This window comes from Macrotis lagotis, chromosome 2, assembly GCF_037893015.1.
Source record: "Macrotis lagotis isolate mMagLag1 chromosome 2, bilby.v1.9.chrom.fasta, whole genome shotgun sequence".
Lineage (NCBI taxonomy): Eukaryota > Metazoa > Chordata > Mammalia > Peramelemorphia > Peramelidae > Macrotis > Macrotis lagotis.
This window is the reverse complement of record NC_133659.1, coordinates 196,165,263-196,237,351: the sequence shown is the minus strand read 5'-3', so window position 1 is coordinate 196,237,351 and position 72,089 is coordinate 196,165,263. Positions and strand designations below refer to the sequence as shown.

The 72,089-nt window shown below is 37.6% G+C and overlaps 2 protein-coding genes and 3 pseudogenes across 4 annotated transcripts; 4 read left to right on the top strand and 1 right to left on the bottom strand.

Moving 5' to 3' along the window:
- The window catches only part of LOC141512068 (PITH domain-containing protein 1 pseudogene), a 6,108-nt pseudogene extending 1,220 nt beyond the window's left edge, over nt 1–4,888 (top strand).
- Nucleotides 4,889–13,170: 8,282 nt separating this feature from the next.
- LOC141512067 (cholinephosphotransferase 1 pseudogene) lies at nt 13,171–14,641 on the top strand (annotated as a pseudogene).
- Nucleotides 14,642–19,897: 5,256 nt separating this feature from the next.
- Nucleotides 19,898–20,355, top strand: LOC141513963 (ubiquitin-conjugating enzyme E2 N-like; annotated as a pseudogene).
- A 3,147-nt stretch (nt 20,356–23,502) lies between these two features.
- CCDC43 (coiled-coil domain containing 43) lies at nt 23,503–45,401 on the top strand. Of its 3 annotated transcripts, XR_012475913.1 has the most exons (7): nt 23,503–23,751; nt 28,870–28,957; nt 29,792–29,927; nt 31,716–31,774; nt 33,786–34,034; nt 36,595–36,723; nt 39,801–45,401. XR_012475913.1 is itself a non-coding variant. In XM_074224323.1 (5 exons), exons 1-5 carry the CDS (start codon nt 23,563–23,565, stop codon nt 33,971–33,973), a joined length of 660 nt encoding a protein of 219 aa, XP_074080424.1. In that variant the 5' UTR covers nt 23,503–23,562; the 3' UTR covers nt 33,974–36,584. The 3 variants fall into 3 exon arrangements, 1 of the variants encoding a protein (XP_074080424.1); XR_012475912.1 differs by having other exon boundaries at nt 36,595–45,401; XM_074224323.1 differs by lacking the exons at nt 36,595–36,723; nt 39,801–45,401 and having other exon boundaries at nt 33,786–36,584.
- Nucleotides 37,475–54,662, bottom strand: MEIOC (meiosis specific with coiled-coil domain). The gene is made up of 8 exons (XM_074224322.1): nt 54,377–54,662; nt 52,860–52,994; nt 49,968–50,125; nt 46,041–46,145; nt 43,242–45,117; nt 42,322–42,456; nt 39,851–40,031; nt 37,475–39,319 (listed from the first exon to the last, which is right to left on the bottom strand). The coding sequence occupies exons 1-8, from the start codon at nt 54,380–54,382 to the stop codon at nt 39,090–39,092; spliced, it is 2,826 nt and encodes a 941-aa protein (XP_074080423.1). The 5' UTR covers nt 54,383–54,662; the 3' UTR covers nt 37,475–39,089.
- Between the last annotated feature and the right edge of the window lie 17,427 nt (nt 54,663–72,089).

Sequence of the window (72,089 nt, the reverse complement as noted above, 5' to 3'; positions counted from 1 at the left end):
AAATGGGGATGAACTTACTTAGAATGGAATTTCAAAAAGATCTTTTTGAATTTGATGGCATGACTCCCCAACAAAAACACCAGTTATATCAAAACAAATTAATTTTTTTTAGTTTTTTTTTGCAAGGCAATGGGATTAAGTGACTTGCCCAAGACCACACAGCTAGGTAATTACTAAGTGAGGCCAGATTTGAACTCAGGTACTCCTGACTCCAGGGCCAGTGCTCTATCCACTGTACCACCTAGCTGCCCCAAAATTAATTTTTTTAAACATGAAAAATGCTATTTTTATTATAGTTTTTTTAGGTTTTTGCAAGGCAAATGGGGTTAAGTAGCTTGCTCAAGGCCACACGGCTAGGTAATTATTAAATGTCTGAGACCGGATTTGAACCCAGGTACTCCTGACTCCAAGGCCGGTACTTTATCCACTATGCCATCTAGCCACCCCTATTTTTATTATAAACAAAGATTCTTCCATTCTACACAGGACAGGTAAAAATATCTCAGGACAAGGTACATAGGCTCAGAATGCTCCACAATGGACATGGGATCTGGCTTTGGGTTCTTGATTCTTGCTGCTCAGCTGACTTGGGATGCTCTCTTCCATCTCCCTCTTTTTTTGAGCATGGGCTGACTTCAGGTCTATTTTCAGTATGAATTTACTTGTACAGCTTTTACTTTCTGATCTTCTGGCTCCCCCTCTTCCTCTTCTTCCATTTGGGGGCGGGTTGCAAGGCAATTTGCAAGGCAATTACTGACCGTGATAGCTCTGGTGTGGGCCTGGACATTGACTTATGAGAGTCAGGTCAAGTAGAAACATACACATGGAAGGCCATTATACAAAGATCTACTGGTTTTATTTTCAGAAACTCAAACTTTTTATAACAAAAACTTATCTCAGGAATGACCAGCTAAAGAAGACCCAGTTTCACAATTTTCTGGGTAAATTTACAAAATTTGTTCTTAGAAATCTGCATGCTTCTTTATCAAAAAAACCTTTTACAACCACCTCCAGAGCCACAGATTGTCCCAGGTCAGGGTTCACTGGAGAGCCAACAAATCCATATAATGAGCAACATACATCTCTCTGATGGAAAAGATCACCAAGGATATGTGTAAATCACTCCCAGGAGCTGGCCCTCAACAGATTCCCCCTTCTTAGGCATGCTGAAGCTTTAGATGGTGTGTTAGGACATCTATAGTTTGTCCCAGAGAAAAAAGAAATCTGAGACAAATGAGAATAATACACAATATCAATAATAACACAAAGATACCAGGAAGCATGCTCACTAATAGGTTCATAAAACGAAAAGGATGAAATTTATTTTTTTTTGTTTTTTTGTTTTAGATTTTTCAAGGCAATGGGGTTAAGTAGCTTACCCAAGGCCACATGGCTAGGTAATTATTAAGTGTCTGAGATTGGATTTGAACCCAGGTACTCCTGACTCCAAGGCCAGTGCTCTATTCACTGTGCCACCTAGCCGCCCCAAGGATGAAATCTATTAACAAACTTAAACAAATTATCAATGCCTGAGTCCATTTCTATTCTAGGTGCCAATGCAATATCATTAACAATTTTATGAAATTGATTCATATCCATAGTTATAGAATCATTATACCATATTCCATTCAAATAACTTTATATTATCCCATGGAATAAGTGAAGTATTATATTTTAAAGGAGTAACACAAATAGCAAAAAATCTATAATCACATTGCAATTGTCCCTTGTGTTCATTACAGAGGTTTGTGACACATTAATCAAATGATAAAGATCTTCATTAATTCTCTCCTGAGCATTTTCTGATAATTCTTGAATACATTTAGCTTCCATTTTTCGCTTATTTCCTACTTGTACAGAAATAACTGTGGAGGTGGCTGCCACAATGGCCTCCACAATATTCCAGACACAATGCAACCAATACATCTCTTTTACCTAATTTTCTTTAATACCTTTTCAAAGAACTCATCAGCAGAAGACATATACCAGCCTTCTACCTTGGTGGGTATTATAGCAAATTTTAGTTGTGTTATCATGAAAACAACATCATTGTCCATCACTTCCTTATTTACACATGCTCAAATAGTGCAATTATAACAGTTAACATTATACTTCACTTTTTCTCTGATAATATTGACATTTTTGAAAGATCCTATCATGAAAACAATATCTGGTCCTATGCATGCAGTCACAGAAAATTTCTTTTCTGCATAAGATATTTTGCCCAACATTTTATTCCATTGTATATACCTTATCACATCTATTGCTGCCATAGCCTTCCATATCTCTGAATTAGCTTACCCTATTTCTGGGTATATAATTGGTTTAATATAGCCTGGAATACCGATTGACTATCAGGAGATTTCCACACTTGTAGCAAAATAGAATGATCATAAATTTTTCTGTTTGGGGTGTGACAGGCAACCCAGGGTGGAAAATGTTCATTTTTGAAATCCCTAGTATGTAAATATAAACAAGGAGCTTCTGTAGGAAATATCTTTCTTCCTTCAATACTTTATTCAATCCTTCATTCAATACAAATGGAATTCCTGATATTTCTAGGGTCCTAAATGCTCCCATATTATAAATATTTGGATGAATTGAATGATTAGTTTTAGCTAATTTAACACATGGTTCAACAGTACATGTTTTACAAAAATGTATAGGTGTCACAGTATTTAAACCAGAAAAATTATGCCTAACTTCTTCTTAGCATCTCTTCTTTGATATCTCTAGTAGGAACTTTGTTATATCCCAAATAATTTGCAGTTTCCCCTACTAATACAATTTCAGCTATACTCTCTCCCCATTGTAGAGGAGTGACCCATGGAGGACTTTGAACATAAGTGCAATATTCAATTCCTTTTATAATCCCCAAATTGTTCATGAGTAATGTAAGCATCACAAATTGTCCCATAAGTCCATGATGTACTCTCCTCTCATCTTTTCCTTTTTGATTTCTTAAGTGTAAGTTATTCATTTTCTGTATTACTTGATTCATCTGGTCTGTATGGTCTGATGTTTCTTTCTGGTACCCAGTTTCTCCATCTGTGGACAAAACAGAAGCATATCCTTGACCCCAGATTAATAATTTATCCAGTCATTTTCATTGTTGATGCCTTAGGATCCTTTCATATGACCATGCCCTTCTCTTCATGCTGCATATCCTTAAAAAAATCTTTTTGCAGGTGTTAATTGTTTGTCATTCAATGTTAAAAAAAATTCATGGTATATAAGGTGAGATTTACTCTCCTCCTTGTTTCCCTTTTGTCCCTATATATTCCCCCTTCTTTTGCACTTCCAGAAATCTCTTAAGATCTTTATGTTTTCTTTCTACTAAACTTGACCAGTGGGGTTATAGGGAATGCCTGTAATATGTTTTATATTGTAATATAGGCAGAATTGTTTAAATGCCATAGAAGTATATCCAGGGCCATTATCTGTTTTTGTGGATTTTGGTATCCCTGCAATAGCAAAACAATGGAATAAAGGATCAATCATGCTTTGTGTAGCCTGTGAACTTTGTGCTGTTGCCAATGTATATGAACTAAATGTATCTACAGTAACATGAATGAATTTCATTTTCCCAAAAGATGCATAATGAGTCACATCCATCTGCCACAATTCACTAGGAACCTGGCCTCTAGGATTCTTAGAATAATTTGGAGGAGTCGGTAAATACGGAATGCATAGTTGACAGGATATTACTATATTCCTCGCTTTCTCTCTGGTGATTTTAAATTCTTTCCTTAATAAAGAGGCATTCCGGTGAATTTTTTTGTGACACTGCCTAACTTGCTCTTCTACTAAGCTTATAAGAAGTGGAAGGGTTAATTGATCAGTCCTATGATTGCCTTCATATTTAGGCCCAGGCAATCCAGTGTGGGAATGTATGTATTCAATAAAAAAAGGATTATATCTATCTCTTATAACTTCTTGTAACTCTTTAAGGAGTTGATATAATTCTTCATCAGTGCTGTTTTAATAAAAGCTGTCTCTATGTGTCTGACCACATGATAACTACTTACTATATGTAAAAATGTTAAGGATTTGTGTGTTCTATGAATATCATTAATTGGACATATAATTCATTCTTTTGTTTTGATTAAAAAGGAGTTTGTAAACTTTTTTTTTTTATTATTGCATTTATGCTTGGACCTAAGTAAGGTCCATCACATTGTTTAAAAGTTTCAGAGGAGCGAAGCGGGGTCCCGGCGGGGCGGGCCGGCGTCATGTCCACGGACACAGCCACGGCGGCGGCTGCCTCTGCGCCTCGAAGCATGAGGAGCCGCCAGAGCCGCGCGGCCAGACCTACGGGCTTTACCTGGGCATCCACCTGGAGCACCTGCGGTGCCTCAACGAGAGCCGCGAGGGCAGCGGCCGCGGCGTCCTCAAGCCCTGGGAGGAGCGGGCCGACCGCACGAAGTTTGTAGAAAGTGATGCTGATGAAGAGTTGCTGTTTAATATTCCGTTTACAGGTAACTTGAAACTGAAAGGAATCATTATTATGGGAGAGGATGATGATTCACATCCTTCAGAAATGAGACTGTTCAAAAACATTCCACAAATGTCTTTCGACGATACAGACTGAGAACCTGATCAGATTTCTAGTCTAAATCGAGACCTCACTGGAGAATTAGAATATGCTACAAAAATTTCTCGTTTTTCAAATATCTATCATCTCTCTATTCATATTTCAAAAAACTTTGACGCAGACACCACAAAGGTGTTTTATATCGGACTGAGAGGAAAGTGGACTGAGATGCGTCGACATGAGGTGACTATCTGCAATTATGAAGCATCCGCTAATCCAGCAGATCTCAAGGTCCAGCAGGTCACCCCACAGACACACTTCATTTCTTTTTTTTTAAGGTTTTTTTTTTGCTAGGCAATGGGGTTAAGTGGCTTGCCCAAGGCCACACAGCTAGGTAATTATTAAGTGTCTGAGACCGGATTTGAACCCAGGTACTCTTGACTCCAGGGCCGGTGCTTTATCCACCGCGTCACCTACCCGCCCCTCACACTTCATTTCTTAAAGGCAAGCTGGAGCCCCCACAGAAGCTTTCGTGTCAGCAGTGATGTCAGACAACCATTTCAGAAAGAAAAAGATGGGACTTGAGTGAGATATGGCTTTTGCAGCTTCCCCCAAAGCTTTGTTGCTGGGGGCCTGAAAACTGAGGACACCAAAACATTGGTGAGGGCCACTGGGTTAAGAACTGTTTTGGCACTCTGGGCACTTTAGATATTGAGTCTTGAGCCCTTTGGAAATCTGGAAGTCATGGATAGCCCTCGATTTCCCTGTATGGATGTGCCTGTGGACTCTTAAGTGTTTTTATTCATTTGTGGCAGGACATATGTATGACCTTTTAAAAATCAGTAATTATCACTACTGGGTTGCCTCTAGCATTCCAAGATCTTGAAATTTTGTTCATGGCATTTGCCAGTAAGATCTCCATCTTGAAACACCTTTCCCTGCTTGCTTCCTCTTGTTTTGTGAAGTATTTTGTGATTGTTGTGGCTAAGCCACTCAGGTCTACCAGGTAGCTGCTATCCCTTCTTGAAGTATCCTGGGATTGTGGCTATGGAGCTAGTCTCTTGATCACATTTATAGCTTTGTATCCTTTCTTCCTGCCTTTGGTAACCAACCTCTGAAGGGCAGTGTGTTCATATTGGTATGGCCATCTTGGTGGTGACATTGGGACTTAGAAAAGCCTTGTTTATGGCATGATGCTTACTGCTTTTTAGAAACCAGAAATCTTTTGGACTCTTCTGTGCACAGCTTTCTATTCCCTGTGACTAAGAAGTTTCCTAATAAATCCATACCAAACATGAAAAAAAAGTTTTATAAATATTAGCTATTTTACTCTGGGTTTCAGGAAACCCAGAGTATTATAACTTCAGATATTTTCCCTCATTACTTCTACAAAGCAATCAATCATTAACTCCAGGCTTTGTGTAGCCTGTGAAATAGCTAATATTTATAAAACTAGATCATATAACTTTTCAACATCTTGCTCATCAGTAAGTTACCTAACTATGGGTTACATAATTTTCTTGGTTTTCTTGAAGTACCTGTTTAGTAGAATTTTGATATAGATTAGGTTGCTCTGAAATATCTGATGAGCAGCATATTTCTGTAAATTGTTTCTTGGCTTAGGTTTTAAGGACTTCTCTTTTTCCTTGGGTATGAAAGTTATAAAAGATTTCTCTTCTTCATCTTTCAAGGAAGAGGACTTTTGTGGGCTGAGAAGAAGCTGCTGCCACAGATGATTCTGTCATCCCCAAGGTCGGCTGCTTGTTTCCTATGGTTCAGTCTGTCCTGCAATGATCCAAATGATCTGTTAGGTACTACAAAAATCTCATCTTGGTTTTCTTGAAGTACCTGTTTAGTAGAATTTTGATATAGATTATGGGTTACATAATTTTCAATCTCCCAATCATTTTTCAAAGTCTCTCACATTTATTCAGTATTATTGGAAATAATTGCAGTTAAACTATACTTTCCAATCTCTTATGCAACCTTCTTCTGTTTACCATTTTTGCTTCTTTAAAATTAAACATTAAATTCTTAACTTACATGAAAAATGTTTCCATGCTGACATCTCATTCGCTTAAAGTTAACTTTATAACTGAATATCTGTTACACACATTTCTTTCACATCTCTGTTTTATAAACTTATTTGCCTCTTGTTCAAATACACTCCTATTTTCAAAAAGAAAATAAGATTCTCTATGAATTTAGTTTTATATATAATAATTTCAAAAAATCCAATGTAAAACTTTTACCAATGCCAGGGTTACAGGACATATACATACATACATACATACATACATACATATATACATATATATACATATATATATAATTTCTTCTTCTTAAATAACAGATATTAAATAAGTTACTTTGATCTTACATATAAATATTCACTTTTAAGAAACACTAGGTGAGGGGCAGCTAGGTGGCGCAGTGGATAGAGCACCGGCCCTGGAGTTAGGAGTAACTGAGTTCAAATTCGGCCTCAGACACTTAATAATTACCTAGCTGTGTGGCCTTTGGAATGTCGTTTAACCCCATTGCCTTGCAAAATAAACTAAAAAAAAAAAAAAAGAAACACTAGGTGGAAGAGCACAGCTTTTCACAATCTCTGAGCCAAAAGACCTTGAGAGATGTAACCTTGTTGGCAAGGTAGTCTCCAGTTTTCTTATAACAAATCTTTACAAAGGTGATGGATGATACTTCAATTCATTCATTTTTTTGTTATTGTAACACAATTTTAAAGTTTCAAAAAGTTGTCTGAATCTGTTCTTATACAAAGTTTATTAATTATACATAACACATTTCAATTAAATGTATATTCCTTTACTCCCCAAAACTCTGTAATACATAAAAATTTCTTGAGACCAGATGTTTCTAAAATCCCTTTTTATGATTACAAGATTTTCTTTATAGTTCTCTTAATGATCTTATAAATCCCAAACTCATATTAAAAATTACCTTAAATTATTTTCCTTTTTAAAATATAAAAGTTTGCAAATCCTTCTTATCTGTATCAGTGCTATTCTAACTTCTTGATGCTCTAACTTAAAAGAGCTTTCTATCCTCACTGACTAAATGATGTTTTGGGAATTGAGATTCTTCACATTTTGACATATCAAGGTAGTATGCACTAATTATTTACCTTTACTGTTTATAATTCCTTGCTCACCCCCCCAATTTTTTTATTTCATATATATTAACATGCTAATTAAGACTAGTCCAAATAATAATTTTAGGGACAATTTCAATTTCTTCTAGGTCCCTCATAAGTATAATCTGCCAAATCAGTAAATAAAATTCTATTAGTCTATCAGAACAGAAAAGAGACAATAGAAAATAAGAGAAAATAATAGAACCCCTTCTCCTCCAAAAAACAACATGATTCCCAGGAAAATCTCCTTTTTTTGGCACCAATCATGAGTTTTGGAAAAAAAGAAGATCTAATTTTGAAAAGAGAGAGTGGAAAGAAGATTGGCCAAGTAGAACACAGAGAACAGCAGGCCTGAGAGACAGCTGAGAGCTTCTCTGCCTGTATTTTAAAGCAAACACATATAGACACATAAACAGAGTCAGAGCCTTTAGAACCAGAGAGGCCCCCGAAATCCGGGGAAACCCCACTCTGTTCAAACACTAGAGGGTCCCTTTAAACATTATACAAAGACAAAAAACAATAGGAAACCAGATAAACACACACACACTCCAGTTGGAAAACAAAACAAACACCACCAAAGGTGACCAATCTTCCAAGAAACCAGAAGAAAAATGCAGAGAACATTCCATTTTTCACAATACATTTTTCCATTCAAAGGTTTTGATATCTTACACTTCTTGATTTCAACTATAAATAACGATAACTTTTGAGAAGGCAAACAGTCACTCAAAACTCCCTCAGTCTAATTGGAATATCTCCTGTCCCCCTTCAGTTTAGAGTAAATCAAATAACTTCTTTTTAAAGGAATAGCCCTAAATCTTTTCTGGGAGGGGAAGTCTTCTATTTTTAAATCTTCAATTGTTCCATTATTTTCTGTAATAATCAAATTATGTACTTTAAAATGAACCTGATTATCTTGTTTTTCTGAAATAAAATAGCATTTTTTATAATTGTTTATTTAACACATACCTTTGTCACCTGCAAATACTCTGTCACTTTTCTGTTTCTAAAACTTCAAATAAATTCCCCTTTTTTAAAATTTCATTTTACTTTATCAAGTCTTCATAAACCAATCCTCTCTTTCCCTTTCTAGTGCTTTTTTTTTAAAAAAATTCCTCTCTCAGTTAACTTCAGGATCCAGATAAGTGAGCCGTGAGCAAACAAGCTGTCTGATCTCTCACGCCCCTTTGAACTGCCTGTTGCAGCCTAGCAAGAAATTGTTCAAAATCTTTATTAGCTCCTTGTTTTATTTTTGTAAATGAAGTATTGCCTCCTTCCTTTTCAGGCAATTTTAGCCATGCCTGTTTTGCAGTATGTTTGTATGCCTGTAAACTATGCCCAATTTGATTGTCTACTACTGTCCATGGCCCAGTGCTAGAGAGCATTTCAAATGTTATTCTTAACCCTGCTGCTTCATTTATCTTAGCTTGACTAGTACAATTGTAAAAAAAATTTGTTTTCCATATTAAGTAATCTCCTAGTGTAAGAGCAGTTTTTGCTATCATGGTTCTATCTTCTGGGGCTAATATTTGTCTAGCTAATATTTCTATCAACTTTTAATATACTCTGAGCCAAAGGAACATCTCCAGGTGGAGTCAGACAAATTTTTAAAATATTCTACAAGGAAAAAAATACTATAGGAGATGCCTCCTGACCTCCAATTTAAAATGTTCACTTATCTGTTTCCCTACAATTTCCCATTTTTCAATACTTAGTACTCCTTCTTTTGGAAAGCAAGGACAACACTTTTGTACACATTCAATAAATTCTTCCAATTGTTTTGTTGTTATTAACAAGCCTCTTTCTTTAACTATCTGCTTTAGCACTTTCAAATAATGTCCTCTCTCCTTAGATTGTCCCTGTCCCAAATTAATGCTCTTTGTTTTAGACTTGATGAAAAAATTTTAAAAATTATTTACCTTAAATTGCCTGCTGTCCCTTTAATAACACTCTTTTTTTTTGACCTGCCAGGTGTCTAGACAGTATCTTTTTTTTCAAGACTGATTCCCCTCCAGGTCCATCTGTCCCTTACGACCCATGATAGCTCTGGTGTGGGTCTGGACATTGACTTATGACAGTCAGGTCAAGTAGAAATGTACACATGCAAGGTTAGGATACAAAAAACTACTGGTTTTATTTTCAGAAACTCAGACTTTTTATAACAAAAAATTATCTCAGGAATGACTGGTTAAAGGAGACCCAGTTTCACAATTTCCTGGGTAAATTTACATTTGTTTTTAGAAATCTGCATACTTCTCTATTAGAAAAGCCTTTTACAACCACCTCCAGAACCACAGATTGTCCCAGATCAGGGTTCACTGGAGAGCCAACAAATCCATATAATGAGCAAGAATACATACATATCTCTGATAAAAAAGGTCACCAAGGATATGTGTAAATCACTGGATTTGTAAATCACTAGCTCATAGGAGCTGGCCCTCAACAGGCAATGACTTGCCCAAGGTCATACAGCTAGGTAAATATTAAGTGCCTGAGGTCCAATTTGAACTCAGCTCTTCCTGACTTCAGGACTGGTACTTTATTTTTGACACCTAGCTGCCCCTCTCTCCCATTTTCATCAGCTTTCCCTTTCCCTTTTACCTGAGGTGGTCCTGTTTCTAGCATGTGGCTTCTTCTCACTCCCTCCTCCTGTCTTTTTGGGACATTTTGGACTAGACGGAGAAACATGATCATTTCTTTCTCATTAATCTTTTTGGAGCCCTGACCAGAGAGCTAGACTTTCTTTAGGCTTTCATATTGCCATCTGAATCAGTAGTTTTCAAAATATAAAGACCTAGCAGAAGAAATAAAAAAATCAAGAAAATGACTTCAATAATCATACCATCCCCATCATTCAATTTGCTATTAGGATTGAACTAAGGATACAAGCGTATCCTTTCAGAACAACAGAAGATGAGCTTACATACATTTTGTTTATATACAAAAAAACCCAATTATTTTATTCAGATCCCATCTAGCCCCTTTCTTGCCACACCTTTCATTTGCCCTTCCCCTAACCGTCCTGGGAGCTGCTCTAACCCTACAGGATGGCCTATACTCTATAGGATAGCAGGACAGGGAAGATGGAAGGAAGACTGATGTGGCTGTTCATGCCACTTGGATGAGTTGGGAGTTACCATCTACCATCCTTCTGAAGTGATTGAAGACCACTAACCTTAAGTTTTGGCCTGATCCTGCCTCTGAAAGTCCTCCAAGCCCTTACCACCTGCTCTGACCTGTTGTTATGCCTTAAGAATAATCAGACCTGGCAATCAGACGCATGTATCCACTCTTAGGACCTACTAACCCTTCTATTCCTTGCAATTGAATTCTTTTATATGTTTGTCTTCCTTGTTTGGAGTGTGAGCTCCCTAAGAGTAGGGGTTGTCTCATTTTTATCTTGGGGAAACAAAGAAAGATGCCCTCACCTCCCATATTCTACTTTAAAGCCTAACATACAAGGATATATGTAGGGGGGAAAGATAAAATCCCTGAAATAGAATTGGTTACTAGACTTGTGTTAACTAGACTATTAATAGGAAAATGTCAGAGCTAATTAAGGTTATTATTGCTTTCTCCTAAGCCCTGAAGTGATACATAAAGTTTCTTTCCATTCCTTACAGCTATGAGGGTAGTGAAAAGAAAGACAATTCTTGGATAGCTTCAGTTAATGGAATTTAGGTAGTTTCTTGTTGTTGTTGGCCTTTCATTCTCGATGAGGACCAAGGACATCAGGAGGGTGATGTCTTGACTTGTAAGTGAATTGGATTTAAATGAGGCAGGGCTGTGCAAAGTCATCAGCTTCACTCTCTCTTCCACAGTTCTAGGAGTCCAGTGGTAATACATAGGTCAGGAAGACTGGTGATGGTAGCAGGGAAGGGAGAAACCTTGAATTCTCTATAGGAGGAACTGAATGCTTTTGGGAAATGATTCTCTGAGTTATATGCCTAGAATTAAGCAAGTATTCTATTTGATGAAGCAATTGAGCTATTCCTAAACCCTTTGAGACCTTGCCTCAATTTTTGCCTTTTTTGTGTCTAGATAAACTGGCATATGATAGGAGCTTGTTAAATTATAGTTGACTGACTGTATGCCTGTCATTTAGGAAAAGAAGCTAAAGAAATATTAGGATTATAGGGTGAAAGTTTCTCCTACAGTGGGAGTTTTAAGGATCTCCTGAAAAGTAAGAGAGGACAGCTAGGTAGTATAGTGGAGAGAGCACCAGCCCTGGAGCCAGGAGGATCTGAGTTCAAATTCTACTTCAGACACTTAATAATTTCCCAGCTATGTGACCTTGGAAAAGTCATTTAATCCTATTGCTTTGTTAAAAAAAAAAAAGTGAGAGAGAAGACCCATAGAAGAGGAAGCTGGTGAACCTTCCCACCATATGGAGTAAGTACCAGGACTGGTGACATCACCCTCCTCTCTTCCCAGGAGATTAAAATGACAAGGTATATGAGTGAGTTTTTGTTTAAAATCTTCATGCTGTAACTCTAAGGGGAGCTCCTCCCCCTACATATAAGCAGCAACTTGCCTCTCCTTTCCTTACCTTACTTAAAATGAGTAGGACAGGAACCTGAGTCTAGGTGTAGTCTTTAATTCTATCAAACACCACATTTGATTGATTTAATCTTATTTCTCTAAATATTTGTATATACATGTGTGTGAGAACTTGGGAAAAGCCACAGAAGAGAGAATGACCTTTCTTCATGCAGTTCTGGGATCCCAACACTCAGGTTACTACCTGTAACTACAAGTTAGTACTTGTTCGAGATTTCACTTTGTACCTGGGAACAAGGGCAGAATTACCAAGAACCTAGACCCTTTTAGATCTTCCCTGAGACTGTTAATTTAATGCAGCCTTAAGGTTACATGTGAAATATACTGAGTTTTCAGAATGACCTGTGAGTTAGGGAGCTGTCTAAGGGCCTGAGGGGACTTTCAATTTGGTCATTTCTCTCTCTCTCTAAGCAGGAAAATGGTAAAATTTAGAATAACATAAAATTAGCAAAAAAAAAATCATTTCTGACACATTTGTACTAGTGACAGAGCATATAGTATGGCATTTGTTTTTTTCAACAATTTCTAAAATTGAGCATAATGCTGTAAGAAGTTAATAATGCTTTTGCACTCACTCATTCATCTATGAACTTTAAATACAAAAGAATAATAGCATAATAGTGATTTGAACACTAAAATAAAATAAGGAGATTATAATAGAAGAGGTCTGAACAAAAATCCAAACATTGTTAACAAAATGTAGTGTTCATCACCCCAAAGCAAAGATGAATATTTCCTCCTCAGAAGGGAAGAAACAGATTGAGAGATCTCAGAGAACATTACAAATAGGCAGAAATATTTTTAGAAAAAAAGAGCTCATCCTACAAAGCAATTTGAGAACAGTTACTTTTAAGTAGATTTATCCAATGTAACAAAATGGATTTAGGAAACTTCTTACTGTCACAGAATCAAAAGGCCTACAATGGGCAACATTCACATGGACTCCATTAACAATATGTTGACAAAGGTACAGCTAGGTGGATAGAGCATTGGCCCTAGAGTCAGGAGGGCCTGAGTTCAAATCCAGCCTCAGACACTTAACAATTACCTAGCTGTGTGACCTTGGGAGAGTCACTTAATCCCATTGCCCCTTAAATTAAAAAAATAATATGTTGACAAACTATGAAATAAATAAAGTAAATCATGAGAATTTGTTTACAGAAATGGAAGAGGATTTTTTTTTTTTAGGATTAGGTAATTGCTACTATCAATTATAGACCTTAAGGACCTGGACCATAATAATTGATGCAAATCATGCCATAAAATTGTGGCAACTGCAGGTTGCAGAATTTACCATTATTCCCAACATCTTATGTGCTCCTAGAATTGCCTTGAAAATGCTTTGAGGCGGGGCGAGTTGGCTGGGTGGAGGTGGGAGGCGGCCTGGGCCTGCGGCTTGTCTGCTACTGCCCCACGGCCACCCAGCGGGCACCATTACGGATGTACATAACCTGCGGCCTGGCCATCTTTATCTACCAATCACGGGATGCTATTGATGGGAAACAAACTGCTGTTCTCCTCTAGGGGAACTTATTGACCATGGTTGTGTTTCGATTTCCACAGTATTTGTGTCCCTGGGAGCCTCCATCGCCGTTGGCTTGGGATCCCACCCCAACTGGCTGTTTTTCTGCTGCCTCATTGGGATGTTCTTGTTTTATTGTGCTCACTGGGAAACCTACGTCTCGGGTGGGAAAGCGGATGTAACTGAAGTTCAACTGGCTATAGTTGTTATCTTTTTTATAACCTCAATTGGAGGATCATCAATGTGGGATTATTCTCTCCCCGTGATTGAAATAAAACTAAAGGTTTTTCCTTTGCTTGGGATTGCGGTAGGAGCCTTTTTTTTTTTGTTCTAATTCCTTCCATACCATCCTCAGTAGCGGAGTTGGCAAGAATGGATCCACAATAGGAGGCACCAGTGTTCTGTCACCTGGCATCCACATAGGATTAATTATTCTTTTAGCCATAATGATCTGCAAAAAATCTTCAACCCAGCTCTTTGAAAAACATCCCTGTCTTTATGTTATAATGTTTGGGTGTGTATATGCCAAAGTCACAAAAAAATTAGTGGTTGCTCACATGCCCAAAAGCAGACTAATTCTACAGGACCCCGCGTATATTGGGCCAGGTCTTCTGTTTTTGCATCAATACTTCAACAATTTTATAGATGAATATACTGTTCTGTGGGCAGCGATGTTCATCTCTTCACTTGATTTGCTGAGATATTCTACCGCTGTCATCTTGCAAATTGCAAATCACTTTCAATTACACATCTTCAGGATTCCATATCCTCCTGAACCCGAACAGGTCCAAGTTCTTTCTTCAAAGACCCATCAGAATAACATGGATTGAAGAGATTTTCGAACACTTGCCATTTCTTGCTGCTGCTTGTTACAAGAAAGAATTATTAAAGAAATGTTTAATATTTTGACAAGTGAAAAAAATGCTTTGAGTAAGTTTGCAGAAGATAAGCTCCCATCCTACCACTTGTATTCAATTACAAAAAGCAGTAAAAGATGAGAAGAATGAGATCATGATAATAATTATAATAACTTATAGAAGTACCTTTTGAACAAACAGAAATCCCTTTATGGAGCAACAGTAAATACTGACAACAGGTTTTCTTACTGGAATTGTGAAATGCAACTGGATTTGTGAAAGGAATTCTGATTATAACATGCCAGGCAAGTGAACTCAAATCAGTCCATTTCATGGACTGTTATAAAATTTTCCCTGACCCACCCATCTTTGACATAACAGCTTTACTAAGCCAGTTATCTTGTCCCCACCTCTCAAGCAGTGGTGGGATTCAGCCAGTAATGGTCTTGAAGAACCAATACCTAATGTTATGTTGGATTTGGCAAACCAATTGTTAATTTATTTGAATCCCACCATTGCCCCCAAGTCTTTTCTTCCTTGGTTCCTTTAATAGTAGTTATATGTTATAGATATAGGACATAGATTCTAGGCCTATCAGTATTCTGGTTTATCCCCCTCTGAATGATCCCTAGAGAATCCCTTTTCTTTTGAATAGCTCCCAAGCTGAATCCAACCTTTCAGATGTGGTCTTTGCCAGGCAGGACACAGGGCACACTGGAACTCCACTTCCCTCTGCATAGAAGTTATGACTCTCTTAATGTAGTTCAATTTCACATTAGTTTTCTTTTTTTCTTTTGACTGCCTCTTTAATCTGTGAACTCAAGTTTAAAAATCCCCAGATCTTTTTCAGACAAGCTCTATTCTAATCCTGCCTCCCCAATCCTGTTTTTGTGAAGTTGATTTTTTTTGGAAATTAAGGATATCCCTATCCCTACTGAATTAATTTTATTCAATTTAGCCCCCTGCTTTAGATAGTCAAGATCTCTTTGAATTCTAACTCTGTCATCCAGTATGTAAAGTATTACTCTCACTTTTTTGTCATTCTTGATTTAATGAGCATACTATTTCTGCCTTTATCCAAGTCACTGGTAAAAATAACTGATCTAATGTTTTCCTTTATAAAACATTATTAACTTGTTTTTGTAAAAACATATATTTTACCAATGTCATAACATATATTTCCTATAATAACCAGGCTTTAATGCCCTTCTCATCATTCTACATAGGTACACATTGCCCCTACTTCCAAGTGACCCTGGAAAATTTTTGAATAGATTTCATGTCTAGGTCTTTGTTTCTAGATATTAGGAAACATCCTACCCTGAGCTTGGCATAGCAACAATCCTTTTCATTAACCTTCTGGATGATCTTGGCCAAGGAAAAACCCCAGAAATGGGATTTATGATTTTAACTATTTAGCCTTATTTCCTGGGAGACCCTGACCTGAGAACTGGAATTGCAACTGACATTCTGCAACAGAAAATGATTGGTCATATCTCCTGACACTGAAAATTTCCTGTGCTTGTAACCACTAAGTGAACTGAACCAGGTGCTGAACTCCTGTTCCTGCCATCTTAAGTCTGGTTATCTACCCCCCTGAATGATCATAAAGGCTCAATGACCCTTAAGACTTGAGGTAATCTCAAGACCCCACAATTATAATTAATAACTTGGAGACTGTTCCCACAGGAGCCAAGAATACCTCTATTGTCTCAAAAATGCCTACACCTCAGGACCTGCCATGGGATCTGTTTGCTAAAGACCTAAGAATGACTGTGTTGGGTTCTGCTTTTTTTCATAATTCATAAGCCCTCTTTCCAAGAGTTCTTCCACTTGCAAGGAAGGAAAACCCATTTAAGGTTGTTTTAGTGGTAACACCCTTCACTAAATCTGTACTGGCTGAATATCTCTTGGTAATAGTGGAAGGAAAAGTCCAGGTCTTTTGCTGTCTTATATCTTGGCTTGGCCTCTAGACCATTCCTTCAGCTTTGAGACCACAACCAATAGTTTCAGTCAACCAATTCATTCCTAATTCAGACTTTTAGTGGATAATGAGTCAAATGGGCAAGTCCACATCTTCCATGACAGAGGCAAAGTCACCAATAAAGGCTTTTTTCCTCTATAAATTCATCAAGTTAATTAGGAAACTCCTTTGATCAAGACCCCATGTTATGCAACACACTTTATGTTGACAGAAAGGTGGGGTATACTTTTTAAATTTGACAATATGGTATTAACATCTAGAGAAGATACTTGTTAGCCTAAGAATAGGAAGGAACAAACAAAAGAGGCAGCCTTAAACAAATTTTATTCTTGCTGGTCTAGAACAAGTGTTTTAGATTATCATGTTCTCATTGCTTAATGGAGGCTGAGATTCTGGTTGGAGAAAGCTGCTCCTCTCCCAACCCACTTCTGGAGAAACAGGTTAAAAAGTCCTGACATGATTTGTAGCTGGAAAGGAAGTGAGTATTGAAAGGCTGCCTTAGTCTCTTTACTGATGTCTAAATCTAAAATGTCTAAATCTAAATATTTACTTTGATTCTCTCCTGTAACTAATAAAACTTATTTCTTGGGCATAATTCATTCTTCTCCCTACACTATCCCCATGTGTAGGAACCAAAACCTCTTTTATTTATTTCTTTTTAAATGAATGTCATGTAAAAACAATTTTTCTTTTTTAAAAATTTTTTTATTTATTTAACACAATGGGATTAAGAGTAACTTGCCCAAGGTCACACAGCTGGGCAATTAAGTGTCTGAGGTCATATTTGAACTCAGGACCTCCTGAATCCAGGGCTGGTACTCTCTATCCACTGTGCTACCTAACTGCCCCTTTATAAAAACAATTTTTTTAACATTTTTTTTAATTTGAACTCCATCAACATTTTGTAAAAAATGAATACTAAAACTTGTCTTTACATTGGATTGGAATAGAAATACTGAGTTCAAAATTATCTCCATCCTTTCCTTCCTTTTTTCCCTGAGATATAAGCAAGATATAGATTATACATGTAGTATCAGACAAAAATGAGAGAAATCATTATTATATAATCAATTACTGGAGAGATACAGGGTTCCCCCCCCCCCATTTCTTCATTCTCTACTGGGTCAGGTTGATGAAGGGAGTCATGGGCATAGGAGATGTGTTTAAAAACATATTGTCTGTGTCTGTTCTGGGGGGGGGGGGCTATTGTTCAAAGTGACTCCATTGTTTAAAGTGAATTTTTCAGAGATGGGAGTAGCCTCAGCTTGTTCCCCCTCCTCCAGCTTCCAGTTTCCAGTCTACTTGACTTTGGCAATTGATGGGTGAAGTTGTTGTGCAACAATCATCTTCCACAGAAAATGATGTATTGAACTTAAAGATCACTCACCTTGAGACAGGAAAGACCAGCATGTAGCTTGTCTCTTAGAGAATACCTGGAGCCAGGTGCTGGACCACTCCCCAAGTGCCACCACAGTTCAATTTACTACAGAAGTGATTTAAGTAGGACTGGAAGAGAAGCTGACTTTTCACTTTCTTTTCCCTCAGGCACCTGGCCTGGTCCTTTGCTATTTAATCTGTCCTCAAGCTGTTTACTGACTCTTCAGGAGGAGAAAAGATTTTAATCAGTAAACTTTTCAGAAGTGTGAAAATAAATACTAAACTTTCACTTCCAGAGCTAAAATGTTAATTCCTTCACTTGTGAGAACCCTCCAATCTTAATTGGTGACACCAATCCTCCAGTAACAAAGTCAGTATCTGAAGGACATTGTTGATTACGAGATTGAATTAATTTTCTCCTTAATCTTGTTCAGATCCCAGTATTCCACTCAGGTGTGGGAAGGAGGGGCAGGAGGAAGAAGGTGAAGATCCTTTGTCTAGATTGCCTGAGGCTGAGGATGGTTTGGGATCCTGAGTGATCTTAGGCAAGGCTCCCCAATCCCCAAGAATGAGTCCGCCTCTCACTACAATAGTCATTCTGCTTATTAACCAATCAGGGTTGATTTCTACCCTCAGAAATACCCACTCTTCTAAGGGCCTATAAAGAGTTAAATGCCTGGGGCAGCTAGGTGGCATAGCTAATAAAGCACCAGCCTAGGAGTCAGGAGGACCTGAGTTTAAATTCAGCTTCAGACACTTACTAATTACCTAGCTGTGTGACCTTGGGCAAGTCACTTAACCCTATTGCCTTGCCAAAAAAAAAAAAAAAACACCTTAAAAAGGAGTAAAGTGGGTTCAATGAACGGCATTCGAGGATGTCACTGACCCCTTTTATTATCTGATAGTATTATTAACAAAATGATTTCCCAGAAACTTCATCTCTCATTTTATATACCACAAAATCTATTTTCATGTATATACTTCATTCTCTTTTTTTTAGGTTTTTGCAAGGCAAATGGGGTTAAGTGGCTTAAGTTAAGTGGTTAAGGCCACACAGCTAGGTAATTATTAAGTGTCTGAGGGCAGATCTGAACTCAGATACTCCTGACTCCAGGGTCGAAGCTCTATCTACTGTGCCACCAAGCCACCCCTACTTCATTCTTTTTTTTAAAAAAAATTATTTATTTAAGACAATGGGGTTGAGTGACTTGCCCAAGGTCACACAGTTAAGCATTTATTAAGAGTCTGAAGTCAAATTTGAACTCAGGTCCTCCTGACTCCAAGGCCAGTGTTCTGTCTGTTGCACCATGTAGTTGCCCCTATAATTTAGTCTTGTATAGCAGTAGTTAAAAGAGAGATGTTTGAGTCTGGTGAATTGTGGACTTGGAAAGAAGAAACCCAAGTTTTACTCCCAGCTCCACCACTTCCTAATTATGGGAGGGCAAAAAAGTCACTGCCTCTCTGACCCTCATTCCTACATCTGAAAATAAGGAAAATAGCAAAAGTAAAGACCCCTGTATACACGTGATTTCTGTGAAAGTGCTTTGTAGATTGTAAAGCCCTATGGGGAAGATAATAAAACAATTCCATTGTTATGAGAGCTTTATAAGACTATAGAACATTTGTTTTTTCCAATTATATGCAAATACAGTTCATTCTTTTGCAAGTTTTTGAGTTTCACATTTTTCTGCCACCCTCTCTTCTGCCCCACTTTCCCCCAGCAAACAATCTGATGTTTGCTTATACAATTGTGTTTAACATAATTCCATATTAGTTTGTTATGAAACAAGAATTAGAACTGGGGGGGGGGGGGGACAACCACAAGAAAGAAACAAACTTCCACTCCTTCGTGAGGCGAGCTGCTGGAGCCAGAGATGAGACCCCCAGGCTGAATTCCGGATCAGACAAGATGGCCAGGCTGCCCCGCAGGATTATTAAGGAAACCCAGGGTTTGCTGATAGAACTAGTTCTGGGATAAAAGCAGAACCAGATGAAAGCAAGGCCCGTTATTTTCATGTGGTCATTGCAGGCCCACAGGATTTCCCCTTTGAGGGAGGGACTTTTAAACTTGAACTATTTCTTCCAGAAGAATATCCAATGGCAGCTCCTAAAGTATGTTTCATGACCAAAATTTATCACCCTAATATAGACAAGTTGGGAAGAATATGTTTAGATATTTTGAAAGATAAATGGTCTCCAGCACTGCAGATCCGAACAGTGCTGCTTTCAATCCAAGCTTTGTTAAGTGCTCCCAATCCTGACGATCCATTAGCAACCGATGCAGCCGGGCAGTGGAAGTCCGGTGAAGCCCAAGCCATAGAAACTGCCAGAGCATGGCCTAGGCTATATGCCATGAATAATATTTAAATTCAATCTCAACATCAAGTATGCATCACTTCTCCCGTTCTGCGAAGTCCTCTTCTTTTTTCGTTTGCATTTAATGGACACAGTCTTAGAAACATTACAGAATAAAAACCCAGACCATCTTCAGTCCTCTGGTGATTAAATGCACATTAGCAAGGGAAAAGAAAAAGAAACAACAAAAGAAATTTTAAAAAAGTGATCATAGGGGGCAGCTTAGGTGGCATAGTGGATAAAGCATTGGCCCTCAATTCAGTTGGTCCTGAGTTCAAATTTGATCTCAGACATGTAATCATTGCCTAGCTGTGTGACCTTGGGCAAGTCGCTTAACTCCATTGCCTTAAATTAATAAAAAAAAATTTAAAAGTGAAGGTAGTATGTTTTGCTCTGCATTCAGATCTCCATAGTTTTTTGTTGATGTTTTTCATTTTTTTTTTTCTGGATGTAGATATCATTTTCCATAATAGGTCTCTCAGGATTGTCTTTGATCATTGAACTATATTGAGAGGATCCACATATATCATAGTTGATTCATTTCACAATGTTGCTATTAATGAGTACAATGTACTCCTGGTTCTACTCACTTCACTCAAGTCTTTCCAGGCTTTTCGAAAGTCTGGTCACTCATGATTTCTTTTCTCTTTTTTTTGTAAGACAAATGGGATTAATTGACTTGCCCAAGGCCACACAGCTAGGTAATGATTAAGTGTCTGAGGCCACATTTGAACTCAGGTCCTCCTGAATCCAGGACCGGTGCTCTAGCCACTGCGCCATCTAGCTATCCCCACTCATGATATCTTACAGAACAATAGCACTCCAAATATTCATATACCATCATTTTTTTCAACAACTCCCTAGTTGATGGACATTCCTTCAATTTCCAATTCTTTGACACCATAAAAAGAGCTGCTATAAATATTTTTGTACATGTGGGTCTTTCCCCCTTTTTAATGATCTCTTTGGGATATAGATATAGAAATGGTATTACTAGACCAAAGGACATATACAATTTTATTGTCCTTTGGGCAGAGTATCAAATTTCTCTCCAGAATGGTTGGATCAGTTCACAACTCTACCATCACTGCATTTGTGTCTCACAGCCCCTCCAACATTGATCATTTTCCTTTTTAGTCATTTTAGCCAAACTGATATGTGTGAAGTGGGACCTCTGAGTTGTTTTAATTTTTAATTTCTCTATTCAATAATGATTTGAAGCATTTTTCATGGCTATGAAGTTTTAATTTCTTCATCTGAAAACTGCCTGTTCATATTCTTTGACCATTTATCAATGGAGAAATGATTTGTATTTTTATAAATTTGACTCAATTCTCTCTATATTTTAGAAATGAGTCCTCTATCAGAATCACTAACTTGAAAATTGTTTCTTAGTTTTCAACTGCTGAACATTTAAAAGACACCAGAGTGTTCTTTTTTATTTTAGACTTCAGGGTTGGGACATTTAAGATCTTCAGGAAAGATGAGTTCCTCAAAGAATCAAATTTGTGGAGCTGGAAAGGACTTTTAAGAGTCCCTGAGGGGTGGCTAGGTGGCGTAGTGGATAAAGCACCGGCCCTGGAGTCAGGAGTACCTGGGTTCAAATCCGGTCTCAAACACTTAATAATTACCTAGCCGTGTGGCCTTGGGCAAGCCACTTAACCCCGTTTGCCTTGCAAGAACCTAAAAAAAAAAAGAGTCCCTGGAACAGCAAGAAGATCTAATCAATCGTTACTTAAATTCAGGCTACTCAATGGAAGGTCAAATACTGAAACTGAAGTTTAAATATTTTGGCCACATAAAGAGAAGACAGGACTCAATGGAAAAGAACCTGATGTTGGGAAAGATGAAAGGAAAGGGAAAAGAGAATGGCAGAGAATTAAATGAATAGATGGTGTTATGGAAGCATGATCAGACTTCAAGGGATAGTGGAGGATGAAAGGGCTTGATGAACCATGGATCCCAAGGTCACAGAAAGTCAGACATAAGAACAATAACAACCTGATTCTTTTCTGTCTCCCCAGTCTTTATAGTTTTCTTCCTTCTGACACATTTTATGACCTACTTACTGTCAAATCATCTCCATCAACGCCCATGTCATTGTCCTGGCAGTCCCCCATGCCTGGAATACTCTCCCTCCTGACTTCCCTGGATTCCTTCCAGGCTCAGCTCAAGTCCCACCTTCTGTGGGAGACCTTTCCTCACCCTCAGCTCAGCCTTATCCCATCCCCACTGCTTGTATCCCTCTCCTAGTGTAGTGATGATCTGTGGTCTAATAATATGTAATTATTTATATATTCTCTCTCTCTCTAGAACCGTTATTTCATCACTTAGCACAGTGCCTGACATACAGTAAGTGATTGATAAATATTGACTTGCTGCTGTAACCACAGCACTTGGCAGAGTGCCTGGAACGAAGTAAGCATTCAATCCGTTCATCAATAATTATTTATTAATTACTTACTGTGAACCAGGCACTTCGATAAATGCTGGGGATATACAGAGGCAAAAGACAGTGCCGGCCCTCATGGAGCTTTCAATTGAATTGGGGAGACAACATGCAAACAAATATTGAGAGAGCAAGCGCCATAAGGGATATATAGATGATAGTTAACAAAGGGAAGGCACCGGAATTAAGAAGAGTTGGGGGGGCGGCTAGTGGCGCAGTGGATACAGCACCGGCCCTGGAGTCCAGCCGTGTGGCCTTGGACAAGTCACTTAAGCGCTCTCACAGTTGCCTCCTCTGTAACACAGGGATCATAACAGCGTTTCACCTGGGGGGCGGAATGGGGAATCATGAGGCTTGAATGAGAGGAGTGGAGCTCTGCAAACCTTAAACCGCTATGTAAATGTTATGTATTATTGTTTTTGTTATTAAGTTATTACCCTGATGAATCGGGGTGCGGGCAGCGGGTCAGAGGAGCCACGTTATTTTGAGACAATTAAGCAGAGAAGCCGCGTGCGGGCTGGGCCGAAGCGGAGCCGAGCGCCGTAGGTCTAACGGGGCGGGTCCTGTACCTGCCGGGGACTGACCGACCAATCATCTCTGCCTCCCCCCAAGGGGCGGTCCCTTTAACCTTTGGCTCCGCCTTCATTTCGCTCCGCTCCGGCCCCGGCTCAGGCCGGCGCCCGTGGGAGCATGCGCACTGCGCCTGGCGGGCCATCCCCGTCAGGCAATGCAGGAGGCGACCCGGCGGCGGGGAGGACCCCGGCCCTAAGATGGCGGCGCCCAGAGGAGCCACGGTCTCGGGTGAAGGCGACGGCGGCTTCGGGCCGTGGCTGGACGGACGGCTGGAGGCGCTGGGAGTGGATCGGGCCGTGTACGGCGCCTACATCCGGGGCGTCCTGCAGGAGGACGACGAGGAGGAAAGGTTGGATGCGCTGCAAGGCATCCTGGCCGCCTTCCTGGTGAGGAGCCCGGGCCCCCGCCCCGCCCCGGCCCGGCGCCCCCGCGTGGAGCCGCCGAGGCCCGCCCCCGAGGAGGTCGGGTGGGGGCGGCGAGGGCGGAGCCTGCGGCCGCGGGGCGGCGAGGGAGGGCCCGCCGGGAGCGCGGAGGGGGCGGCGGCGGGGCCGAGGAGCCGGGCCCCGGGAGCCGGGCCCCGGGAGCCGGGCCCGAGCCCGCCGCGTGCCCTCGGGGCCAGCCGTCCTCGCGAGCCCGTGCGCCCCCTCGGCATCCGTGCCCGCCGTGTGCGCCGCTTGGCCTGGGCCGAGTCACTTAACTTTCCTGAGCCTCAGTTTCCTCATTTGTAAAGCGAGGCTGCCCACGTGTTTGTGGGTCCGTGCCAGGCACAGTGCCACGGAGCGGTGAGTGAGCGCCAGGAGCCCGTAGTGTAGCGGGTGAGGACAGATACACGAACAAGCCGCCGATGGGGCGCTTCTCCCGGGCCCGCGCGACCCCCACAGGCTTGCACTTGGACCTGAGCTTCCAGTAGTAAAAGGGAGACCTGAATTCAAATCCAAGGTCAGGTGCTTCCTAGCTGTGTGACCTTAGACCAGTCTCTTAACCCTGATGAGTCCCTGCCTCTTTCCTCACCTGTAAAATTGGGGACCTTAATAGTACCTGCCTTCCATACTGGGGTATTTGTAAAGCAATATTTTTTCCTGTTCTCTTTTATGCTCCTATTAGGTAATTTAACTAAATTAGTTCCATCCCCTGTGGTAATTGCTTCTTTTTTTAAAGCCTGCTCCCTGAAGTTAGGAGCTGAAAAAGATTAGGATACCAGAGTTAGATCTGTTCTGAAGGAGATCCAGGAGACCAAAGTGAGCTTTGATAGCCTCCTTGGCAGGCCTTCTCCTCTGGTATGAACAAACCAGAAAATTGGTAGGGGCTGTAGTTGCTGAAGTGTAGAACGAGGGCGGTGCTCTGCCTAGTGGAAGATATGTGGGCTGTAAAGTGGATTTCAGGAGGTTTTTGCAGTTGGAGCATTATTTTAACACATTTGGCGGGGTTGTCCAAAATGATTCAATGCACCCAAGAGGGTAATTTTATGCAGCCCACCTGTGGGTTTACTAAATGCTTTAGTAGCTGAGCTACCCAGAGCTCTCACTAAAATGGCAAATCAAAATGTATTGTCTGTTGTTTCAGTTAAAAACTTTTAAAAGGAAGGTTGGACATATGGTAATACATGTAGTCCCTCTCTATATGTCACAAGCAAGGGAAAATTTGCTGAACCTACCAAGATAAAGCAAAGGCACAGTAAAACTGACAATTGTGAGCGTTGACACATTTTCATAATCCTCCCAGTGAATGAGTTGAGAAAATTAGAAGCTAGAAAGAACTGAGACCAACAGCATCCAGTGACCTGCAGTGAAGAGATGAGGAGACACTACTCTGGGTGCAGTAAAGGCTGGGGCTATAAGGGAATGAATGCTAAGACTCCTAATTAAGTAATTTCAAATGACCATGAGACCAGACCAAAAAAAAAAAAAAACAAACCAGACTTGGAGACACTGTTTTGGAACCAAGAAAATTGAGAGCTGCCTAGTTGCTCACTGAATAGATCGTTGTATAGTCCTTGATTTCTTGTACCCTTTGAATCATCTTTGAGTTTACTGTTCCCTTGTAACTAAGCCCCTTCTAAATTCACTACACTTCAGAGAGAAGCAGCAGCTGGGAAAGGGGGATGCATTTGAAAGATGTCAGCAGCTTGTGAGTCTAGCAAGCTGGAGACATTGTGCTAAGTACAGACCAAAGCATTTGTTGCCGTCTGTAAGACAGTCATAAGAATTACTCATACCTACAGTAGTTTTAAGATTTATAAGGTGCTTTTAGCATTGATACTGTGACATTAAGTCGGTGCCAAAGTAGAGTCTCAGATAAGTCACTCAGGATCAGTGAACAAGTTAGTGATAGAGTTGGGGAGAAGTTTAACTAGATCTGGTATTGGAATCTGGAAACCCCTGGCTAGCTAATCATGGTACGGGAAATAGCTGTGTTAGGTCCCATCTAGGATCATGACCTTTTGGAGGGTAGAGAGTCATGTTTTCCAAATACAGAAGAGCTCCTTAATCTTTTCTTCCTCCCCACCAATTACATTTTTCCTTTGGGAGGCCTGTAAGCCAATAGAAGAGCAGTTCATTAACTGGAGAGTGGCAGCAGTAACTTGACACAGGAGCAGCTGTTTAGATGTCTCATGGCCAGGCCCATTGCCATTACCAGGGACTCACTGGGGGTATTAATTGGGTCACCCAGCAAAGCAGGGCAAAAGAAGTAGGTTTCATGTCATCTTCCTAAAGTCCTTAGTTGGGGCTCCAGGAATTACAGTGTGAATTAATCCAGTTTGAGAGGTCATCATGCAGGTGATTTTTCTCCCTGTTACCAGGAATCCTAGGTGGGTGGGAAGCTGACTTAGGTTCTTTTTATCCCATCAGGAAAATCTCTAAAGACTATCATAAGTAGGGTTGGAAGTAACTTAGATGAAAGCTCCAAATAGTTCACCTGCTATAACCACCTCTTTATAGGTTGGCCTTATTTGGAACCATTCATCTGCTGACAAAACCAAATACAAGGTATCTCATTAGTAAAGTTTAAAGCTCTGGGGGTAGCTAGGTGGTGCAGTGGATAGAGCACCAACCCTGGAGTCTGGAGTACCTGAGTTCCAGCTTCAGACAATTACCTAGCTATGTGGACTTGGGCAAACCACTTAACCCCATTGTCTTGCAAAAAAAAAAACTTAAAAAAAGTTTAAAGCTCCGGTGCCTTAAATCCACTCTGAGAGTTTTGGAGTTCTCTGAATGAGCTTACCCAGCAGTTTTCTCATTTCCTGGTACAAAAGGTCAGTTTTTCAGGAATTGATCTAATGCCTTAAACCCCCACCACCTATGGAAAACTTGATTTGTTTTCAGGGTGAGGTTTTTTGGTTCATTATGTTTCATCTTCCCTTAATTTCCCCTACCACATGTAAATTGCCAGAAAGGTGGATATATCAGAGTGGCATCAGCATTAACCGAGCAATACCTTGAAGTGAGGGTTGTTTGTAGTTAGGAGTAATCTCAGAGATGTAGAAAACAATGTTTCTGCCCTTGGAAACTACAGTCTAACTGGGAAAAAGAGATCCCTCCATTAAATTAATCTCATATCTGCCTACTCACATTAAACCTGCAAGTAGGTAGTACAAGCATTATTGACATATAGATGGGAAAATTGAAACTCCTAAGAAAATTATTTTTGTCCAAAGTTAGACAGTAAATAAGTGGCAAAGCCGGGTCTATCAGACCTACTAGGACTCTTGACTGCCAGTCTGATATTTTTTGCTTTACCACAGAAAAACACTTAAGAAGGGATTTCCAAAGAAGACATACAGTTTATTCCCAGTATGTAATTCAGAAGGGGGTGTCTTTTTTGGTACTCCACCACTCTCCATGTGCATAGCTTTCTTTCCCATACAACTCTGATTCTAGGGTATGATTTTTTAGAGTCCTTTGACAAATTTTCATATCCCCTTCCAGGAGAATCAAAATGCCTAATGAGATCAGTCCCCAGATCAGGCCTGGGTCCAATAACCAGAAGCAATTTTTTTAAAGTCAAATTTAGGGGCGGCTAGGTGGCGCAGTGGATGGAGCACCGGCCCTGGAGTCAGGAGTACCTGGGTTCAAATCCAGTCTCAGACACTTAATAATTACCTAGCTGTGTGGCCTTGGGCAAGCCACTTAACCCCATTTGCCTTGCAAAAACCTAAAAGAAAAAAATAGTCAAATTTAGAGACAGGGTTCAGTGGCTGCAGTCTAGTTAGTACTAGAAAGATTAGAGTATCAGCTCTCCAGGCTCTTCACCTTCATGTCTGTTGCTCTGGCCAAGCACTTGATCTTGGGGCATGAGTTAGGCAGGAGAGCCATAGCTATTCTGGGGGGACCAAGTCAGTAGCTTAAAGGGATGAACCTGGGTCAGAGATTCTTCTTTTGTCTTCCCTCTTCTTCATAAATTTTTTTCTGCTCCCAATGCCCTCTGTTTCCTCCATCTCTCCTTTTTTGGTGGCTCTTGTTCTACCTTAGGCCTGCCAGTGGTCCCTATTAACCACTAACATTTAAAATTTTAAAAGGTGGTATCCTCTGGTAGCCATGCTATCATGTTAATGCATTTTAAGCATTCTTGGCATATTTCATTGGCCTGTTCCCTTTCTCCTTGTGCTCAGCAAGGGATGGCTGGTGTGGGTGTGGGTGTGTGTGTGTGTGTGTGTGTGTGTGGTCAGAATAGAGATGTAGTTAGATAAATGGCCTTGGCCTGATGGGATATATGAAGGTATAGTAGTAATTGGGCTTAAAAAAGGATAGCTGGGGTGTGTATGTGTATGCATGTATTTGTTCTCTCTACACCTTCCTTGGTGTGACCCAGCAAGTTTGGAGGTCTAACCTAGATTAAAAAGCTGACAGACCCTAGGAGAAGAGTGATCAGAGTTTTATGTGATCAGTAAGTTCTTCCAGGAGGTGTATTCTTAAAATTCTTTAAAAATTCATATTGAAGGTTCTTATATCACTCGATTCCCAATCTATTCCTTCCCATTCTCTGATGAGAGCCGTCCTTTGCAATAGAGTAAAAAAGGGGAAAAAAGACAGATAAGGAAGCAGTTCAGCAAAACCAAGCGACATACTAACCAAGTGCCACAGTATAAAAATTCTACACTCATAGATCCTAATGAGTGCTGTGTCTGGAAGGCACAAGATTTGTCCTAAATGGAACAGGTAGGCTGATTCTGTGGACAAAAAGGCTCCTTTCCTCTAGAATTTGTCTCATCTAGTGGGATAAAGAAGGTGGGATTGACTTAGCAAGTGTGAACTCCAGGGATAGTGATGATGAGAATGTGGGATTATTGCCTGAGTCCTCGACCCTTTTCTGTTTTGGGATACTTAGAAGTTCTAGAAGTGAAATGATCTTTGCAAATTTTGACTTTCAATACATATGGGTCCTCTTCAGCTTTGACTGGAATTGGCCATGTCTTGTGGGTTGGGCCTTTACCCAGATTTCTTGATTCAGGTCACCTGAAGATTTTTTGGTATTCTTGAAATCACCTGCCCTACTTTTCTGACTAGGAAGAAGACTCACTCCTTGATATCTGCAGGGAGATTGTCGAGCGGTGGTCGGAAACCCAGAATGTTGTCACCAAAGAGAAAAAAGAAGGTAGTATGAGTTGGTACTGTTTGCTGGAAGCTTCTCTTGTAGCTCTGTGCAACTGTTAGGAAAAAGCATTTTTAGTTTTCCACTTCTGCCTCTTGTTCTTCACATCAGTTTCAGATCTCTCATACCTGTCATTAGTTTCCCTTTCTCATTTCACTTCAGAGATAGCATATTGGTCCTATCCTTTATCTCTAGTCATTCAGTTTTGGATCGTTTTATGGATTTGCAAAAGGACTGATACGCCTTCTTCTAGTGTTGCCCTCTTCTTACAGTTAACTCTGTATGATGCTGTGGATTATCTGAAACTTTAGACTGACCCTTTCCTTCCAGAGGAAGTTTTTACTTCACCTTCAGTTAGTGTGTTTTGGAAAGCAAATTAATCAATTTGGCATAAGACAAATTAATTAACCAAACAAAACCATTCACTAATTTGGGAACTAGGTAAAAAACTCACCTTAAAACAAATTGTAACATCAAATTGAAGTAATTCCAAACTATGCTCATCACTTTTTTTCTATTGGTGTTCATAGTTGAAAATGAATTATATTTTAAAGTAGCATAGTAATCGAAGAATAACCATCCCATCTAACATCATTAAAAGCATTAAGGGGTCCAAGATAAGTTAGTCCTTTTCTTATTAAATGATTTATTGGGCGATTGGAGTAATCAAGTCTTGAGACATAATTTGAATCCCAGCAACTCCAGAGCCAGAGTAAATAGGTACTGGTATCATCACACTCAGCCTGGCCTTGTTGAGACCATTGGCTTTATCAGGGCTGACCCCTATCACATACAACCTTGCTGTCATTACATTTCTTTCCTCTACCCCTATACCAGATGAAGTGCAAGCCATTGCTACCCTTATTGAGAAGCAGGCACAGATTGTAGTGAAGCCCAAGATGGTGTCAGAGGAGGAGAAGCAACGGAAAGCTGCTCTATTGGCCCAATATGCCAATGTGACAGATGAGGAGGAATATCCTTTCTGGAACTCTGGAGGTTTTTTATCACTAAAGCTTTCAAAGTCCAGTCTAGAGGTGCCCCCATAGTTATTTCCAATCTTGTTTCTGCTAGCCTGCCCTGAAAACTTTGGGGAAACTTTCAAATATTCTGTGCTTCAATTTCACTTTCTAAAATGAATGTAACTTTGTTGAAGAGGGCATTGTACAGAATAAATGTAAATCCTGAAATAACATATTATAAAACTCTGGACTTCAGATTTATCAAATGCTTTACAGATTGATAGTGTGATTTATTTTCATTTTACAAATGAGGAAACTGGAGTTGGGGAGGTTATGACTTTTCCATATATACAGCTAGAATCTAGACCTAGGTCTCCCAATTCCCAGTCTGTTGTGTTTTACACACTATCAGGTGGCTCTTGAGTGTTATTTTTTTTTTTATGGTAAGGTATGCCTCATTTCTCACATATTTTAGGAGCATGTTCATTTAATAAGGTGAATCATTTTATTTTTATGGTTTTTTTTGGCAAGGCAATGGGGTTAAGTGGCTTGCCCAAGGCCACACAGCTAGGTAATATTACATGTCTGAGGCCAGATTTGAACTCAGGTATTCCTGACTCCGGGCCGGTGCTCTATCCATTGCACCACCTAGGTGCCCCAAGGTGAATCATTTTAAAAGTAGCAGGGAAACAATCTGCAGTCTGGTAAACATTTTGTTCATCACCTTTTTCCCCCCTTTACATATGATGTCTTAGCTGTAAGAATTGTTCTCCCCATACTCTAAATACCCAATAGGTGAAGTGATTTCCCTCTTTATCCAAGTCATAGTTTTGGCTTTCCTTATGCATTTACAAACAGAAGGGTCAATATCCTTCATTTCAGGACTGTCCCTGCCTAGTCCTGTAGATATATTTTGTGACTGAACTGGTCTTTTAATTATACCATCTCAACTCTGAATGGCATTGTTTGAATTGTTTCCTTAAGTCCCTGTTATTGCAGTGGGTAGAGTGAGACAATACTGGACTCTGATTGCCCAGGGGTGTGTGCAGAGGGTTATGTACCACTGGCAGGATGAAGTGAGTCAGTCAGCAAGTATTTATTAAACACCTACTATATACCAGGGACTCTGCTAAGCCCTGGGGATAAAAGAGAGACAAAAACAGTCTTAGCCCTCCAGGAGCCCCCAATCTAATGGAGAGAACATGCAAACAACTCTGAGCAAATAAGCTATAGAAACAACAGAGAGAAGGAACTAGAATTAAAAGGGATTGGGAAAAGGCTTGTATAGTCAACTGACTGGAACAAGATTAGGTTTTGATCCCCCCCTCGTTTTTAGGAGTTTACTTGCAGCTTAAAACACCTTTGGTATGTTGGCAGATTATCTGAAATGAATATTGTACACCAAAAAAAAAAAAAAAATCAAATAGCTGGCTGCTAGACTCTAACATAGAAATAAACTGTTTTTTTTTTCAGGGCCATTCTTTTTGTCTTGGTTAAAAAGAAACCTTCAGAGGACCTGCCCAAAGCATGAATGGTTGTTAAACTGAATATTATTCATCTCTTCCATAACAAGGGGGTGACAATCCAGACCAAACAAGCTTTTTAGGTAGATCTTTTCTCAAGTTTTCATGGTACAGTAACAGGTTTGAAGCAGATAACCTAGGAGTCCTTAAGATACCATTCAAACTGAATCATGTCCTCCTCCCTACTTGGTACTAAATTTTCCTAAGCAGATGAAGATATGGAATATTTTGGGTTGGGGTTAGCCACCTATTTCCTCTCCATTCCTTAACTCCTTTTACTGAAGCGGATGAGAAGGATGGTTCAGTTGCTACGACAATGAACATTGGGTCTGAAAAATGTATCCTTCTCTGGTGTCCCTCCCACAAATGCTTCTTCAGTCTTTGCTGAGAATAATGACTTCCATGGTACCTCATGTTATTGAGGAGTATCAGGGAGAGTGAATTTCAAGGGGATTCTAAAACCCTGTGAATTGAATATTACACCTGGTGCTATGGGAGCAATGCACAAGAAATGGAAGAAATGTCTTATCTCTAGGGACTGTCTATATTAGCTGGCAAGGCAGCATATGCTCAACAGTAAAGAATGCTTCTACAGATTAACAAGTAAAAATGATATATTTAAAATTAAATATGTGTTTGGGGGTAGGAATTGAGAAGTCAGATGAAATCTGATCATGGAAGGATTCCTGGAGGAGGTAATTTGGTGGTTTGAATGAGGAGGGGAATAGATTAGGAGGAAGAAAAAGGAATAGGGAATGACAAATAGAAAGATATTGAGACCAAAACAATTGTGTTTAAAGGGTAAAGAATACTTGCCTTCTACAGCCAGCCAAAGGTTCTGATTAGGTCCTCAAATTTTGAAGCAGCTTACCCCCCAGGTGTGGTTTTCTAACCGTGGCAAAACTTATTCAGATCCCCCTAAATTTCAGATTCTGTGATCATTGGGACCAGGCCTAGGTTGACTTTACCTTGGTACTATCTGGAAAAAGCATAATATTAAGCTGAACAAATTATGAAGGATATAAATGAGAAAATGTTTTAACCAAGAAAACAGAATTTCAGTACTTAAGCAGTACGTACCTTTTATCTACAAATTTAAATATATGCACATATGCCACAAACTCACATCCACACACATGCATGTGTGGGGCAGTGTGTATATACATATGATTCTGTTAAAATATTTCAGTGGGTTTATGCTCTCCCTGATGTAGGTACTCCCTCTACTAGGACACATCACCTCATCCTGTATGTTATTGCTCTTCCATAAATCTTCCATGGAGGGGTCTTGCTTATGTGTTGTGTCTAGGTCTATTTAATGTTTTTCACTAGACAGGTTGTCGGGCAGCTATCCTTCACTTTCATTTTCCAAGCAGTCTACCTCCTTTTATAGACATTTTCAATAACATCTTTTATATGATACCATAGTCATTGTTGGCAATATGCTGCAGTTCATTCCCATTTTGTGTCTCTTTAACTATGCATTTCATGTTCTAATATATTAAATGATTTAGAACTGAAAGGGAACTCAGATTTGGCAGTCTGGTGAAACCTATGATTTCCTTCTTAGAATATTTTTGAATGAAAATAGCTTAACCATTGATAATATTTAAATAGTTATCAAAAATATTTTAATAAACTTCATGAATCCCAACTTAAGGACACCTAATTTAATCTAACCCCTTCATTTTACAGATAAGGAAATAGGCTCAGAATGGTTGTGTCTTGCCTAAGATGGTAAACAGTAGAGTTAGTGAACTGAGGGTTTCTTCATTCCAAAATCAGGGCTTTAATAAACAAAACTGCATTACATCCCAGATATGATACTTCAGTTAGTTGATGTAACCTTAGCTTAGTGGATAGAAGGGTGACTGTGTGTCAGGAAAACTTGGGTTCAGGTTCTCTCCCTTACTGGCTTTGTGAACCTGGGCAAGTCTTCAACGTTCTTTCCATGTCCCCAGACATTTTAAGATCATAAATCTATGAGTACCTGTTAATCTGCATTGGTAGAGAGACTTTTCTCCAGGGGAACACCTAATGAAAGTGCAAGTCTGGACCACAAAAACCCAACTGTGTATACAGAAATAAAACTGTTGTTCTGTATACAATGCTCTTTTAATTCAGATTTTTCACAGTCCATAATGCATCCTATCTATGCTAGGTACCTAAATTAAGACTGAATGGCTTAATGACCCTTACCCTCCAGGAGGCTATAAGTAGAAACTCCAGATGATCTGGAAATAGATAAAAGTCAATACTCATGATCGAGGGAGAAGGCAACGAAAAATCTGAGGAACAAAGTAGTGCTAATGGATATGCCTGTGCCACTAACCCTTAACTCAACAGCAGCTCTCTTTCGAAACACCAATGTGGAAGATGTCCTGAATGCTCGAAAATTGGAGCGAGATTCATTGCGGGATGAGTCTCAGAGGAAGAAGGAACAAGACAAACTACAAAGGGAGAAAGATAAGCTGGCCAAGCAGGAGCGAAAGGAGAAGGAAAAGAAAAGGACACAGAAAGGGGAGCGCAAACGGTAACGTCTGGATCCTCTCTTTCTCCCAAGGACTTGATCAAAGGAAGAACTGGGTCTTGCATATGGTGTGTATTTTGGAGAAATAAGTCCTAGTGGTTTTCTTAATGCATTTCTTCCTTTGTTTACACAGCCAAAAGAAAAATCACAAATGATTAATTATGAAATGTGCCATGTGATTTGTGGTGTGGGTAATGTTGGATTGATGTAGCCAATATCTGTACCAAAGATCAAAGATCTGAGAAGGTGTGACCTATTTTCAGCAAATCAATTCTTGTGATCCTGTTATTAACCACTTAAAGTTTGGTCTTCCTCTTCTTGGCCAGAAAACTAGCTTTGTAAACTTTTAAACTTGGAATATGTAGGATTGGAATGGATATTGCACTCCCTGACAAAATGTAGAGTGGAAGTTTGCTAGAGGGCAGGTAGTTCTAAAATGTGGTGTTATTTCTATCAGATAAGATAGAAAACTAAATCTAGATTTTATTTTTTTAATATATAGGAACAGAAGCCTAAGCCTAGGAATGTGGAGGTAGTTATGGATATTAAAAAAAAAAAGACTTATCACATCAGTGCAAGGCTAATTAAATCTGTAGCTATGAATTTATAGCTGTAACCATGACTTCTCAAATGTGATAGGTTTAGTATCATTCCTACCTTAAGACGCCTAAATATAAGTCAAAGCTTTTAGTGGTTCCTAGTTTTAAAGAATTAAGAGTAGAAAGGTTATTTCCCTAAAGAAAAGGGCAGCACTAGGAATCTCTAGCAGCACTGGTCTCTAGCAACAAACAGTGATGTCAGCCTCTCCTGGTCCACCTTTCCATTCTTCAAAATGAATTGGGGAGAAAGGTGATACTGGTCATTCAGATTTGGGCTAGGAAGGGACTGATACTTGCATTATTGTTAAGTCTATTTAGATGGATCAGATGCTAGCAGGAACTCTCCACCTCTGCTTTCTTCTCTGGCTATATTTAGTTGCAAGTAACTTCTCTCTTTGATTGTAAACTACTACTGACCATAAAATAACCCAGAGAAGGCACTTTCACTGAATAAACAGACTGAAGGTAGATCAGTTTTATATGACTAATTACTTGGGAGTAACAGACCTTTTTACTTGTGTGCAGGTGATTAAAATGATGCTTGGCTAAGGAAAAGGTTTTCTCCTCTCTTTCACACATTCCTGAGCCATAGCATTTCAGAAATGTAAATGTTCACATTTTCCATTTTTTTCAAATAAACTTCTGATATTTAAATCACCATTTTCTGATTTCTTCTGATTTTTTCTTCAGCAACCTTTAACCATGGGGAATAGTTGTTCTGAGGGTGATATAGCAGAAAAGAGCTGCTTTGGAGTTGAGTAGACTTTGGTTCAAATCTCAGCTCTGTTCTTATTAAAATTACTACCAATGTGACTTATTATTTAACCTCTCTGGCCTCATATTCTTCCTCTGCAAAATGAGATTTGGATTAGATGACCTCAGTGATCCCATCCCTCTAAATAAAATCTTTCACTTAGAAGTGTAATGGATTTTGACTTTCTGCTGTTTAGTGTTCTAATATCCTGGTTAAATTTTTTTTTTGGCAAGGCAGTGGGGTTAAGTGACCTGCCCAAGGCCACATAGCTAGGTAATTGTCTGAGGCCAGATTGAACTCAGGTCCTCCTGACTCCAGGACTGGTGCTCTATCCAACTGTGCCATTTAACTGCCCCTGGTTAAATCTTTTGAAAGAACTGGTGTCTTCTAATAATACCATAATTATTTTAATATGGTCATTTCTTGCACCAGAGAGAATACATAGAATATTTCAAGTACAGAAGAATTCATAAGTGCTTCTTTTTAAAAAAGTTTTTGCAAGGCAGTGGGGTTAAGTGACTTGCCCAAGACCACACAGTTAGGTAATTATTAAGTGTCTGAGGCTGGATTTGAACTAAGGTACTCCTGACTCCAGGGCCAGTGCTCTATCCACTACACCACCTAGCCACCCCCCATAAGTGCTTCTATCTTAAGACTTTCAAACATGAAAGTTATAGTTATTTGTAACAAATAGTCATTGATAATCTTTAGCTTCAGATATTTTAGCTCTTACATTGGAAAAGATTGTTATAGATGTCTTCTTTTGGTTGCTAAATTATGCAGTGTTAAGTTACAGTTTTTTAAAAGCTGAAAAAATAAGTTACATCTGCATGACTTACTTCAACCTAATAACTATAATCATTAATTATGTGATCTTGAGTCTGTGTGTGTTACATTTAAGGACCAAACAAAGTATTCAGGCATCTTTCAGAGCAGGGTTGGGAAATGTTCAAGCCCATGGGCCATATAAAGGCCTGAGAAATCATTTGGTCTTGATGCTGCCATGGCAATGGCAGGTGAGACTTTTAGAGGTGAATTAAATATTGAGCAAGTTGATAATTGTGTTTGGCCTGAGAAATAATGTTATAAATATCCATTTAGCCCCTTTAAAAAAAAAAGTTCCCCACCTGTTTTAGATGAAAGAGAATAGTTTTGTTCACTAAGTAGACTTAAGTATATCATCTAGATACCTGAAATCTTTAATGAATATTGGTCTTCACTGATGTCAATTTGGGGGTGATAATGTTTAAATCCCTCCTTTTCATATCTCCTCAGTTAATACTGACTAGCCAAAGTTTGGGGGTTTGCTGTAACATTCTAGAGCATCTCAAGCAGGACATACCGGAAGCACTGAGTCCCCAGGCCCAGTGAGGATTACTGGGAAAGACAACAACATGACTCAAGGTAGCTTTTAAACCACTTCTGATAAAGAATTTAATTTCCTTAGGTTTGGCCTGATTTTTAAAAGAGAGCAAAAATGGTAGCAATACTACATTCACTGGAGAATCTTTTGGCAATTTCTAAGTAGATTTAAGTGTTTACTTAAAATGAGATTGGGAACAAATTGAAATATATTTAAGATTTTTTAAAAAAAATTACATACCATAGGAAGATAATGTATGGTGATTAAAATCACCCAAAGGTGTAAATAACATGTTTTTTTTTTTAAGATAACTAGTTCAGAATTGGTTAAGTGGAAATGGGACTATTATTTAGTAGAGGATTTTTAACATGGTGTGTGTGTATTTTTTTTTTTTTTAGATTTTTGTAAGGCAAACGGGGTTAAGTGGCTTGCCCAAGGCCACACAGCTAGGTAATTATTAAGTGTCTGAGACCGGATTTGAACCCAGGTACTCCTGAGTCCAGAGCCGGTGCTTTATCCACTGCACCACCTAGCCGCCCCTGTGTGTGTATTGTTAACATATAATTTGTACCTAATTTATTTTGATTATATGCAATAAAGGCTTCTACAGATTTTCCATCCTGAAATTTTTGGATCAGCACAAGTAGCAAAACTTCAATTTTAGGTACAAGCATTTTAGTAACTAGTATAACTCATCTTTTAACCCAAATACAACACAAATATTAATTCAAAATTACTTAACAGTAATAGTCATCAGTTTTATGTAAATTTAGTTACATGGTTTCCTAATGAGCTGAGTGAACGAACCGACTCTTAAATTAGCTAGCTGTATCAGGAATGTAAATGTTGAATAATGATATCAGACATTTTCAACAAATGCTAATTTATTTCTTACCTGACAGTCTAAATTCAGTACAATATTTGTTTTCAAAACATCCAACATGTCTTATGTCAAACTTAACCAGTTTCTGTGCAGTGACTGTGGTGGGGTGATCTATTTTATTTGGCTACCCTCAATGTAATTGATTTGGGCAGTTCTTTTAAGGCATATCAATGATCAAAATGGTTTCACTACAGTTTCTCCTGCATTCTCAATCAGTTTCTTCTGCACATCATCTAAAGAAAATTTATGTGGTGTGATTACACTCCTTTTTTTGCATTCCAGGATTTCTAAAACTAGAGAGAACACTGACATTTAAAGTATCAGTGTTTCTAGCCAAGGGTAGTTCAATTAAATTTCATCAGTACATTATATTATAGTTTAACTCATGCTAGAACTGTTAAAACCCAAGGTCTTCTGAGCCACATAATACCAACATTTCATATTAATGAATAAATTATTCACGTTCAATACAAAGATATTGTGATGAGAAACACAGAAAAAGCCAAGCTTTCAAGAGCTCTCAAAAAAATACAGAAGCAAACTAATGAACACAACTACACAAAATATACACTAACCAATTGTAAACCAAACTAGCTAAAGAGTAACTTTAAAAAAATACATTTTAGAACTTCGTGATACCCTCTTAAAAGCAGCAAAACCAAGGGTATTAGAACTATAAGTCATTATTTCAGTTGCTGTGTAGCAAGTCTTTCTAAAAGATCCAGATAATGGAAATGTTATGTTTTGATTCAATTTAAATACTTTAAAATTGGCAACATTTAATAATTGATATTATAATTAAATTTTAAAGAATATACACAAATGATTTGAACAGGTTTTATATTCAGTAACTTGCATGGTTTTTACACTGGCACTTTTATCACTAATTTAGGAGAATCAGATGCATTTCCCTCCATAAACTTAGGCGCTAAGATTTCAGATTTATAAATATGGTAGTATTTTAAATTTTTACATGAATATTGGGTATAGCCTTGTTTTCCTTTGGTTCCCAGGTATTATCCAGTTTTGCAAGGAAAACGCTTTTATATCACAATCAAAACTTGTCTTGGTTACAAGACTGTAGTCCTAGTTGGGTTACAGTCATTTAGATTCATTATTTGGAATTATTACTTACTAAGGCAAACCTAAATGAAACTTATCACCTAGAAGAATTTCACATTTGCGTTTACCTGCACTGCAGAATAGGTTTAAGTAAGACTTAAGTTGTTAGGAAATATTCAATTTACTTAAACTAACCTGTTATCTTTGACTAGCTAGAACTCCTAGAGTAGTCAACTTTACCTTTGAGAGTTCACTTTTAACTATATCTGATCCATTAGAAATAGTATTCTAGATTTTTAAAAAAAAAATAGAAGTCGAACTTCATTAAGGTATTAACTTTAAATCTGGAAGAGAATTAATGTACTGAAATTCTCGAGTTTGAAAAGTTCATTAAAATTACTTTAGAATGTCTTGATACATTTACTTAACAGCTTTTATTCTTCATGTTCTGCTGGGATTTCCTTAATGTTTGTTTGTTTCACCTCTCTGGTTCATAGGATTGCTGCTATTTATACTTTCATGGATTTTATCTTCACAGTTTACTATATCCTGCAAAGCCTTCTCCACATCTGCTTGGCCAGCAGTACTGGCGGTTTTGGGCAAGGTCATCTGCAGTGCACACCACAGGGTTGTGCGTGCTTTCCGAGTAGCCACACACATCTCTTTAATTGCTGAAGCAAGGGCAAACACATCTAAAAAAAAAAAGTTATACATTTTAAATATAGTCCAGGTTAGATAACATCTAAGAAATTCTTGAAATCTAAAAAACAAAACCAAAAAAACCCTAGCCTCCAAAATAGTGGATCACAACATCATTCTATTCAAGAAGGATGACTATTTTCTGAGCTAAAGGCATTCTGCTGCTGAGGGGTATATGTATTTTTTTTCTTTGTGGTTACTAGAAAAAAATGACGTATTTTATCTGTGGCTCAGATCTTTTCTCAGTTGCCCAAACAGAAATCAAGTCTTCCAAAGAAAAGTTAAAAAGGAACACTTTAATTCTGAAGAACATAAAAATTTACATTTCTCAAAATTACGTTTCTTCTGAGTTTTTAAAATCTTAGTTAAGTTTCTCCAATTACTATAAATTCTACTGCTAGCTAGAAGTTCTGGAAATGTTTCTTAAGCCTCTGACTGAACATATAATTAATGTAATAATCTGTCCTCTTATAGTAACACTGGATTTAGCATCACCTTATCAAAGAAGGAATATTGATTGGTACCTCTGTCATCTTGGCATCTAGGAACTCCTTGTCTTTGCCGATTTGAAGCATTTACAATTTCATCCTTTCTACGTGACTGTACAATGTGGATAGACTCCAAGTGTCTATCAAGAGCTGTAGAAATATTGGCATGAAGGGGAGAACTGCGAAGACGTTCCATTTTGCCAAGTAAAGTCACAACCTGTAGGAAGTATTTTAAAGTTAGGTAAGGCATATAAGCATAATGCCTTGTCTCAAACTAAAGCAAAAATAAATTTGTATTTGAAGAACAACATTAAAATACTTATATGCTATTAAAAGTTCATTTCCAAAGTTTCAGTGTCTGACTTCAAGAACTTAGCAACCTTGAACTTGTTAAGTTATATTAATTTGTTTCCTTATCTGCAAAAAATGCCCCCCCTTCCCTATTTCTGTGAAGTAGAATGAGATGGTTATTAAAAAATACTTTGGAGGGACAGCTAGGTGGGACAATGAATAGAGCACCAGTCCTGGAGTCAGGAGGGACCCAAGTTCAGATAAGGCTTCAGACACTAGATAGTTCCTTGCCTTGGGCAAGCCATTTAACCCTATTGCCTTGACCCCCCCCCCAAAAAAAAACTAAAAAAAAGAAAAAATACTAAGTAAAATTCAATTCAACCAAAATTTGTTGAGAACTGCTAGCTGATGAGGATCTAACTATGCTTTCAGTGGTAACAAATCCACTCAGGAGAGTAGTACAGGTGAGTAGGTAGCTAAGAATTTTGCTCTAAAGGAAACTGCTATAGCTTGATTTAAAGAATTCAGAATTTGAGAAAGAAAGGATATTTTTTGATTATTTAAAGATTCCACAGTTATAAAAATTACTCAATGAAATTGGAAGAAAAAACAGTTTATTTCTATTGGTTACCAGGCTAAAAAATAAGTTTCTATAGTGCATGCTACACAGTTGTAGATTGCCTTGTGATTTGCTTTAAGTTCTTAAAACTGTTGCGTAGTTTTTCTCTTAACAATTAGGATTTCAAAAGAGCAAATCAATATGGTAATTGTCTCTAGAAGCTAGCTGATCCTGCTATAATGTAGAGCATAGTTGTTTTGGAAAAAAATCTTAATCGAGAGTTGAAATCACTGAATGATGGCTTCCTTGACTTATCAAAATCAAAAATCAAAATCTTTCTGGACTGAGGCTATGTCAAATCAGGCCCATAGATTCAAGAAAATAGGTTTATAGGAGAGTTATATTTTCCATCTTAGACTCCCAGAAAAGGAAAACACAAACCAATAACTTAGTAGTATTGTTTAAGAAAGGCAAAGTGTTAAAGGATAAGAAAAAGAAATTGTGATGAAATTTAATGTGGTTTTTACTGAATTTTAGTTTGGTGAACTGAAAATTTTTTTAAGTTTCATAAAATAAAGCACCATATGGAAAACTATAAAAGTTAACACAGTCCAAAACAGTCTCAATTAGAAATATTTCTAATTAACATTGCATTTATCTAAAAAATTTATTATAACCTATGTGCCCAAAGCCTCTAAGCTAATTAATGTATAACTAGAAGGAATATACTAGTTTTTAGATTTTTCTCTTCTTGTGATTCTTTTAATATAAGAAGCTTACCATGGGTTGAAAGGAATTTTAACCAAAAATAATTTGTATTTGTATTTAAAAAAACCCGTAATTTTTAGGGGGTAGTTAGGTGGCACAGTGGAGCACCTGCCCTGGAGTCAGGAGGACCTGAGTTCAAATATAGTCTCAGACACTTAATAATTACCTGTGTGACTTTGGGCAAGTTACTTAACCCTATTGGCTGGCAAAAACAAAAAAAACCCTAATTTAAGATTTTAAAATTATAAATTACCATAATAATATTGAACTGCAACTAACAATATTTTTTAGTTTATTTTCAATTGTTGGACATTTTTCTCAGCATAAACAAGACAGTTTTTTGAAAATTATGAATGATATAAACATTCATTAGTCTATTAGAATTGGAAAAAAAACCAGGCCTGCTTCTAGGGGAAAAATGACTAATAGTTTTGTGTAAAGTTAGGCACAACAATTGCCTAATGAATGATATATAGATGAGAAAATTAAGTATTACAGCTTTATGTTTTACAGCATGCATACTTTAATGTGAACCAAGCTAACTTTGTAAGAAAATTGGGGAAATTTTTGGTGTTACTATCTGAAAAGGAGTTCTTCCTAAATATTTCAGAACTTCTCTGCATTAAAGCTTAGTCAATTACCTAATTAGTTAGGTCTGAAAGTGGAATTTTGTGGTAAAGAAATTTTTTTGTCATAAAGATCCTCACTGTTTCCAAAATAGCTTTTAAATATATGGTGGTTCCTTTTTCTAAATATTATCTTCATGCTAAGCCCCAAAATATTTTTGACAATCTAATGCAAATGGGATTTTAAAAATTCTTAGATACTAAAAAAAGTACATGAACCAATTTAAATATACAGCATTTAAAAAAAAATATTAATAGCTTACCCTGGCTTGTTCTCGTAGTTCATCCACAATCAGACGATCAACTCGTGATGGGTTAGAGGTTAGCCTTGGAATTGGAGTGTTATTAGTACTGGAAACTTTTTTTCCTGGATAGTTCTTGGCAAGAGCCAATTCAGTCTAAGAAAAATTGCAGTTTAGGCATCTTATTATTCCAAAATATTATCAGATAATAAATAATAGTTTTTATATACATATATATGTATCTCATATAAGCCTAGTCTTTCCTATTCTTTTGCTTAATTCAGTACATGTAACTCAACCAAAGATTCAAAGTCAAGTACCAAGGAAGCCTGAATCTGCTGGGGGTAGGCAAGGATTTAAAAATTCTATTAAATCTAATGTAATATCTAAGTAAATAACTGCTTATGTTCTCTGATTATATTAAAAATGTTCACTTCTAGCTATTCTATATAGCAATCTCTACTTATTTTGGTAAATAAAGCATTTGTTAAATATACTAGTAATCTTTCTAAAATTATCATTTTTTCAACATCTCAAATTCAGTTCTGATGGTAAAGATTTTGTCTTTTTTAGTTTATTTTTTTTTCTTTTTTTTTCGGTTTTTTTTGCAAGGCAAATGGGGTTAAGTGGCTTGCCCAAGGCCACACAGCTAGGTAATTATTAAGTGTCTGAGACTGGATTTGAACCCAGGTACTCCTGACTCCAGGGCCAGTGCTTTATCCACTACGCCACCTAGCCGCCCCTTTTTTAGTTTATTTCTGGGATAACTTTTGTGATTATCCAGTTCCTATGCATGTAAAAACACCCTACAGTTTTTAACACTACAGAGTTTTAGCTTCAATAGCCATATAGGCTACTATTGAATTAAAATACTGAAAACTGACAGAGCTGGCATCACACTACAATTAACTTACTCTTATATAGACAAGTTTTTGTGTTACCTTTTTTCTCTCCTTTTCTAATGCTCTCCACTGTTCATAGCACTCTTCTAGACGAATGTGAAGTTCACTTGCTGGTCCACTTCGAGTTTTAATTGGTCTTTGAAATCCAAAGGTTGGCACAAAACCAGAAAAGGAATTGTCACCATATATCATATCATTGAAATAAGGATACAAGTGACTTAAATCATCGTAAGAAAACAAATCATAGGAATCCAATAGCGGAACGACAGAATGGCCAAATGGATGGGTAGATCGCAAGGGAAATCCATTTGAACCAAGTTGCTGAAAACTCTGATTATGCCTTAAGTCTCCCATCATGTAATTATTAGAAAAGCATGAGGCTTGCGTACGATTCACACGGTTATTAACAATATTGTTGTCTCCACTTCCCTGTCTGTGGCTATTATAGTGACTTTGTGACTCCAACAGATCTTGATATGTACTTTGAGATAAACCATCTAAATGCTTCTGTCCTTCCTCAGGATCATAATGTCCACTTTGGGGCTTAGCTTGAAAATTATGCTTGTTCACATTTTCAATGATCCCATACTGCTGAGCTGAATAGTTATCACAAAATCCATTTGGCTGCTTTATTTTTTTATCTGTAACTGATTCAAAGAGACTTTCTTCCCCAGTCTTGGTCAGTCCTTCCATATGATTGACAGACTGAATTCTTTCTGTACTATTGTAACTGAAATCAAAACTAGAAAATGCTGAAGGATTTTCTTGGCAATATTTCTGAAACAAATTACTGTTTTGGGTTAAATTTGCAGATGATAATTGGGGAAAATCTGAAGAATGGTTACCACCTTTTGAAGTTGCACTTAAATGGCTATTCAGTTTCATCAAGTTACCTTGATTTCGATATGGCACAGGAGTGCTGTTTTTTGTTTGAACATTCATCCAAGTTGGCCTACTTATATTGATACCTCCTGAAGTTGTTGCCGAGTTAGATAATAAATTCACTGATTTAAAATATTCAGAATTCTGGGGCTCAGGTTTTGAAAACTGTGCCTTTTCTGAGACGCTGGCAAAATCATTATTACCTGGGCAAGCTGTGTGAGATTTTAGTCCATATTCTGATTTTAACCCAAAATCAGCAGTGAATGCTGCTTCCTTTGCAAACTGCTTTTCTGTTATATGTGGTGTAGTCTTTGAAAACGTGAAATTTTGTTGGTCTTGTATAGTCTCCTCCATTTTTTTCTGATTTGTTGGTTTAACTTGAAATAATTTAGCGTAGGTGTCCGTTTCTACAGCTGGTGTCTCAGGTGTTCCATTGGCTAATTTTTTATTATCTTGAACACTAAAATTTGAACATTTATTTAGCTTAGCTTTATTGGGATGAGAATATTCTTGATATCTACAGTAATCTGCATTTTCATTGTATCTATTGAACTGCGAAAGAAACATCTCTGCCCTTTTTTGCTGTAATGGTGCCTCAAGTCCTTTGGCACATATTTTATCTCTTCCATAAGGGTAAGTATCAATCCCTGATTCTTTCATGATATCAGACAGGCCAGCTTGTGGTGTAAAACAGTTTTTGATAAATGGATATTCTTGGAATGTTGTCTTAGCGGTATCATTTGTCTGAATATTATAACAGTTGGAATGATCACTTCGTGAGGGGTACATCCATTGCTCTTCAAGGTCTAAGCTAGTAAATCCATGATAAAGTTCATCTATTTTCTGTTGTGGTGTGAGATTACTACTGTGCAGGTACTGCTTTTCCACTGCTGAGACAGATTCGCCACTATAAAAAGCTTGTTGAGAGATGGCTGTATCTACTGGCCTTTTAGTTTCTGACAAGAGGTCATGGTGATCTGCAAATCTGCTTGTATTCACAGGCCAAACTGACTTTAAGTTGGAGGAGCAGGTCCTAGAACAAGTAAATACGTTTAATTACAACTTGGACTTTAAAGACTTTTCTCCAGTGGAGAATGTGAAAAAGGATTTGAAAGACCTCAATTTTGTCCCACTCAGCTCTTCTCCCATTATCCATATCACATTATCAACCTGTTACTTGCATCACAGAAATTTTTAGAGGATAATGGTAACTATTTTCTGCCAGAAATATATAAATGAAATACCTTCTTAATTTCACTCTCTTCATCGTACTTTTTCCTGTGAGCAACTAAAGCCAATGAATAGAATCCCACTATAGCTTCTCATTAACTATGTATATATATATATATATATATATATATATATATATATATATATACACACATATATATATGTGTATATATATATATATATAGTAAGCAGGGAATAAAAAACTTTTGATTAGCTTATTTTTACTGATAAAAGGAAATTTAAAGGAAAAATAAAATTCTAGAGAGTTTTTTTCATAATAAAAGGGATGTGTTCTGTTGAAGCTGTATTTGCAATTAGAAAATTTTAATATTGGCTACATATATACTGCAAAGATCCTATTTGAGAAATATTCAAAATCCATAGCTTCTGGGTAGGATTTTTCCAAATCCAATGTATAAAAAGCTGCCTGGAATTTATTTATACACTCCTAATGCCAAGATTTAGCCCACATGTCAAAATGTTTTGAATACTGTAAACACAATTTTCCTAATAAAAGGTGTTAACAATTGAAAAAATGAAAACACAGAATGAGATTATTGAGTAACAGTCATATTGAATCACACATCAATAAAGTTAAACCTAAAAATGAGTATGACTTCTCCAGCTGCCAAATGATCCTCTATTCACTAAAAGAAGGTTAAGGATGAAGTTAGACAGTAAATGCAACTTAAAAGTTTCTTAAATGGTCATATATAATATACTAACCCCTCAGCAAAATATGGCTGTGACTTATCTTGTTCTTCCAAAATGTTAGACACAAGTCCATATAAGTCTGTTTCACTGCCATAGTCATTTCTTTCAGTTTGAATCCTAAAAACAAATCACAATTGGTGAAAATTGAATACCACTTGTGAATTACTTTATTTATCCTATAACACATTGTAATAATAATGATAGCAGCTAATATTAATAAAGCATTTATTTACTATGTGCCAGGCACTGTGCTGTGCTAAGTGCTTTACAATTATCTCATTTGATCCTCACAAATATCTTTTTCTAGTCTTTCTCCTAACATTAAATATTTAACCTGTAGATTGGATTTATATTTGCATTTCAAATAGTTGTAGAAATTAAAAATATTTTCACTTTGGCTTAAGTTCTACTTGCAAAGTAGTTTCCATTTCATTTGAAACCATTTAGCGAATTCATAATATATAACTACTTTCTAGCCATTTCTCTCTTCCAATGCTGCATACTGTTCTATGATGTCTTATCACCTATAATACTTTAGGCTGTTACTGAAAGCACTTTCTTGTCCTATAATACATTATTCTATCAATACCTAGTTAGTTTCTTTTTAAAATATTTAAACCTGATGGTTTATTCAGTACTTTCTCCCAAATTTTGTATATGAAAATGAAGTGTATATCAAAAGTAATACTGAAATCTTTCTCCAAATAACTCAAGACTTTAAAGGGATTAATGTAGGTAGAGTATTAGCCAAGAGACTTTGGGTTTCTAGACCCTATTTTGCTACTAATAACTAATTGTGTCAACTTGGGCCAAAAAAAACTTTAGGTTTCAGTTTTTTTTTTTTTTACTATGCCATAGACTCTTTTTTAAATTTTTTTAAAAATTTAAAAATTTTAATTTTTTTTATCATAGACTCCTATAGCAATCTGGTACAGATATAGACATCTTTTTCAAAATAATATTTTTAAATGTTTAAGACAAAAAGGGATTAGAAATAGTTGTTAAAATAGATTTAAAAACAAGTTTGTGGACCTCAGGTTAAGATCCCTTGACAGAAGAAAGAGTTTCAATCTAGGATCTGAGGAATGCTGATTTAGACCTAGAAGTCCTCAGTTTATAGAAAGGGCCTCAAGGTGTTAAGTGACTACAGTAACAGCAACACTGTGATGATCAACGATGAGAGACATAGCTCCTCAGCAATGCAACAATCCAAAATAATTCCAAGACTCATGATGGAAAAATGTTCACATTCAGAGAAAGAACTAGGGATTCTAAATGCAAATCAAAGCATATTATTTTCATTTTGGGTTTTTTAGTTTGTTTTTCTTTCTCGTGATTTTTCCCTTTTGCTGATTCTTCTTTCACAACATGTAAATATATTTAACATGATTGTACATGTATAACCTATATCAGATTGTTTTCTGTCTTGGGGAAGGAGGTTGGAAAGAAGGGGAAAAGATTTATAACTCAAAAGTCTTTCAAAAATGAATATTGAAAATTATCTGCACATATAATAGGGAAAAATACTATTAAGAACAAAAAAAAAGATGTCAAATGACTTGCCCAAGGTCGCTGTGTAGCAAGTAGCTTTCTTCCATGATAGGAATGGACATTAAGATTTAAAATTTTATGGGTCTCTTCAGCGAAGTATCAAGTGCAATGTAAACTGTAGTTTCAAATTAGTAATGTCTTACCCAGTGAGTATAATCTAAATATGTATAATGACAATACTGTTTTATCCTCTTCAGGTTCTAGATCAAGTTCTTAACCCTTAAAGGGTCCAGTGATAGATTTCAGGAGGTCTGTTAAGAATTGGAAATTTTTACATCTTTATTTTTACTAGCCGCTAATTGAAATTTAACGTTTCCTTCCATTATTTAAAAATATTATTAGGCTTTACCAGACTGACAAAGGGGTCCAAGACATTAAAAAGGTTACCAAAATTCCTGGCTTACTTAGGCAGTTTTACCTGTTATTTTCCTTGAAAGCAGGGAATGTATCATTTTTTGTCTTTATCCCCAAATAAATAAATATGCCCAGTACCTAAACCATGAATGGTTAGTAAATCTTTTGCCATTGTTTTAACCCTTCTTTCCTTATAATTTTTTTAATGGTATGGCATTTTAGATATGATATTTGTATAGCTACATACTTTTGAAAATGACTTCACAGTTCATTTAATTCCCACAACAGAGCTTTTGAATTAAGTAGCAAAGATAGTACTTTCATTTTATATTCCACAAAATTGTAGAATGTTCAAGTTAGGTGGGACCTTATATATTACCTGAGTAAATCACTGGATCATAGACTGAGAGCCACAAAGGACCTTAGAAGATACACATTTAGTCCAATCTCATTTCAAAAACAAAAGATTAGACCTAGGGAGGTTAAGGGACCTGCCAAGGTCAAACATACAAGTAGCAAATTTAAATCCAAGTTCTTGAAGTCAGTAATCTTTTCGTTGTACTACAGTGCTGAAATTGAGGATCAATAAGATTATACTCACCAGCAAAACCAAATCACTCAGACTGGTTTTTTTAGTGATTTCTCACTACAATATTTTCCTAAGCAATCACTAAAATTTTTAAAGTTAAATATAGACCCTGAATTTTCTGAAATGTAGAACTTTCCCAATAAACTGGGGGTGGGGGGGGTGGGGAACAACATAGGGGGAGAAGCAAATTAGAACTCCTATACTAGATTAAATTATGACTAAATTCTTGAGAGTAATGATTGTTTTAATTGTTTAATAATTTGTCTTTGTCTTTGTTCCAACAAAAAATTAGCACAGGCATTTAACAGAGCTAATTATGTTCTTTTAAAAATTTTATTTTAAATATATTTGTGTAGCTTTATACATTTGAAAATTATTTCATGTAAATTATCTTGTGATAATTTCCAAAAAACCTGGTATTTTAGGTATTTTACCTTGGATTAATTTTTTAAATTTCCAATATTTTTCAGTTAGTAAGAACCAAAGTTAAAAAGAACTACATGACACTGCCTCTTGTTTATTAAAGGGTCAAAGTCAAGTAAAAGTATGTTTTTTCTGGTATTATCCTTTAATATCCTTTGGACAAACTACCAAAAAAAACTTAAGGAGATGAAAAGATAAGGAGACCAATACTTTTTTTTGCAAGGCAATGGGACTAAGTAGCTTGTCCAAGGCCACACAGCTAGGTAATTATTAAGTGTCTGAGGCAGGATTTGAACTCAGGTACTCCTGACTCCAGGGCTGGTGTTCTATCCACTGCACCACCTAGCTGCCCCAAGACCAATACTTTCTAACCTAATAAAAATGATAAATTCACAAATGGGAACTCTTAAATCAGATTTTATTCAATGATCCTACTAAAAGGGAAAAAATGAAAAAGATGCCAAATAGCTATTAAATTGATAATTGATAATTTTATATAAGGCACTCTCTTCAAATTATTTTAAAAACTTGATGAATAAACAAAATTAATGCCAATCAATCACAAGTCTATGATCAGAATAAAGGATTTTTTAAAGTATATATATATATATATATATATATATATATATATATATACATGTGCTCAGCCAAATCAGTGTTATCTGAAGCCATTGTATGATCAAATTATAGGGGGGGGAAGTATAGTATACATGTATACAGCATATATGATTTATTGTATAACCAAATCAGTGTTAATATAAAGCCTCTTTATACGAAGGTTTCATTTTTATGCAATTCAGAACAGTAAATATTAGTGTCTCCAAAATTGGATGGTTCCTGATATTTTTGAAAAGTATTATAAAATGGACCTGTGTACTTATATGCCACATACAGTTAAATTAAACCAGTCTAAATAGTTAGTGGATTTTTTTCACCTGAATCTTTCCCTTCTTGTAATTTGCAAATAGTTTTATTCAACTTAAAACCAAATTTAAACTCAATGTCTTATTCCTTTAGCTTACCTGTTCTTTACATTGATTTGAGAATTAGTAGGTTGCTTCATATCATCTCCATATGTTGACCATGGTGCATAGAAAAGGGAAGAATCAACAGAACTTGAATATTCTGTGGATGAAGAAAGTGGAGTATATGTCTGCCGTAAATCTACATTGTCTTCACTCTGAAATTAGAAGAAATGTTTTAATTACATTTTAATACTTCATTTATTTTCTAAAATTTTATTCTATATTAGACAAGGAGATAAGAAATATATGGAAAAACAACAGAATTTGAGAGACATCTTAAATCAGAAATGATGTGAAAAAAGTGTAAAAAGTAACATTTTACATTTGTGTGATGTCATTTATAAAAGCATTTTCCACATATTTGATTTTCAAAACAACTATCAGAGATCGAGTCAGCATTACCCTATTTTAGTGAAAAGGAAAATTTTACCTTTTGAGGTAAAATGACTTGCCCAACATATTAGGTTACTGTGTAGAACCCAGTCCTAGCCAACCATAGAATCATTGCCTTTAAGTCCTTTCTTGCTCTCTCTTTACGCCTGTTGAATTCCTGTTTCTGTCCATCCTTCAGTCTAATTGAAATGCCAGCTTCTCCATGGAGTCTTCCCTGATTCTTCCCCAGTAATGACATCCCTTTCAGACCCCAAAGCACTCTGTAGTTTGTAACTTTCTAATAGAGTGGTTGTAAAATATTGTATATTAAAATATTCTATTAGACTGAAGGTCACTTGAGGAAAGGAACCATGTCTTGTCTAAACTTTGTACCTCTGCCAACACATAGTGTGATTATTACAGTGTGTATTTCAGTTTATTATTATTTCCACTGTACAGCATTACCTCTCACTCTCTACTACTGCTTTATCACCTCTCTTAGGCAAAATCTAAGAATGAAATGAGATCTCAGTATTTGTAAATTTAATTAACTGGCTTCCACTACTTGGAGGGCTCCAGCTTAGTTAGGTCTTTGGGAAGAAAATAGAAACAAGTTAACAATAAACAGAACAAAATTCCTAGGCTGATATAAATACTTCATTTACAATGTTGGAAATGTAATAAAGCTAATATTTAAGTTATTCATACTAGAAAATGTTTTTATAATTGAACTCTGCAGTTGTAGATTCACTCTTTTTAATCCTATCAAGAAGAAATTATAAAGCTTAAGGTGCTCTTAACACAAAAAACATTTTAAACCATTGAAACAGTTTAAGTATGTATAACAAAGGGATCTGAAACTAAATAAAAAAATATTTTAAAGCTATGTTATTCTTTTGGATAAATTTTTCCATTTTATTTTTCAAAATAAATGTATTTTAAAATGTTATTTTTACAATTAAATTTTCTTGTAAATATGACATCTTAATCAGTGCCATTGAAATAATCAGTAATTTAAAATATGTTAATGATAGCTATAATGTTAGTAATACAGTCAAAATTTAACTTTGTTTAAAAAGAGCTCTTTTAAAAACCATCTTCAGGGGTGACTAGGTGGCACAGTGGGTAGAGCACTGGCCCTGGAGTCAGGAGTACCTGAGTTCAAGTCTGGCCTCAGACACTTAATAATTACCTAGCTGTGTGACCTTAGGCAAGCCACTTAGCCCCATTGCCTTGAAAAAACTAAAAAAAAAAAACCCAAAAACCATCTTCAAAGCTCACATTGTTCTGCTGCATTTGCTGTTTTTTGAGAATTACTTTTATGAGAATTACTTAAAACCTGTATCTTGGAACTTTGCTGAGTAAATTGAGGATGCAGAACAACTCCTTTATTGAAAGTTCCTCTAAAAATTTTACCTTTCTAGAAATTCTAACAGTATTGAAAATTTAGAGAAGTTTTTAAAAATATTTTCTGTTTATGTTGATTAGTCTAATAATTTTTAGTTTTAATTTAAACTGGCTGTTTTTTGTTCATTTTTTCAGTCCAACTGTCCATTTTTACTACTCAATTCTTTAGTGAAGTTACTTAGCCAATTAATCACTTTCATTTTATGTCTGCAATGGTGACTGGGTAGCTGGACCTAAATATGTTTTGATGAGTTATTTCATTATAACTGTATTTTGCATTTTTAAATGAATTTTTTTAAAAGGTCAATTTTTAGCTTAGTCTGCCAGGAAGAACTTTTAACCCTAAATCAACATGGTAGAGATCCACATATAAAATACATGAAACATCTGTATCCTTTTCCAGCTAAAATACGTATACAAATGTATTATATAGATGCCCAGATTGTGGATAACATCAAACAGTCTGGATAGCTTCTAGCCTTTGAATGTGAGTATTATTACTAGGAACAGTAATTTCAAGTTTATAAAACACTTTTCTTACAAACAATTTACAAGGAAATTTAGAATGGCACAGATCTGATGGCACACATTTTTTTTCCAACTCCCACTGAGTTTTAAACTAACACCATTTTTGTAATGATAAGGAGTATTTTCACATGTTCAGACAACTTAAATGAAAATTTCAAATGGCAGAAAATTGCACTAATAGGTTTAATGTTTGAAAACAGATTTTATGAGAACATTAGTATATTGAACAATCAAAATATCAAAAAAGATAAGCTAATAAAACTTTTACCCTTAAATTATCTAATGTTTGGGTTCATATAGAACTATCATAGCTTTTAAATATGCTTAAAATAGTGTTCAAAGCTTAACATTTTTGTGGTCACATTAAGCTGGGATGAAAATGTTTAATGAAAAATATGTTTTAAGTATTCAATGGAATAGTTTTTCAAAGATGTATTTTGCAAATTCTCAGCTCTTCCCTCTTCTAACTAGAGTCATCCACACTATAATCTGAATAGTTTATAGAAATGAATTTAATTGCAATAATTTGCTATAATGGACAGTTCTTAACCTTTTTAACAGAATTAAAGTTTGTTAAAGAACCTGTGATTTGTAGCAATCATAGAAGGAAGTGGAGCCAGTCAACATCACACTGTTGAATACATCAGTTAATCGGCTGCTGGTATCTGCATTAATGTTCCAGCAGCGATTCGCACCTCCACGGAAAGCGACTTTAGGCTGCAGAAGAGAGGAATCGAGAAAGAGAAATGTTATACCGACTGGGCTACGTCTCCAAAAATCGATTTCTCAATTTTTCTGTAAAAGGAATCGGATTTCTACTTCTTAACGAGCAATTGATTCATGAGCTCTTTAATCCCACTCCCCAAATCCAATTTGCTTCTTTCTCCTCATCCACTTGAGAACTTTTCTTTAAGAAAGGTTGGAAAGGCCAAACGATTAGGCTCCATTATGAGCCCGGGTGGTGGAGTGGGAAGCCCACGAAGGCCTTTTCTGACCCTCCAGAGGTCCGCTCGTGGCTTTTCGGATCTCGAGGAAAACTCGGCTAGCGGCCTGCCCGTCCCCGCAGCGGGGGTGGCTGGCGGCCCCGCTGACACGGAGGCCCCGCTAACACGGCGGCCCCGAGCACAGGGCCCCGCTGACACGGCGGCCCCGAGAACAGGGCCCCGCTAACACGGAGGCCTCGCTAACACGGCGGCCCCGAGCACAGGGCCCCGCTAACACGGAGGCCCCGCTGACACGGAGGCCCCGCTGACACGGAGGCCCCGCTGACACGGAGGCCCCGGCCCCGCTGACACCGCTGACACGGAGGCCCCGCTAACACGGCGGCCCCGCTGACATCGCTGACACGGAGGCCTCGCTAACACGGCGGCCCCGAGCACAGGGCCCCGCTAACACGGAGGCCCCGCTGACACGGAGGCCCCGAGCACAGGGCCCCGCTGACACGGAGGCCCCGCTGACACGGCGGCCCGGACGGGCACGGCGGCCCGGACGGGCACGGGGCACGCGCTCCTAGTGGCTTCTCGGCAGGGATGGGCAGCGGGGGGAGGCTGGCGCCGCAGCTGCCTTCACCCACCGCCGGAAACGCATTCCAGCTCCTTTGAGCGTCTCCCCCCGAAGCCTTCTCCCCGGCCGCCCGAGGACTCGGGGGTCCGCACTGTGTCACCTCCAGGCCCGCGTCTCTCAACGCGCCGCGCCGCGGGCGCCGCGTCCGTCCGTCTTTCCTCTCCGCTCCCCGGCGCCCCTACTCCAGGACCCCCCTTTCCCAGCGGGGTGCTTGACCCCGACTTCCAGCCCTCCGCAGTCCCTGTGCCTCGAGGGCTCCGCGACCTGTCACCTCCAAATCCCCTCACGAGACCCGCACTCCGCGTCTCTCTCCGTCACCCCTCCAAGGTGCGGGCCCCAGGCCCGGGGGCTCCTCCGCGGGGGCCCCCGGCCCGCCCGGCCCGGCCCCTCCTCAGCCCGCCCCCCCGGCCCGGCCGCCCCGGCCTGCCCTCCCTCGGCGCCCTGGGCCCCGCCGCCCCCCGCCAGCGCCCCGGCCTGCCCCGCTCGGGCTCCAGGGGGCCGGCGTGCATGGGGCAGGGCCCGGCTCCGCCGCTCACCTCCATCGGGGGCCCCCCCCTGCCCCTCCGCGCTTAGGCTCGGCCCCCGGGGTCGGGGGTGAGGGGGGGCGTCGGGCCGCTGCTCCCCAGGGCCCGCACCCCGCCGCTCCCGCCGTCGCCTCCGCCCCCGGCGCCGCCTGAGGCCCGTCTGTGGGGAGGGGGGGCGGCCGGAGGGGGAGGGCGGGGCGGGGGAGAGGCCGTTACATTTCATACCCGAGGGCTCGAGAGCCGGCACGCGCCCGCACCGGCCTGTCCCCGCCCCCTCCCGCCTCCCGCCCGGGGCCTCCTCCCTCTCCCCAACCCCCGATTGGTCCCTCCGAGAGCCAATGGGCATCTCCTGCCAAGTCCCTGTTACCCCAGAGACAGGGCAAAAGAGAGGCCGTTAAGCGTGCTCCTGCCTCTCGGGTGGCTTCGGCTTTTCCCGCTCAAAGCAGGAAGACTCGGGATTGGCTGGCACGGGGCAGGGACGGCGCGATGATTGGCCAGAGCAGAACGTGACGGGGCGAGAAGGAGGCGGGGTCGAGAAAGGAAGGCTCTAGCGCCTTAGCACCCGGGCTCGTCCCCCCCCCCCCCCCCCCCCAGCAGCAGTTGAGAGTGCGGAGCATGGGTGGGGCCGGTTGCTTGGGTCGTGAAGCCAGGAAGCCCGCCAGGCCCGGCTTCCGGGTGCTGAGTCCCGACCCGCGCCCCTGGCTCCGCACGCGGAAACGATCCCCAGAACACTTAGCGATGGGGCCAGGGAATTCTGGGTAGCGAGGCCGGGGCGGAGGGCTGGTTCGGCGGTGTGGGCTTGCAGCCCCCGTCACCTTCCACATCTAGGCTTCTAGGAGGCGGGCAGTGGCCGGGTCCCAGGCTTCACGGCGGCCCCGGTGATGCAGAAACTGCCCGTGGCGTGCAGGGACCAGCCAACGCGGGCTAGCGGACGGGCCGGGCCCCTCATGTCAGGAGCCCCTGCATTCAGACCTGACCCCTGACACCCAGGAGAAGTGTAGCCCGGGACCGGTCAGCAAAGTGCGGCCTGCCTCAGTCTCCTCGCCCGTCAAACACGGACGAATAGCAGTAGCTGTCTTTCCAAGGGTTGGCAACCATAACATGAAATCATATTTGCAAATTGGTTTTGCAAACCAATACAAATGCTAACCGTTCAAGCACTCTTCAGAGTTCCACTTGGTTTTGACATTAGAAAGATCCCCAGAGGACTAACTTGTGTTGGCAACCGCTTTTCCTTTATATGATAAAGACATCATTCCTTTTCTGGGGTTGATAAAATCATTTCTAGTTTGTTGCCAAGTTGGAATATAAGAAACATCAAACCGGGCCTCAGACACTCAATAATTACCTAGCTGTATGGCCTTGGGCAAGCCACTTAACCCCATTGCCTTGCAAAAAAAAACCACACACACACACACAAAAAACATGCTCATTCAAATATAAGGAGAGAAAAAAAAGGAATATTCTATAGAACTTTTTCTACAATAAATTCCAGTGATTTTGTTTCTGTACACTATGTGATCTATACACTAAAATAAACTGCTGCAACCTCTCTTTTGTGCCTTACTTAGTAAATTGATTTCCTGAGTTGACTGGACTGAAAAATTTATCACCTGGCCTAAAGTCAGGCGATGAATCTAAGATAAAAAATAAATGGTCCATTTTTTTCCCCACAGCTCTAAAAGCCTTTCCAATGTGGTAGGACCTGATGGAACTTGTGATCCTTGGCATATCCTCAAATAATCCAGGGTCACTTGCAGGTTACAATGAACTAAAGTGAACAAACCCATTGTGAGAAAATCTGGTTACAAAACTGGACATGTTTAACAAAGGACAGTCCAGTTAATTCATTAATAAAAGATGATTCCAAGCTTATTCCTAGATAGATGGCACAGTGGAGAGAGTGTTGGGCCCAAAGTCAGAAAAACTCATCTCCCTTCTAAGTTCAGGTTTGGCCTCAGAGACTTCCTAGTTATATGACCTTAGGAAAGTCACTTTAATTTTCTCTGCCTCAGTTTCCTCATCTATGAAAGGATCTGGAGAAGGAAATTGCAAATCACTTCAATATCTTTGTCAAAAAAACCAGAAGGGGTCATGAAGATTTGCACACAATAAATGCTTATTCCTAATCTCTGGGGACAGCAGAAGGAGAGTATTGTAAATACTTAAAGAATTATTAACCTTTCCTGAGTGTAATTCTTTTCTTAAAATAGATTTTTCTTGATTTGCTTTTATATCTCCTACATTTTCCCTTGTACTTCTCACCTACCTCTAAGAGAAGCATCCTTTATAACAAGTAATATCTATATAGTAGATATTATTCTATGCTCTTTAAGAAAGAAATTGAGGAAGGAGAAACAATATAATGATGTGAATTTTGGGATTCAGGGAGATAGCCATCTTCACTCTATGAATATTAAATATAGTCCAATATAGGTCCATCAGAAAAAAAATCTGTAAATTATTCAGATTAATTGATTTTTACTAAGGTAGTCAGCCATCTTAACAATGATGACCACAGGGACATATTGATTGCTTTATATTAGATGAGGTAATATATTAATAAATCTGAATTTGCCAAAAACAAATAATTAAGATATATACAAAGTAAGAAACCAAGAATCATTTGTTCACACCTCTATGGATGTTAATCAGTTTTTAACTGAAGAACTTTATATAATTCCAAATTAGAAATTAGTATAGAATATAGAATTCCTTCCCCTAAACATACCACAAAATCAACTCTTTTATGCAACTCTGGATGACATTGAATAATACAGTGCCCTCCAAAGCTTTCAATAATATTAATTTTATATGTTTGTAATTGTCCAAAACAAATGGTTTCTTCTGAAATAAATGATTGATCCACTTGCAAAATATTTCTTAGTCTGGACAATAGAAATGTTTTGAACAGAGAAAATGTGTGTAGGATATTAAAATCCTTTTTGAGATCAAATAAATGCAATTTTGAAAATTCATATGTATTTGTGGGCATAATTTAAATGTCAACTCATTTTTGGAAGACTGGGAATGAACTTCTAAAAGGCATTTAAATAAATCCTCTCTATTAATAAATCATGTCAGTCTAAGGCACCATATAATTAAATCACTGCAAAATTTTTTTTGGGGGGAAATACAACTGCATAAAGTTGTTTTTTTCCAGTTTGCTAATGGCCTTGTGATCCATTTAAACAGTCTGGAAACAATGTTCAGTCCAAATCACACATTCTTCATGTACTTCTCCAACTTCGAAGAACTAAGTTTGTTTAATTATAAACTAAAATTAACTGGGCTGCTGGGCTGCTGGTTAAGGTCCCAAATTCTAAGAGTCTATTGGAAGTCTTACAGAATGTTTCTTATTATAAGAATGGTTCTTATTAGTGCCATTGGCAAGCTCTATCTCTCCTTTTGGATCTTCAAATTAGTGTTTCCTTGGTTGCTTAGAATCTTTTTTTTATGTGCTCCAAGGAATTTTTGAAATATGCTTTAGCATTGAATACAGTCCTGCAGGATTTGTGTTTTGAAACTTGCTGAGTGATCTGATTCCATCTGGAAAAAAGATCTTATTGTTTTGGTTAACTTTTTTCAAAGATAGTTTTAATGACATCTCCTCCAGGGAAATGCCACAATATTTTATTACTTTATACCATATCTCCTTTAATCCAGACCTCTGAAAAGAAATCAAAGCAAATCAACATTCTTATTTTTAAAATCGTATTTTTTTCCTAATTATATTTCTTATTTCTTAGGTCATGATAATAGATGAAGTTGATTTGATGTTTACAGTGATTCTGACACTCAAATGAACTCATCTGTACCTTTCATGATAAAAGTGACAGTATCTTTATACCTCTATCCTCCAAAGTTGGACTTCTGTTTCCTTCATATTTAAAACAACCAAGGATTCAGAAAAGGACATTTGAAAACAGGCACCTAATAAAATCTTGTTGATCGATATTTACTATTCCCTTTCCCAAATGTTTTCTAAGTGGTCTTATGGAATAGATATTGGTATAACTCTTTCCTAAATTCTCTCAAAGAGCTATACCCGTTCTCCCCAATGAAATCCCAAGAAAGCTATTCCCTTGCCTTATCTAGAAGTAATAGAGATTGGAATGAACCTATTCAAAATTTTTCTTAACTAACTAGATTTTAATGTTATTCCACTGACTTTGGATAATATATGTAATGTACTTTGTAAGCCTTAAAATTCTATATAAATGGGGGCGGCTAGGTGGCATAGTGGATAAAGCACCAGCCTTGGAGTCAGGAGTACCTGGGTTCAAATCCAGTCTCATACACTTAATAATTAACTAGCTGTGTGGCCTTGGGCAAGCCACTTAACCCCATTTGCCTTGAAAAACCCTAAAAAAAAATTCTATATAAATGAAAACTCTTCTTCATATTCTTCCTCTACCTCCTCCTTATAATCATCAGCATAATGAAAAGTTAGTTACATGGTCTGATAGAGAGTTGACCTTGAAGTCAGGAAGATCTGGGTTCAAGTCATGCATCTGATTTATAGACAATATGACTCTGAGCAAGTCAACTCACCTCTCACTACCTTAGTCAGTTTGCTGAGAGTATAAATTATAGGGCAGGTGCTAACTTTTTTTTAATAGGAGCACTTTTCTCATCAAGAGGTCTCTGTACCAATGAAATCATTTGCCTGACCTAAAATAAGAATTAAAAAATATATACTCTTAGTTAGGGGGTAGAGGATGGGAGTTGTTTGGGTTCTGTGTGCAAGATATGTAGTTATCTGAGCAAAGTACACCAATGTCAACCTCTTACTATTACTGACTTATTTCTTCATTAAATCTCTTTCCAGGTTCAGAAGTAGTGTGGGATATGGCTATTGCAGAGCTTAGCAATGCAATAGATATTCTTTCTCTGATCAGCTTGATCCTCCAGTCTCCTTAGCTACAACTCTGGGTGTAAGAGTGATACTATTTAGATTATATTGATATCAGTATCTGCCATTTACATTATTAATCAGATAGCAAGGAAATGACAATTTTATAAAAGTATACATATATACAAATATGTCACTTTTTATTTACTCTTTTACAATTTTTACAATTTTTTAATTTTCAGTTCCAAATTCTCTTCCTACATCCTGCCTCCCTCAGAAATCAAGTAGAGTGATATCTATTGTATATATGAAATCATACAAAATATTTCCACATTAGCCATGTTACAAAAGAAAAAAAAGCAAGAAAAGTTAAGAAAGTAAAAGGAAATATGCTTCAAATTCATCAGTTCATGAATTCTTGCTGGAGGGTGATTTATTTTTCATTATGAATTCTTTGGACTTATCATGGATCATTGAATTAATCAGAACAGCTAAATGTTTCACAGTTGTTATGATAATATTGCTATTAATGTGAACAATGTTCTCCTGGTTCAGTTCATTTCACTTTGCATCAACTCATATTAAGTCTTCCCAAGTTTTTCTGAAATCATTCACTTTATCATTTCTTACAATACAATAGTATTCTATCACAATCATATACCACAACTTGTCTAGCTGTTCTCCAATTCTTTGCTATCTCAAAAAGTGCTACTATAAATCCTTTGGAACATATGGGTCCTTTTCCTTTTTCTTTGATCTTATTGGTGTAAAAACTAGTAGTAGCATTACTAGGTATTGAAAGGGTATAACAGGCGACAGCTAGATGAGGCAGTGAATAGAACACTGGCCCTGGAGTCAGGAGGACCTGAGTTCAAATTCGACTTCAGATATTTAATACTTACTTGGTTGTGTGACCTTAGGCAAGTCACTTAACCCCATTGCCTTGCAAAAACCGAGAGAGAGAGAGAGAGAGAGAGAAGGAAAGAAAGAAAGAAAGAAAGAATGGTTGGATCAATTTATAATTCCATCAATAATGCAGTAATGTACCTAGTTTTCTACATTTCTTCCCCCAATGACTCCAAGAGAACCTCCACTCTAAAAGAACTTTCCTTCTTGCTATTCCTCCTCCTATAAAACCCTTTATTTTCTATCTCTTTGCCCTTTTTATCTCCACCTCTTAAAATCCTTAATATCCTTCAAGATTTAGCTGAATTACTAGCTCTATATGAAGTCTTTACCACTTCTCCCAAATGCCAGTGTCCTCCCTAAATCACTTTGTAGCTTGTATATGATTAAACATGCATATAATGTGTTCCTCTATAGAATGTAAGCTCCTTGAGGGCAAAGACTTTTACTTTTGAATTTTGCATCCCTCCCAGTGATTAGCATAATGTCTGGAACATAGTAGCCACTTAATAAATACTTGTTGATTGATTAACAAAAATGTACAGTTAAGAAAAGAAATGAACACATTGATCATATCTAATAATGCATGCCTCACTCCATAGGTGTGAGTAATGAGTTGGTACTGAATAAGCCATCACCTCTCTACTAGGCTAGTCTTGAGGCCGTGGGCAGCTAGAAGCACTCCCAACCCCTTCCTGTGTAATATGTTGTTAAAAACAATAGTTAGAAACGCTCCAAGCATGCTGTGTGGTTAGCATCATTTCATTTCTTCTTTGTCTTGGGATGACAGTCTAATCAATCCCCATAGATTTGGTGGTCAAGGGACTGTCCTCTGACCAGTACAAGCACAGACACTACCAAGCCTGACCACCAGTAACCTGTGTGACATTACAAGACTTATTAACATGTCATTAATATGTAACATGAAATTGCTGATGGGTCCAGGAATTAGAACTAGACAATTCCCTTCCAGTGTCCAGTTCCTCCCCTGGACAGAACTTCAATCTCCAACTCCTCCCAATTCTTCCCTTGAGAAGGAGTTTTTATTTACCTCTCTTCCTCTTTCAAGCCCATAGAAGACCACCACTGTTAAACTCAATCAATCAACTAGTCTCTGATGCTACTTGGCTCTGCTTGCTGTGAGAATAAATAAAGCTTCACTATGAGACGTGGTCTCTCTCAGGTAATTCCTACCACCCTACCTCTCCATCTGCACTTTGAAGTCAAGATTGAAACCATTGTTTTGTCTCAGTTAAAGACCTATAGATTATCATAGCCAATATTTTAGCTAATCTTCTGTACTAGAGTGATCTGTTTACTAGAATACAAACTCCATCAGTGCAGAGACTGTATCTTATCTAAACTTTGTATCTCCTTTAATACCTAACACTGCTTTGCACAAAAGGGCTTAGAAAATGATTCTTGAGTTAAAGAATAAATAAATAGGGGCGGCTAGGTGGCGTAGTGAATAAAGCACCGGCCCTGGAGTCAGGAGTACCTGGGTTCAAATCTGGCCTCAGACACTTAATAATTACCTAGCTATGTGGCCTTGGGCAAGCCACTTAACCCCATTTGCCTTGCAAAAACCAAAAAAAAAAAAAAAAAAAAAAGAATAAATAAATTAAGAAATCTGATTAAATATTGTTTAACTTCAAAATGGTATTAAGGCTCCAGATTCTGGATTTCTCTTGGGTAGTGTTCTTTCTAAACTCTTAATTGAGTCATTTTTAAGCAGCCCAAATGTCTATATTAGTGACTACTGATTTTTGTAGCACTAAAATGTTTACAGAGCACTTTCCTCACAACTATCCTGTAAGATTGGCAGGGCAAATATTATACCCATCTTACATTTTGGTAAAATGAAGATCAAAAAAATTAAAGAACTCATTCATTGTGCAATTGTCTTCCTCATTAAAGTATAAACTCCTTTATTAAAGTATTAACTCATTGGAAATAAAAATTGTTTTATTCATTGCATTTGTATGCCTAGCATCTTGCACTGTGTCTGGAACATAATGCATTCTATTAATTGAAGTATCAAGATTTGATCCCAAACCCAAGGAACTTTTTTTAAAAGTATTTTTATTTATTCAAGGCAATGGGGTTAAGTGACTTGTCCAAGGTCACACAGCTAGGCAATTAGTAAGTGTCTGAGGTGGGATTTGAACTCAGGTACTCATGACTCCAGGGCCGGTGCTCTATCCACTTCACCACCTAGCTGTCCCTCCAAGGAACATTTTTAAGGTATCCAGTTCACAGGTTTCCATAGCATCCCTTGCCTTCTTGCTGGTACTGATTTTCAATGGGAAAATTTACTTCATATCAAATGTAGTAGATAATGAAGTAGGCAAATATCTAAGATAATATATTGTAGATTAGTTACTGAGCTCATTTAGTAGTTTTCTCCCCAGAATCTATTGCCCTGCATCAAGGAAATCACAAATCTTGAGTCTGTACAAATCTTGAGACATTGTCCAAGTCATTGGCTGTGGTGAAAATCTCATTTTGAATAACTTGAATTAAATGGGTCATTGATCAGGGCTTGAAAATCCTTTTCATGATGGGTCAAGACTTGAAAAGGGTTGCTTCTTTCATTTCAGTAGCCTTTAAATTTTAAGGCTTTGTTTTGCTCTAGGAAGTCAGTTAAAGCTTCTTTTAGAGAAAAACCAATAAGAAAGGCCTTGTCTCTCATCTTCTCTTCTTGCTCATATATAATGTGTTTGCTTTTGCTATTCTATCTGTTTGCCTTTGGCTTTATTTGTCTGTCTTGACTTCATGGTTCTCTGTGATCTGTTTATCAGGACTGCCCCTTTGATTTGCTCCCAGCCAACGTTCCCAGGCTTAGCCTTTATTTTCCAAGTCTCTAAATAGTTCTAACTCTTCACTCACTATTACCCATGCTATAACATTAGATTGAGTTGTGGTGTAAATGGCATTTTATTTTATTTTATTGTGAATGACATTTCAAAACAGAATTTGACTATTTTATTTGAGACCTTAGTCCTTTTGTCCTTTTTCTAGGACTTTTTAATGAATTATTAGCTACAGTGGAAAGAAATAGTGAGAGAAATACAATAATTTATTTCATTGAAAATAAACTTCTCTAAAACATTTAACATTAGGCTGAAGGTGAGCCTGTTAATGTTGGGTTGGTTTTGTTTTTGCTCATAGCATAGCTCAGAATGACATCTTGTACTATATAACACCCACCTCTGAGTTTAGCTGATGCCTGCCTTCATCCAATTGGCTTTCTTAGCACATTGTCTTGCCAGATGTATGTGGAAATTGTTATGACAGTTTTTCCACCCCCATGGAACAGATGTCAGATCCCTCTGGATCCTTGTTCTCCTCCATTGGCCTTGATGTATAACCATGGTCTTGTTGTCACAATGAATCTTTATGTTCTTGTCCTTTTATAGGCTTCCCAAGTATTGCTGAGGTTTCCAGAATCTTAATTAATAACAGCCCCTTTGGCTGCATTATATTTTTCAACCCTAAAACTATATCCTTCCCTAAGAGGTTGGTACCAGAGTCTTACTTGTAGAAATACACAGATGTGTCCCTCATCCCTTTCCTCCTTGCTCCTGCCAGTTCTTTTGTTTCTTTAGCTTTGATATGAATGGTCTTGCTGGGAGACCCCTGATGGTAAAAATGACTGAGACGTTGGTTAAAAGGAGGTTAGTGGAAAACATGTTGCACTGAAAATTCATTCATTCTTCCCTCCCCCTCTTCCCTCACATCTGATCTGTTGCCAAGTCTTCTCCAGTCTACTTCTATAGCATTCCTCACATCTTCCCCCTTTTCCCCTACTTACATAACTGACTAGGCCCTCTTAACATCTCAGCTAGATGATTGCAATGCTAATTGGTCTCTCTGTTTTCAACCCATTCTTCACACAGCTGTCAAACTCATCTTCAAAATCTTCAGTGGTTTGCTATTGGCATTAGGATATAAAATGAATTCCTGGGCTTAGCATTTAAAGACCTTCGAAAACTAGTTCCATCCTACTTTCCCAGACATAGTTCATATTATTCCTCCTTCACTCATATTACATTCCAGTCAAACTGGCTCATTTGCTGTTCTCCAAATTCAACCTTTCATTTCCCACCTCCTTATCTTTACATATGCTGTTCTCAGACCTGTAAATGTATGTTCTTTTCACCTTTGCCTCTTCGTTTCCTTCAAGGTTCAGCTCAAGTTCTTCTAGGAAGTCTTTCCTGATATGCTGAGTTATTAGGCTTCTCTTGTGTTTATTATCTGTATTGAACCCCAGGATATGAGAAGTAATAAGACTCCAAATTTCCTGAGCCTAGACTTACTATAACTTTGAGTGGACCTCCCTTCTTATTGTCCTACTTAGGCTGAAAGTTAAAGGATTTCTTTTCCCCACTAGTGAGACAGATTTAATGCAACCACAAAAAAGGTCTGATATAAACTCATAAGAACATGATAATATAGTATAAATTTAATTATTTCCTTCCAATGCTTATCAGATTCCTTTTTTTTCTATCACATTGTTCTGGTTAAGATCTGACTTAGTTTAGTCTGATGGGATTAGAACCAGATGAGATACTCATAGTTCATAAAACATTTAACAAAAGGAAACTCATTAACACTAGCATGGAGAATATATTTAGCAAAGATATATAGCAAAAATATGATCAGGTTGTTCAAGTAGAAGAATTATAAAATGAGGAGAAAAGTGTAGAGGAGAACAGGAACACAGAAAATTCACTAATATCTAAACTAGCCAAAGGAGGTGAAGATTATACACATGTATTTGGGAACAAAAATGCAATTGATAAGGAAACAGAAGAAAGGAAAGAAAGTAGAAGGAGAAATAAGGAAGGGATAAGTCCTGAGCAAAATGAAGTCTAAGGCTATATGAAAATATTTGTAGCAACTCTTTTTGAATAGCAAAGAACTGGAAACTGAGGGGGTCCCCATCAGTTGGAGAATTAACAAACAAGTTGGAGAATTACTATGTAAGAATAATGTATGTGAGTGCATGTGTGTGTTTATGTTTATGTGTATGTGTGTGGTGGAATACTATTGTGTTGTAAAATACTATTCTGTTTAGCCTCATATTTACTAGCTATGTGACCATGGTTAAGTCACTTCACTTCTGCTTGCTTTAGTTTTCTCAAGTGTAACATGGGGTTAAACATTATTGTGAATGTCAAAAGACACAATATTTGTTTTAAAAAAAAGTACTTAATGCATTACCTGGTACATATCAATTGCTATATAAATGTTTATTCCCTTCACTTTTCTTTTCCCTACCTTGTAAAAAAAATATTTATGAAAGGACCCTGTAAAACTTGTATGAACTGATTCAGGGTGAAGTAAGCAAAACTAGTAGAATAATCTATATGAAGACAACATTGTGAAGGCAAATAACTTTGAAAGACTTAGAAACTCTGATCAGTGTAATGACCTATGATGATTCCAGAGAATTCATGATGAAGCAAATTATATACCTCCTGATAAAGAAATGTTGAACTCAGAATGAAGAGACAAATTTTTTGGATATGGACAATGTAGGACTTGGTTACCTTTAACTATATAAGCTTGTAAAAGAGGCTTTGTTTTTCTTTCTCAGTTTGTGCATGGGGCAGAAGGGGACAGGAAAAAAGGTAGATTTTGACAATTGAAAATTGAAAATTTCAAAAATATTTGACAAGAAAGACATTAAATACCTGAAAAGAATGAAAAGGTATATACATATTTTTTAACAGTTCATGGTACCTTTACAAAAATGTACTAGGGCATAAAAATATCAAAATACATACAAAAAAGCAGAATTAAATATTATCATTACTGATCACAATACAATAAAAATTATAATCAATAAAGATATTTGGATAAAGAATCCAAATTTAAGTGGAAACTAAATAATTTAATTGTAAAGAATTTTCTGGGTCACAGAAAAAAATGATAAAAACAACAGGTAACATCACAAAAGAAAATTACAAAATGAAAAACTGTAGCAAAACTTTTGTCATCCAGCCAAAGCAGTACTTGGAATAAAATTTATAGTTCTAAATATTTTCATCAACAAAAGGAAAAAAAAACACATTAAGGAACTGGTCATGCAACTAAAATATCTATGAAAGCAACAAATTTTAAAAAAACACCTAAATTTAAAAAGAAAAATTCTGAAAATCAAAGAAAATTTAAAAATCATTGAATTAATTTACAAAACAAGGAGCTAGATTTTTTTGGGGGGGGAGAAGATAGAAGGAATGAATAAAAATAAATGTCATTAGCTGATCTAGCTTTAAGAAAAGAAAGGAAAATCAAATCACTGATATAAAAAAATGAACTTTTTTCTCTCTTTTTTATTTTTGGTAAGCAATCAGGGTTAAGTGACTTGCTCAGGTTCATACAACTCATAAGTGTCACATGTCTGAGATCAAATTTGAACTCAGGTACTCCTGACTCCAGGGCCAGTGCTCTATTTACTGCTCCCCCAAATGAACATTTTAAAATTTAATAAATCAAGGGGAAATAAATAAAATCATTAGAAATGTTGATTTTGTGTTTTAGGATTTCTATATTTTATTTCTTTATTATGAATCTCTTTAAAGTCACAAACAACTTTTGTTTTTTCATTGGATCCTCATCACTCAGCATTAATTGTTTATTGATTCGTTATCTTAGTACATGGTAAAAAAAACCTCTGATAACTTACATGAAAGTAATTCTTATTGACAAAAATTTTGAAATATCTATCTTAATAGAATGAGAAGAAAGTTTAAATAACTCAATACTATAAAAAGAAATTAAACAATCTTTTTAATTTATTTTTATTAAAGATATTATTTGAGTTTTACAATTTTCCCCCCAATCTTGCTTCCCCCCCCCCAGAAAGCACTCTGTCAGTCTTTACTTTATTTCCATGTTGTACTTTGATCCAAATTGGGTGTGATGAGAGAGAAATCCTATCCCTAAAGAAGAGAAGAGAAGTCTAAGAGGTAACAAGATCAGACAATAAGATATCTGTTTTTTTTCTAAATTAAAGGGAATAGTCCTTGAACTTTGTTCAAACTCCACAGCTCCTTATCTGGATACAGATGGCACTCTCTTTTGCAGACAGCTCAAATTGTTGCACTGATGGAATGAGCAAGTCCTTCAAGGTTGAACATCACTCCCATGTTGCTGTTAGGGTGTACATTGTTTTTCTGGTTCTGCTCATCTCACTCAGCATCAGTTCATGCAAATCCCTCCAGGCTGCCCTGAAATCCCATAACTCCTGGTTTCTAATAGAATGATAGTGTTCCATGACATACATATACCACAGTTTGCTAAGCCATTCCCCAGTTGAAGGACATTTACTTGATTTCCAATTCTTTGCCACCACAAACAGGGCTGCTATAAATATTTTGGTACAAGTAATGTTTTTACCCTTTTTCATCATCTCTTCAGGGTATAGATCCAGTAGTGGTATTGCTGGGTCAAAGGGTATGCACATTTTTGTTGCCTTTTGGGCATAATTCCAAATTGCTCTCCAGAATGGTTGGATGAGTTCACAGCTCCACCAAAAGTGTGATTGTGTCCCAGATTTCCCACAACCCTTCCAACAATGATCATTATCCTTTCTGGTCATATTGGCCAATCTGAGAGGTGTGAGGTGGTACCTCAGAGAAGCTTTAATTTGTATTTCTCTAATAATTAATGATATAGAGCATTTTTTCATATGGCTATGGATTGCTTTGATCTCCTCATCTGTAAATTGCCTTTGCATATGCTTTGACCATTTGTCAATTGGGGAATGGCTTTTTGTTTTAAAAATATGACTCAGTTCTCTGTATATTTTAGAAATGAGTCCTTTGTCAGAATCATTAGTTGTAAGGATTGTTTCCCAATTTACTACATTTCTTTTGATCTTGGTTACATTGGTTTTATCTGTGCAAAAGCTTTTTAATTTAATGTAATCAAAATCATCTAATTGGTTTTTGGTGATGTTCTCCAACTCTTCCTTAGTCATAAACTGCTCCCCTTTCTGTAGATCTGACAGGTGAACTAATCCTTGATCTTCAAATTTGTTTATAGTATTGTTTTTTATGTCTAAATCCTGTAACTATTTGGATCTTATCTTGGTAAAGGGTGTTAGGTGTTGGTCTAATCTAAGTTTCTTCCATAATAACTTCCAATTATCCCAGCAATTTTTATCAAAGAAGGAGTTTTTATCCCAATGGCCAGACTCTTTGGGTTTATCAAACAGCAGATTACTACAATCATCTCCTGCTTTTACACCTAGTCTATTCCACTGGTCCACCACTCTATTTCTTAGCCAATACCAAACAGTTTTGATGACTGATGCTTTATAATATAATTTTAGATCGGGTAGGGCTAAACCACTTTCTTTTGCACTTTTTTTCATTAAGCTCCTGGCAATTCTTGACTTTTTATTTCTCCATATGAATTTACTTACAATTTTTTCTAACTCGTTAAAGTAATTTTTTTGGAATTTTGATTGGTAGGGCACTAAACAGATAGTTTAGTTTTGGTAGAATTGTCATTTTTATTATATTAGCTCTACCTATCCATGAGCAGTTGATATTTGTCCAGTTATTTAAATCTAATTTAATTTGTGTGAGAAGTGTTTTATAATTGTTTTCAAAAAGATTCTGAGTCTGTCTTGGCAAATAGACTCCCAAATATTTTATATTGTCTGAGGTTACTTTGAATGGGATTTCTCTTTCTAGCTCTTCCTGCTGTTTCTTGCTAGACATATATAGAAAAGTTGAGGATTTATGAGGGTTTATTTTATAACCTGCAACTTTGCTAAAATTGCTAATTGTTTCCAGTAGTTTTTTGGATGATTTCTTGGGATTCTCTAGGTAGACCATCATGTCATCTGCAAAGAGTGAGAGTTTTCTCTCTTCCTTCCCAATTCTAATTCCTTCAATTTCTTTTTCTTCTCTAATTGCTGTTGCTAATATTTCTAATACAATATTGAATAGTAGTGGTGATAATGGGCACCCTTGTTTCACCCCTGATCTTATTGGGAATGCCTCTAGCCTCTCCCCATTCAATATAATGCTTGTTGGTGGTTTCAAATAGACACTGCAAATTATTTTAAGGAACAGTCCATTTATTCCTACACTCTATAGTGTTTTTAATAGGAATGGATGCTGTATTTTGTCAAGAGATTTTTCAGCATCTATTGATATGATCATATGATTTTTGATAGGTTTGTTGTTGATATAGTTGAGTATGCTAACAGTTTTCCTAATATTGAACCAACCCTGCAGTCCTGGAATAAATCCTACTTTATCATAATGTATTATCCTAGTGATGACTTGTTGTAATCGTTTTGCTAAGATTTTATTTAGGATTTTTGCTTCTATATTCATCAGGGAAATAGGTCTATAATTTAATTTCTCTATTTTAATTGTTCCTGGTTTAGGTAACAGTACCATATTGGTTTCATAGAAAGAGTTAGGCAGAGTTCCATCTTTCCCTATTTTTCCAAATAGTTTATATAGGATTGGAACCAATTGTTCCTTAAATGTTTGGTAGAATTCACTTGTGAATCCATTAGGCCCTGGAGATTTTTTTTAGGGAGTTCTATAATGGCTTGTTGAATTTCTTTTTCTGAGATAGGATTGTTTAGGTGTTTAATCTCTTCTTCATTTAACCTGGGAAACATATTTTTGTAAATATTCATCCATTTCACTTAGATTATCAAATTTATTGGCATAGAGTTGGGCAAAATAATTTCAAATTATTACTTTAATTTCATCCTCATTGGTGCTGAGTTCACCTTTTTCATTTATGATACTACCAATTTGGTTTTCTTCTTTCTTTTTTTAATCAAATTGCCAGAGGTTTATCAGTTTTATTGGTTTTTTCATAATACCAACTTTTGGTTTTATTTATTAATTCAATAGTTTTTTTTGCTTTCAATTTTATTAATTTCTCCTTTAATTTTTAGAATTTCTACTTTGGTATTTAATTGGGGATTTTTGATTTGTTCTTTGTCTAATTTTTTTAGTTGCTTGTTTAGTTCATTGATTTCCTCTTTCTCCAATTTATTCATGTAAGCATTTAGAGCTATAATATATCCCCTGAGAGTCACTTTGAATGAATCCCATAGGTTTCGGTATGTTGTTTCATTATTATCATTATCTAGGATAAAATGGTTAATTCTATCTATAATTTGTTTTTTGGTCCACTCGTTTTTTAAAATGAGGTTATGCAGTTTCCAATTTGTTCTGGGTCTATATCTCCTTGGCCCAGTATTGCATATGACTTTTATTGCATTGTGATCTGAGAAAGATGTATTCACTATTTCTGCCTTTCTGCAGTTGATCATTAGGTTTTTATGTCCTAGTACATGGTCAATTTTCGTATAAGTTCCATGTACTGCAGAGAAAAAGGTATATTCCTTCCTCTCCCCATTCAGTTTCCTCCATAAGTCTACCACATCTAATTTTTCTAACAATCTATTTACCTCCTTAACTTCTTTCTTGTTTATTTTATGATTCGATTTATCTAGATCTGATAGCGGGAGGTTGAGATCTCCCACTAGTATAGTTTTGTTGTCTATGTCTTCCTGTAGTTCTTTCAGCTTCTCCTCTAAGAATTTGGGTGCTGTCCTACTGGGCGCATATATATTCAATATTGAAATGACTTTATTGTCTATGGTACCTTTTAGGAGGATAAAGTTTCCTTCCTTATCTCTTTTCATTATATCTATTTTTGCTGCTGCTTTGTCTGAGATAAGGATTGCTGCCCCTGCTTTTTTTACTTCAGCTGAAGCAAAATATATTTTGCTCCAACCTTTTACCTTTACTCTATATGTATCTCTCTGCTTCAAATGAGTTTCTTATAAGCTGCATATTGTAGGATTCTGGTTTTAAATCCACTCGTCTATTTGCTTACATTTTAAGGGAGAGTTCATCCCATTCACATTCAAGGTTATGATTACTAATTCTTTATTGCCTTCTGTGCTATCTTCCCTCTGTTTGCATTTTTCCCCCTTCCCCCCATCCATATTCCCCAGTATTTTGTTTCTGAATACCACCCCCTTCAGTGTGTTTGCCCTCCTATATCACACCCTCCCCTTTCTTTCCCCTTTCCCTTTTTCCCTTTTCCCTTCCTTTTCTTTTGTTATTTCCCCCTTTTCCCCCCACTCCCCTTCCCTTTCTCCATCCCCCCTCCCCTTTTCCCCTTTTAATACTTGAAAGGTTAGATGTTTTATAAGTTAACTGAGTATGTGTAGGTTGACTTTAAGCCAAGTTTGATGAGAAGAAGATTCAGGTGTTTCTCCTCTGTTCCCTTCTTCCCCTCTATTACCATAGGTTTTTTGTACCTCTTAGTGTAATGAGATTTACCCCCATTCAATCCCCTCCCTCCTTCAGTCTCTTTCCTGTCCCCCTTTTTAGATCATTCTATCTAAGTCATAGAAAATTCTGAGTGTCTGTCCCTTTTAGTTCAGTATATTCTAACAAATAGAGTCAAAATTCCTGAGAGTTATTAGAGTCTTTCTCCCAAGTGGGGTTAAAGCCAGTTACATCCCATTAGATAGCAGTCTCATGGATAGGTCATGAATGTCCATCATTTCTGGCTAGGTGTATTCTCTCTGTTAGAGTTACGATCCTCAAGATTTATGAGAATCTTTTTCCCCCCATGCTGGGATATAGTCAGTTTCAACTTACTGGATTGCATTTTTTTCCCCTTTTACTGCCCCCCCCTTTTTTTTTACCTTTTCATGTGTCTCTTGAACCTCCTGTTTGATGTCCAAATTTTCTGTTTAGCTCTGGTCTTTTCATCAGAAATTTTTGGAATTCTTCCATTTTGTTAAATATCCATCTTTTTCCCTGGAAGAGAAGGCTCAGCTTTGCAGGAAAGTAGATTCTTGGCTGCATTCCAAGCTCCCTTGCTCTTCAAATTATCTCATTCCAGGCCCTTTGATCCCTTAATGTTGATGCTGCCAGGTCCTGCGTGATCCTT

What these genes read in the sequence shown, in the direction of transcription:
- CCDC43 (XM_074224323.1), top strand. Translation starts at nt 23,563, where the DNA reads ATGGCGGCGCCCAGAGGAGCCACGGTCTCGGGTGAAGGCGACGGCGGC. An exon ending in AATGTGACAGATGAGGAGGA is followed by an intron (nt 29,928 to 31,715) that starts ATATCCTTTCTG and finishes AACTCCTTTTAC; the next exon opens with TGAAGCGGATGAGAAGGATG. An exon ending in GAACATTGGGTCTGAAAAAT is followed by an intron (nt 31,775 to 33,785) that starts GTATCCTTCTCT and finishes ACTCAACAGCAG; the next exon opens with CTCTCTTTCGAAACACCAAT.
- MEIOC (XM_074224322.1), bottom strand. An exon ending in ATGATTGCTACAAATCACAG is followed by an intron (nt 50,126 to 52,859) that starts GTTCTTTAACAA and finishes TTCTAATTTCAG; the next exon opens with AGTGAAGACAATGTAGATTT. An exon ending in AACTACGAGAACAAGCCAGG is followed by an intron (nt 40,032 to 42,321) that starts GTAAGCTATTAA and finishes TACTTCCTACAG; the next exon opens with GTTGTGACTTTACTTGGCAA.